The following is a 72,089-nucleotide window of genomic DNA, read 5'->3' as shown; positions in this document are numbered from 1 at the left end:
TGGTTCTTTCGGTAAAGTCACGTAGAAGGGAAATAATAAAATAATAAAAATAAAACATAATAAAATACAATTCTCACGACGTTTCGGCCACAACGCAAGCAGCCGTCCTCAGGTGAAGAACAGGTCTGTCGGAAAGACAGCGTCATTCAGACGCTGCTTGCGTTGTGGCCGAAACGTCGTGAGAATGATTTTATCATGTTTTATTTTGTATTATTTTATTATTTCCCTTCTACGTGACTTTACCGAAAGAACCAAGAAGATGAATCCCTGCAGTCACGAAAGCTTTAATTCGAAATTTAAAGGAATACTGCTGAACATTTCTCACTTCTATCACAAGGTGTTTTAAAGTGTACGTATATATTCAAAACACGTGTGGTCTCTGAGCATGCACGTGCATGTTCCATTTGGGACGATTATTGCAAATTATCAACAGAGTTAACAATTTAAAACACATTTCATACAGTACCAGCATTATACATTTAACCGTTTATTTTACCTGAACGTGCTTCTGTGATGAGTGTTGCCACTTGCCACCCACGCACAATTAGTGTGAACACTACGTAATTCACAGCTTAGGGTTTTCCCAGCACCGTCATGGCTGGCTTTCAATAGCGTGCGTGACCTGACGCCGTTCTTATAATTGTCAGGATATATGACCGTCAAAGTACAAACACATTCATCTTCTTGGTTCTTTCGGTAAAGTCACGTAGAATGGAAACAATAAAAATAATAAAATAAAACAATAAAATAAAATAATTCTCACGACGTTTCGGCCACAAAGCAAGCAGCCGTCATCAGCGTCTCCCCGACAGACCTGGTCTTCACCTGATTACGGCTGCTTGCTTTGTGGCCGAAACGTCGGGAGAATTATTTTATTTTATTATGTTTTATTTTATTATTTGTATTGTTTCCATTCTACGTGACTTTACCGAAAGAACCAAGAAGATGAATCCCTGCAGTCACGAAAGCTTTAAATCGAAAAATACAAACAAATTCATGCGCAAAAGGAGACAGTCCCATCTATGATTCGTCCTCAACGTTACATTCCATATTGTCCACAATTTCGGCAACAATCTAAAGTAGCATAAATGCCTGATACATCATTTACCCCGACCCACGGACGCTGCTGTGGTGCAACGGTTAGCAGCAAACTGAACTTGCAATCCACAAGTTAGCGGTTCGCTCTCCCGGCACGGAGAGCCATTCAAGTTGATTAAATTCCTCCTCGCCACAGTCTCTGTCCACCCAGTAGTATAAATGGGGGCCCCTCAGTCGGTCGTCAGGTCACATGTCGTGGTGGGATTAAGTGTGGGCCATCGTCGTTGGAAGAGTAGGCCAAATACCATCTAGAGGAGCCAGAGTCGGCCCAGCCACTAAGCGACCCTTGCAATTGCCAAGGGCCCCGTGGCCAGCAGAGGGCCCCCTAGAGTCACTGCTAGCTAATGGGTGAAAAAAATCATACATCAAAGGGGCCTCCAACCAAATTTTGCTTAGGGCCCCCAAAGGTCTAGGGCCGGTTCTGAGAGGAGCTCTCTAGAGCTCTCTCTAGTGGAGGCACCTTCCCTCGGCAGTGGCTTTAGCAAGAAATTTCAGGCCTGTGCCTTTATGTTTACCTTCATAACCCATTTACAGAGACACTTTAGACTTCTTAGCTGCTCAGAAATCCTGTACAGTCACAATTTTTCGTGAGAATTTTTTTAATTTGGTCTTCAGAACACCATCACCTCATCTAACCTACAGGGTCCCAGCTCTTCATATAAGCCACACCATTAGCATAAATGTGAAAATCCAAATTAAACTTTGATGTGTGAGAGACTCCTGCAGGAGGACCGGGTTCAGCAAAAGCAAGAAAGCACTGAATTATTTAAAAGACACATTCTTTATTAGATCCTCTATGCAAGTTAATTGCATAGTATTATTTAATGTAATTTTTTTCATGGAGTACAAGTAACCCGGCACACTTTTAAGTAGAAATTGTTGAGACATTTGGCTAACCGCTTAATATCACTTTCGAATGCCTACAAACTATATATGGAAATATGTACACGGCCATCGTTAATAAATGTAAGAAGGCCAATATATTTAAAGCATTGCTAACTCTAGGCACAATACTGACAATATATATTTATGCGATCTAACCCAAAAACCTATATTATGGATGATATTGGTCGCGAAAACCTACGTGTTAAACTGACAATATACATAGATGGCCCTTTGACAATCCACTGCTGGATAAAAGCCTCCACAGACTGGGGATTATTTGACCATACTCTACGCTGGCCAATGTGAGTTGATGATGAGAGGGTGGGGGCCCCATATAGGTTCAGATCTTGCTTGCCACTGATGTTAGCCGTGGCCCGGAATCCAAATGGGATCTCCGGATTCACAGCTCGGTGCGTTCATCGTTGTGCCACCGCCTCTAATCTAGGGATAATAACGCGGTATTTAAACACTTCGCAAATGCACGTGTGGCATAATTGTAAACGTTTGCTCATGATTTGAATTATGTTATACGTGACCAGGTGACCCCAGGTTTGAGAGTTGGCACCACTGGGATCCTGTGTTTGGAAACCGGGCAGCCACACGTGATGAGAGCTGGTTCACAATCACGACGAGTTAATGGTCTCCACAGCATTGCCGAGGACTGCATTAAAAACTAATTCATGTTAAAATTCGAATTGTTGATTACTTATTAGGGCTGAGAATTAACTTGTCGGTTTGAATGGCATTCGAGAAACAATCTTTGGAAGACATTAATAGGTGTGGCCCCTATTGTGAATTAAGAGGCCTATTGAAGTTAATTCAGGAGAACTTCTGTGATGTTATCTTATGGGACTCTTTTGTCTGACAACCAAATTAAACAACTTTTTATTATTATATTTAAGAAGCCCCACTGAGCTATATCGCTATTTTTCAGAAGCGACCTGGTCACAAATGATTGCTCAACAAAGTGGCTTATGTGAAAATGTGTATCAGCCAAATACTCAAACGTATGTTTCTAAATGTGGAGGGAAAAACTGGACCCAGAGAAAAACCCACGTGACCATGGGGAAAACATGCAAACTCTCAATATACAGGCATCAGTGCTGGGGATCGAACCCTCGACCCCCTGTATGACAGGCGTGGTAGTTAACACCTCGCCACAAAGGGTGATGTACCGCAAGCTGCAGATCTCTAAATGGAAATTAAATTACCTTGTTTAATGACAAGAAGCTGATAGTACAATTGAAATTCAGGCAACATGAAAACATTAAGTGCATAAAAAAATAATGTTTAACCCGTCTGTAACGGTTTGGAAAGCTCATATTTTCGGCAAGTATATTCCGACGTACCTGATAACACAGTTTCTGTGCTGGAACTTGTGTATTTTTGTTTACATCTACAAACACATATACCGTAATTGCAATATATTACAGGAATACAAGCACAAGCGATTACTGTTGCATGATGAACCCCATAAAAGGTAAAAACAAACTCTGGCTTTTCTGACCTATCTGTTTTTCAGGGGAAGATGGCGGCTGTCAAGTTCAAGTTCATTTATTAGGTATAGCCCTGTGAGCCATTCGGCTCTTGAATGGGGTGCAACCGCAACAAACAAAAACATGAACAAAAAAACATCTTAAAGTGACTATGTGACTGAGTGCAAACAGAAAATCCAAGAAAAGACAGCAAAATATTGCAGAAAACAACACAGTACAATGTGTCCATTAAAATTAATATAGCAATGCAATGTCCATTCAATCCCTAAACAAGCTTCCAGCAAGCGGAGAAAAAAACGTGGGACATCGTGCCAAGCAACGCGTAGTACCACAACATATGTCGGAGAACAACTGAGAAAACATACGCACAGATGTCAATCACACGGACCAAACATCTTGAGCATCATTCTGGAATCTAGAGCACAGCATCTGGGATTAGGAACGCAGGCTTGCTGTATACGTGGTTACATTTATGTTTGCAATCTTCCTTTTAGCAGATCGTATTGTTAATCGGCTGTACAGTATCAACGCCTTGCCTTTGTGGAAATGTAAATGTTGTGGTTTCACGCTTCAACACACCGGTGGGCAAAAGCAGTGAACTATTTGTCTTTTCCATAATCAACGTTTTTGGGTTTAGATCGCGTTATTTATAAATGTGTCGTAACCCTCCACCACCCGACACGGCCAATCAGTAAAAAAGTGTCACGTTGACAAAAGACAAATAGTTCACTGCTTTAGCCCACTGGTGTGTTGAAGCGTGAAACCACAACATTTACAATTTTTGAGTACGACGTTTTGCTGGTAATTGCATCCAGCATCATCGGGCAATTCGCCAGAATGGTGAGGCTCTGCTCTGTCTCCCGTTCCTATATAGAGCAGCAGCAGGGTGACGTCATCATTAACTCAGCCTACGTGTTAAACTACTTGTCTTTTATCAACGTGACACTTTTTTACTGATTGGCCGTGTCGGGCGGTGGAGGGTTACGACACATTTATAAATAACGCGATCTAAACCCAAAAACGTTGATTGTGAATAATATTGGTCGCGAAAGCCTCCCACGTGTTAAACTGAACAAATATTCATGAAAAGTGAGATTCGGACACTGCCACGTATTTCGTGAATCTGCTTCCATTTCAGCCTCGCCTGCTTGGCACGTTTTGTGAACAATGACGACAAAGACGACACGCACACACAGAGAGAGCTACCCTGCTTACGTAAATGAAACGGGGCGATCACGTGCAAAGACGTGTTCATTTTCGGATCCAGTGTTTGGCAAACACAAACGTCGTGATCTATGATTAGCATCCGCTCGAGTAAACTAGCTCAGAATTATACTGCTTGTTTGATTAATTATTTGAGTGCCGTGTGAAAGAGACGTCCCCTATCGAGACCACGTTCCGAAGATGTGCACTCATTACCATATCCAGTGCTGCAGAAACACGAGGAATCTATACTCAATTTTCTCATTCCAGGTCTGACTAATGGAGTTAATTGCAAGATTTCAGATTAACCTTACAAACCTTTAACGTAATAAATGCGTTGTCAAGTAAACCAATACTGGGTTCCATTACCTACAATGCAACGTGCCATACATTAACATGTCATGGAAACATTGTAGTGCCTCCTTCTAATACAATATGTGACTGACGCCTGACCGTCGTTTAAGAGGTGCCAAACATTCACCCACACTACCAAAAGGACAATGCTATTCACTCGCCGGGTGGATTAATTCTTTACACACATCGAAAAGGAAAATGTAGAATGCCGCAATTGCTTGCTCACACCACTGCTTGTAGAAGGGCTCCCACTAAATAGATCTCGAGAGTGCCACCTCCACAGGGTATTTGACTCTCAACTAAAGCTTGACTGTCAGGTAAAGCCCACTGGAGCTTATGTAGCTCTTTGTCACAAGCCAACTGGCCACACATGATAACTCAACGAAGTGGCTTATCACGTGGACATTTATAGCAGCCGAATACTCTAAACGCATGATTCTAAATAGGGAGGAAAATCAGAAGGACTCGGAGAAAAATCCACGCGACCGCAGGGAGATAGAACTGCAAATTCAAATATACAGGTTTCAGGGTCGGGATCGAACCCACGACCTCATGCATACCAGGTGAGGGAGTTAACATCTCGCCACCACGGTGCCCCAACTCACTCTTCCATTCATAATAAAGTTTTTTGGGTTAGATCGCGTTATTTATAAATGTGTCGTAACCCTCCACCACCCGACACGGCCAATCAGTAAAAAAAGTGTCACGTTGACAAAAGACAAATAGTTCACTACTTTAGCCCACCGGTGTGTTGAAGAGTGAATCAACAACATTTACAATTTTTGAGTACGACGTTTCGCTGGTAATTACATCCAGCATCATCGGGCAATTTTCCAGAATGGTGAAGCCCTCACTTGCTCCCGGTCTTAAATCGAGCAGCAGGGTGACGTCATCATTTAACTCATTAATTATTCAACACACCGGTGGGCTAAAGTAGTGAACTATTTGTCTTTTGTCAACGTGACACTTTTTTTACTGATTGGCCGTGTCGGGTGGTGGAGAGTTACGACGCATTTATCAATAACGCGATCCAACCCAAAAACGTTTATTATGAATAATATTGGTCGCGAAAGCCTCCTACGTGTTAAACTCACTCTTCCATGCTGACCAGATATCTTTGACGAGCTGGGAGGACCCACACTTTACCCCACTTTAAGTGACCTGCCGATTGACTGCCTGTGATGTACCCATTTATCCTGCTCGGTGGAGAGTGATTTTAGGAGTAAAGGATTGAATAAACTTGCTTTAAACCCTGTGTAATGGCATTTTGAAACAAGGGGCGAGGTGAAGCGAATTGGATGTCGTAATTGGATTTCGCGCAGGTTTTAATTCTAATTACGGTGGCCTTTGTTCACAGATTTTTAAAAAAGGCAAACGTCAGGATGTAAGGGCACTTGAAAGGTATGGACCATTTGCAGCGCCTCATCCAACCTTCGCTCCCTTTACAAGGCTCTGCATCCAGAGAGTACCGTTTCATATTCACCAGGCTGCTTAATTGTGTTCTATAGCCAGTGTGCTCTTTTCATTTCATGAGGTCCCCCTGATACTGTAGTGTTTTTGTTTAATACGTAGGCTTTCGCGATCAATATCATCCATAATATAGGTTTTTAGGTTAGATCGCATAAATATATATTGTCAGTATTCTGCCTAGAGTCAGCAATTCTTTAAATATATTGGCCTTCTTACATTTATTAACGATGGCCGTGTACATATTTACATATATAGTTTGTAGGCAGTAGAGGTGTTTGGGTTAGATCGCGTAAATGGAAATGTGTCGTTTATATTTGGCCGTGTCGGGTGGTGGCGGGTTTAACGACACATTTAAATCTTGACTTAAAGCTTTCGTGTCTGCAGGAATTTATATTCTTTGGGTCTTTCGGTAAAAAAATTAACAAAAAAATTCGACGATTCAATCGCAACACAAGCGGCCGTCATCAGGTGGAGAAAAGGGGGGCTCGATTGTGTTGCGATCGAAACGTCGTCGTTTATTTTTTGAACCTATCTCCGTGACTTCACCGAAAGACCCAAAGCACACATTTAAATTTACGAGATCTAACCCAAACGCCTCTATTATGCAATGTTTCTGCTGGACATTTGCTACCCGAGAAGGGAGATCGCCATTGCGTCCGGTACATTTTACCGAGCAATTGAAATTGAACGCATTTTTTAAATAATCACCGCATTCAAAATGGAAACGAGAAGGAAATGGATATGCAAGGCACTGTGCGTTTTGTGCACCTCATTGTTAAAATGCGTATTTATTAATAGTGTGTGTTAAGTTGCATGCATTCATTATTCAAATTACTTCAAAAATGTTCGTAATTAAACAACGACTTGTCCGATTCACGAAATGTGTGGGCATTACAAATGGTTTAGTTGTATTATTATTGTTGGTAATGCCTCAAAATTTGAGACAGTTTTCGCTGGATATGTCAGAAGTTTGACAGAGGAAATTGAGCCGTGAAATTAACACGGCTTGTGATTTTCCATTGTCCACTGACACTGTTGATGTCCAACACATTAACTGGTCTCGTTTAGTGTACCAGCATGTATTAACTACTTAAACGAAATCTCTCAGAATAATGTATGTAATTTTTTTATTGAAAAAGCCGGATCAACAATGCAAATGGACTTCACTCTGGGTGAAAATGGATTTGCGTGAGCTGCTACTAAAATGTATTTTTCATGAGTTATTATTCAGAAAGCCAATTTGTCACAAAATTAACACACAAACTGCTTGCAATTATAAGCAGCTCTCCTGTAAAAAACACCATGTTAAGATGCTTCACTCGAAAACACACCCTGATTGATACGTAAAAATATGCAATGCAAAAATATTGGGGTGAGCTGGAGTATTGTTGCAGTGGCTAACAAGCTGTACTATCAACCCGGTGAACCGGGTTTGATTCCTGACATTGGCTTAGATCAGTGGGTAGTGTTATCTGAACCAGTCATCAAGTTCAAGTTCATTTATTAGGTTTAGCCCTATGAGCCATTCGGCTCTTGAATCGGGTGCAACCGCAACAAACAAAAAACAAAAACATGAACAAGATAACATCTTAAAGTGAATATGTGACTGAGTGCAAACAGAAAATCCAAGAAAAGACAGCAAAATATTGCAGAAAAAGCACCGTACTCCAACACTGTGTGCAAAAATCCCAGTGGGATGCAAGTCAAACAACAACAATCACAAGACAACTTAGATTAAGGCCATCAGTCTAACTCTGTACTACAACAAACAAACATGGCCAAACCAAAAAACTTTTCGAAAATCACCAAAATAAATCCATAAAAGCAATGAAACAGTGGTCATAGGGACTGTCACCACTGTCGTGGGCCCTCCCTTAACCAATTCACTCTGGCCATCGTGGTGACGTATGGTTAAACAACCAGCACGACTGGCCTGACGTGGGGAGGCTCTTCTCCTGCAATGTACTGTTATTACTGGAGATCAGTTAACATCAATTATATACATTTTAACACGTGGTAGGCTTTCGCGACCAATATTATTCATAATCAACGTTTTTGGGTTTAGATCGCGTTATTTATAAATGTGTCGTAACCCTCCACCACCCGACACGGCCAATCAGTAAAAAAGTGTCACATTGACAAAAGACAAATAGTTCACTGCTTTAGCCCACCGGTGTGTTGTGTCAAATTTTAAATGTTGTGGTTTCACGCTTCAACACACCGGTGGGCCAAAGCAGTGAATTATTTGTCTTTTGTCAACGTGACACTTTTTTACTGATTGGCCGTGTCGGGTGGTGGAGGGTTACGACACATTTATAAATAACGCGATCTAAACCCAAAAACGTTGATTATGGATCATTTATATATATATTGTGATTACTGAATTAACTTGCTTAAGCAAACACTGGGGTACATTTTCCAGCGACCTTTTCACGGGCATTTATATTTACACTCACTCCAAGATAAAATTAAGTAATCCAATTATGGACATGAATGTGAAACATGAACATCATGTTTTATTTTATTTCTACCTACGTGACTTTACCGAAAGAACCAAAGAGTCTGGATTCCTGCAGTCACGAAAGCTTGAAATCATGATGAAAATCATATCATGCAAATTTCGATGAGTTTTTAATGAGCAAATGAATGCAGTTTAACACTCAGGATTGTGTCAACAACAATTATTTAATGCAAACGTATTTTGGTTTCAAACATCGCTAATTGCAATGCAAACACATCAGGCCACGTGAGTTATCATCATGAAAAACCCACACGGCGGCCACATTAAACGTTTTCCGTTCCAATCGAAGCACTGAGGGCAAGGCGCGTTTTAACCCCACGGGCGTTCATCGGCCCCACGTTGCTATCGTTTTGGTCAAGAGAGAGAGGGAAAAAAAATCTCCAAGACACAAATGAGCACACGGTGCACAAATGGAGACCTGAATCACTTTGGCTTCATCGCTGTTGCACTATGTGACTATACAATAGCCTGGAGCATGCACTTACGCGAACACGCACACACACGGACACACGGACACACTCACGTGCACTCGCTCGTTCGCTGACAAATTGCAAAATGCACACTCTGCCCATCAAGCCTTGAATAGCATGTCATCGCAATCACCAAGACTCTCTCCATTTGTAAGGCCTGCTCGCTGCCATTATGCTGGGCACTGGAGCATTAAACACTCGGGAGACACCCTCTGTGGGGTTTGGGCCGCATGGCGCGTAACCCAGCCTAAATAATGTAATTCATCAGGACACCAATGCCTCCACCGGGAGTGGTGTTTGGTAGCGCATGGTGGAACACACTGTGTGGTTGCGCGCAATAAACAACATTAATTAGCGCGAACGAAAATTGATCCATAATGAATGAAAATTACCCTCGTCGCTATTTGATCATTGCAATTGAATTAGGGCACCGCATGTTGAATGGAAAATGTGGCTGTGCGGAAGGTGAGTCATTGTAAGCAGCGCGTTTCGGGAAATATATCCCCAGTTGTAAAATAGCAATTATATATATTGTACACACAATACACATGAATATCATGCACCTAATGTACTGAACATGTGCATGAATTCGTTGCCAATTTACCAAGTCACTAAGAATGTGCCTAGTCTCGTAAGATTTTGGAAGCTCAGCAGGTATTGGAGCCTGGAAAGTGTTCTGATTAATCACCACAATGTGTGCCAGCTTGCCATAAGTGGTCAGCCGAGGGGAGTGCAGCAAAAATCCGTTTTACTGCACATCCGTGCTCTAAATTATATGGTGAAGTATGGTCGAATAGCCCCCACAACTCACACAGCATGGGGAGGCCCCCAACCAGCAACGGATTGACAAAAGTGCTGTACATTCACAAGTAAATTAATGTCGTTGACTCATTGTCACTTTTGGTTATTTTTACGGGCATTAAATGTCCGGATTTTTTAAATAAGCAGCAAACCATTTTTGAATAACAAGGTAAGCTAAAACAACATACAGGCTGCTTCAGAAAGAGCATTGAGGTTCAGATGCGCAACAGGCACAAATATATCCACCACCTGAAGTTAGTTTGATGGCCGCAAAATTCTCTATCAGCCCCACCGTGGTGGCAAAATGAATAGTGGACAGGTTCCACACGAAAAAAACAACCCCTCCATGTCCACAATCTGTAAAAGGTAAGCAATGATCCAGATAATTCCTAGCAAAAGAAGCCACGAACAAAGAACCATGGCTATCAAGTCAGGTCAAGTCCAGGAAGCGGCAATATTTGGACACGTGACCAGGATGAACCGCGGCCGGCTGCAAAGGATGGGGATGGAGGAAACACTGGAAGGTGCTTCTGGAAGAGACAGACCACGATCTGACTGCACATCACATGTCGAATGTTGGACAGCATTGGACAACATTCGACGTGTTGAACAATGTTGAATGTTGTCCACCTCTGATTAGCATGGTTGGCGATGGTTAGAAGGAAGTTCAACATATATACATAATATATGGGTAAGATGGACGCTACCTCAGTTTAAAGATGAAAGCTACCTCGGTGTAAATATGCAGCAAGGAGAGGGATACGTGTAGAGAGACGACTGCAACAAAATAGCAGTGGAGAAGACAGAATTGCCCAAATCGCCCAATAAGTATAACCCGTAAAAACAAAGTTTTTCACTATAAATCCTTTATATGCGTGGCAGCGAACTTAATATAAAGGATTTAAAAATATATTCGCCTGTGGAGGACGCGGGGATCGATCCCGCGACCTTTGGCATGGGAAGCGAGGGCGCTACCAACTGTGCTACTCCACCACGGCCTGTGGAGGGGTTACGCTCTGGGCTCTTACACGGTGACGTTCAGCCAAAGCCATGAATGAGTTCCATTTGAATATATGTAAAATAAATTTTTTTTGCCTAAAAAGTGTAACATTTTGGGAATTTTTTTTCACGAATATTAATTGTCTCGATTAACGAGTCTGTGTGGAAAATGTCAGCTCGATTGGATCACGGGAAGTGGGTTAAAAAAACGACCGAAAGATTTGCACGGTCGTAAGCAAGCAAGCACGCAAGCAAGCAAGCAAGCGAAGTTAATATAAAGGATTTAAAAAGTACCAAGGGTTAAGAAGAGAAGGGATGTTAGGACTCCGTTTTCTAAAACGCCTGCCTCTCATGGAAAGGCAGAGAGAGAGAGAGGCTTGTAAGAAAAGAAGCTTGTGATCACAGAAAATAGCAGTGAGCTCACAAGAAGTCACAGTCCCATAAATGGTTTTGGTCATTGATGTTTCTGAAGAGTGCTATTGGAAACGCAAGTACATTATTAGTCACAATCCTAAGTTAATTCTAGATTTGAAGTTTTCGTGACTGCAAGTATCCATACTCTTTGGTTCTTTCGGTAAAGTCACGTGGGTGAAAATAAAAATAACACAAGCGTCCGTCATCAGGTGGGGACAACCAACAGCGAAAACAGTTGCTGAAAACAGTTGCTGAGGTATGCCAAAGAGATGACTCTTGTCAAAAAGATGACTCTTATCAGTCATCTCTTTGGCATACCTCAGCAACTGTTTTCGCTGTTAGTTGTCCCCACCTGATGACGGACGCTTGTGTTGCGCCCGAAACGTCGTCATTTAATTTAGTTATTTTTATTTTTATTATTATTTTTATTTTCAACTACGTGACTTTACCGAAAGAACCAAGAAGATGAATCCCTGCAGTCACGAAAGCTTTAAATCGAAATTTAACTAAAGAGTATGTTTCCTAAGTTACTACTGCTTTCACGAATCTGGTGCATGCTGCATGTGTTACACTTTCACTCAATCGTGACCCTATTAAGTGCTGTAATCTTCCATTATCTCTGAATTCACTGCTAATTAAAATAATTTTCCGCTACATTCTTGCTTATGGAAACATATTGTTTCGTACTTCATGAAAGTACATCGCACCACAGTATGCTGCCTCGGGCAGACACATAACTGCACTGCGGTTTGTATTTTAAACTATCTTTTAAATTGCGTGCTCGTAAAAAAAACGTATGCCTGCATATTCCACTCATGCAATTTGACGTTAGAACACATGCTGTGCAGAACTGATGCAATACGTAGTAGGGGTGCAAAAATGAGAAGTAATGTGTTTTTTATTCTCCTGTTAATGATACATATACTTTTGATGTTCATTACATTGGCTCCATCCACATATGGAAGTGTTACGAAAACGTGGCGATCACAGGGAGAATGCACTTCATAGAAGCAAGCGATGCAGATACATATTCTTTGGGTCTTTCGGTAAAGTTACGTAGATATGTTCAAAGAAAATAACAAAAAATACGTCGTTTCAATCGCAACACAAGCGGTCGTCATCAGGACGCCATCAGGACCGCTTGTGTCGCGATCGAAACGTCGTAGTTTTTGTTATTTTCTTTGAACCTATCTACGTGACTTTACCAAAAGACCCAAAGAATATGAATTCCTGCAGTCACGAAAGCTTTAAGTCAAGATGCAGATACATTTTATTTTTAATTAAACTGGTGATGGTCATGAAGAGATGGCAATTTAAACACGAATTGTTCACGTTGCATTTCTATTCACGATGGTTACGTTTGCATTACCTTTGATGAAGCTTCGTGGAGACTGAGACACATTTGCATGTGGGGAAATGTCGTGCTGCCTGTGACCTATTGTCATAGTTTAAGGTCACTCGAATCACATGGGCGAAGACTGGAGTAGTGAAACTTCATTCCGTATTCTAGATTTGAAGTTTTCGTGACTGCAAGGATTCATTCCCTTTGGTTTTTTCTGTAAAGTCACGTGGGTAAAAAATAAATAAATGAAAAAACAACCTAAATGAAATCACGACGTTTCGGAGGCAACACAAGCTTCCGTTTTCAGGTGGAACCGTTACAGTCAATTTTTTTTTTACCTACAAAACCAAAGAGTATTAATTCCGTATTGTCACATTTCAAAACCGAGGGCTGCACTTTCCATCAGAGAAGACCAACACCGTTTTTGTTTTCTGTAAGCTTCTGACAAGGTAGAATGAAACAAAGAAGTATACCATTTCAACATGATATTTAGTGTTAATTTGCCAATTATCTCCTGGAACAAACATTATTATTCCACGTGGAAACTTTAAAGGCAGAACACACGAGTGGACGTGTGGAGCTAAACAATTTCACTGATAAAAAAAACCCCACACTGGTTTCACAATACAGCACATACATTTGACTAAGTTCCGGTGTAACACGTAAAAACAATATTTGGGTGAAATAGGTTACGTTTTATTTCCACCAAATCTTTTCAAGTGGCTATTTTTTTTTTAAACATGAGCTACTTCTGCATGAGCCACTTCTGCAATCGCTAATGATTGTACCACACTTTACTTATGTATTCCTTTCTGGGTATTTTTTGTACAGGACATTTTATTATTTAATGACGTGGAGTGCACCATTTGCAGCTGTTTCCAGCATCCCCACGGGAATTGTTGGCGCCCGGCCACTGCTATGAAGGCACCGCCAAGACTCGCCAGCGAACACAAAAAAACACACAACACGTGAGATGATCACCCCTTGCCGCCTGTCACAAACATGCCTCCAGACCGTCTCTCAGACGACGAGTGCTTGTCTCCACAGATTGCAGGGAATAAAAAAAACTGCAACACTTGAACCAAAAAAACTTCAAAATGATATATTGCCTCGTGTTTACTATAATTAATGATCTTCCACTGGTATTCAGTATATTCTTGTATTCCACACACACACACATTTGAAGAAGAAACCTGGAATATGTCTGTGATTGTGAAAATGCGTTTGTAGATAAGTGTTACTTTGAAGGGTAGGAATAGAATAAATTAAATACAGAGGTATTAATATTATTATACGGTATACTAGCAGTAGTACCCGGCGTTGCCCGGGTGAAAAATATATTTCTTAATAACCTTACATATATACACACCCTCACCACTCACCACTCACCCTCACCATTCACCCTCACCACTCTCCCTCACCACTCTCCCTCACCACTCTCCCTCACCACTCTCCCTCACCACTCTCCCTCACCACTCTCCCTCACCACTCTCCCTCACCACTCTCCCTCACCACTCATCCTCACCAATCACACCCTCACCAATCACCACTCACCCTCAACACTCACCCTCACCACTCACCCTCACCATTCACCCTCACCACTCTCCCTCACCACTCTCCCTCACCACTCATCCTCACCAATCACACCCTCACCAATCACCACTCACCCTCACCACTCACCCTCACCACTCACCCTCACCATTCACCCTCACCACTCTCCCTCACCACTCTCCCTCACCACTCTCCCTCACCACTCATCCTCACCAATCACACCCTCACCAATCACCACTCAACACTCACCCTCACCACTCACCCTCACCACTCACTCTCAGCACTCAACCTCCCCTCACCACTCACTAATCACCACTCACAATCGCCACTCACAACCGCCCTCACCATTATATTTTTGCCCCAGTCAACGCCGGATATTTCCCATTCGTAGCAGTTTATATCAACTCTATAACCAACTTATATTAAACAGGAAGCGCGATCCTAAAGTAATTTACAACCTTCGATTAGTCCTTTGTGCGATTCAAAGAATCGATTCCTGGCATGTTGGGGGTTTACATTTTGAATGATAGAGTTTCATTTTCATTGTTATTTTATTTTTTTATTTTTTCAGGAGTTTTTAATTACATTTTTGCCCCGGTCAACGCCGGATATTTCCCGTTCGAAGCAGTTTATATCGACTTTAACCAACTTATAGTAAACGGGAATCGTCCGAATCTAAAGGAATCTACAACCTTCGATTCCTTTGCGCGATTCAGAGAATCGATTCTTGGCGCGTCGGGTTTAAAAGTAATTACACAGTTGTTTTTTCATTGGTATGTAATGTTTGAAAGTTTTCATAAGATTTTAAATGTATTTTCCCCCCGGGCAACGCTGGGTATATCGAGTTTATACCACAAAGTTGTCGCTTGACACGGGTGGGGTGTCGAGGCCTAGTACCGTGCAGAGCCTCCGGCCTCGCCTAGATTGCCCACCCGGCTGCGGCTGGGTACCGGGGCCGTTACCCCCCCCCCCCCCCTGCGCTACAATAATACTGTGTAATCGCTATAATTTTATTATCTACCGACCCTATAATAGTAATTGCACACATTGTGGTGGGGGGGGAGTGAAGAGGACGTGAAACTTTGATGAATTTACCTCAGAGTCGCGTGGTGGGTGTCGAGGCCTAGTACCGTGCAGAGCCTCCGGCCTCGCCTAAATAGCCCACCCGGCTGAGGCTGGGTACGGGTGCCGTCCCCCCCCCCCCCCCCGCGCTACAATAATACTGTGTAATCGCTATAAATTTTATTATCTACCGACCCTATAATAGTAATTGCACACATTGGGGTGGGAGGGGAGTGAAGAGGACGTGAAACTTTGATGAATTTACCTCAGAGTCGCGTGTTAATGCGTGCGCATATTTTTTACGGGAATTAAAAATGGCGTCCACCCCGCAGCGAATGCGTCGCTACCCGTTGCCAGGGGCAACCCCCGTCCAATGAAACTGCGTATGGTCCGGCGACACACAGACACACACACAGACAGACAGACAGACAGATTTGCGATTTTATATATATAGACTAGCAGTAGTACCCGGCGTTGCCCGGGTGAAAAAGATATTTCTTAATAACCTTACATATATACACAGATGAAATAAATAAATAAAGTTGAATAACACTAAATCGATCATTAAACCACTTTAAAGGTGACGGATAAAACAACTGACATGCCTATTCCCATCGCGGGGCACGGGACGTGCCTCCCGGCAAATCCCTCGCAAGCGAGCGTACACAGACGGACAGACAATTTTTGAGTACGACGTTTCGCTGGTAATTGCATCCAGCATCAGCGAAACGTCGTACTCTGAAATGGTAATTGTTGTGGTTTCACGCTTCAACACACCGGTGGGCTAAAGCAGTGAACTATTAGTCTTTTATCAACGTGACACTTTTTTACTGATTGGCCGTGTCGGGTGGTGGAGGGTTAGAACACATTAATAAATAAGGCGATCTAAACCCAATAACGTTGTTTATGAATAATGGTCGCGAAAGCCTACGTGTTACAAATTGACTAACTTTACTTAATAACCAGGCTACAGTCTACATTATAGACTGCCAGTACACCCACCCAGCTTAATAACCAGGCTACAGTCTACATTATAGACTGGCAGTACGCTCACCCAGCTTAATGACTATTTGTACAGTCAACATTTAAAGAATCGATTTTTGGCGTGTCGGGTTTAAAAGTAATTACACAGTTGTTTTTTCATCAGAAATGGTAATTGTTGTGGTTTTACGCTTGAACACACCGGTGGGCTAAAGCAGTGAACTATTAGTCTTTTATCAACGGGACACTTTTTTACTGATTGGCCGTGTCGGGTGGTGGAGGGTTACAACACATTAATAAATAAGGCGATCTAAACCCAATAACGTTGTTTATGAATAATGGTCGCGAAAGCCAACGTGTTACAAATTGACTAACTTTACTTAATAACCAGGCTACAGTCTACATTATAGACTGCCAGTACACCCACCCAGCTTAATAACCAGGCTACAGTCTACATTATAGACTGGCAGTACGCTCACCCAGCTTAATAACCAGGCTACAGTCTACATTATAGACTGGCAGTACACTCACCCAATTTAATAAGCAGGCTACAGTCTACATTATAGACTGGCAGTACGCTCACCCAGCTTAATGACTATTTGTACAGTCAACATTTAAAGAATCGATTCTTGGCGCGTCGGGTTGAAAAGTAATTAGACAGTTGTTTTTTCATTGGTATGTAATGTTTGAAAGTTTTCATAAGATTTAAAATGTATTTTCCCCCCGGGCAACGCTGGGTATATCGAGTTTATACCACAAAGTCGTCGCTTGACACGGGTGGGGTGTCGAGGCCTAGTACCGTGCAGAGCCTCCGGCCTCGCCTAGATTGCCCACCCGGCTGAGGCTAGGTACCGGGGCCGTTACCCCCCCCCCCCCCCGCGCTACAATAATACTGTGTAATCGCTATAATTTTATTATCTACCGACCCTATAATAGTAATTGCACACATTGTGATGGGGGGGAGTGAAGAGGACGTGAAACTTTAATGAATTTACCTCAGAGTCGCGTGGTGGGTGTCGAGGCCTAATACCGTGCAGAGCCTCCGGCCTCGCCTAAATTGCCCACCCGGCTGAGGCTGGGTACGGGTGCCGTTCCCCCCCCCCCCCCCCCGCGCTACAATAATACTGTGTAATCGCTATAATTGTATTATCTACCGACCCTATAATAGTAATTGCACACATTGGGGTGGGAGGGGAGTGAAGAGGACGTGAAACTTTGATGAATTTACCTCAGAGTCGCGTGTTAATGCGTGCGCATATTTTTAATGGGAATTAAAAATGGCGTCCACCCCGCAGCGAATGCGTCGCTACCCGTTGCCAGGGGCAACCGCCGTCCAATGAAACTGCGTATGGTCCGACGACACACAGACACACACACAGACAGACAGATTTGCGATTTTATATATATAGATGGAGGTGAGTGCTATCAGCAAGCGTCATTTAAGGCCCAAAAACAAGTGGTATGTTTTGACTATCATAATCTCGTTATGCTAATGTTGACCACACTACACCAGATAATCATTTTAGAACCAGTCGACATCCGGGGATGGCCAGCCCAAGATTAATACAAGTTGTTAGTAGCGTTGAGCATTTACACAAATGATAGATTCAATTTTACTTGAATTGTACGTGGATTTTAAGTGGTATATTATGCACGATTTTATTTTAATTGAAAATGTACGCTCAGCGTACAATTTTGTATTTTTATGGCATCTGAATAGAAGCGACGCTCACAATGCTGTACAAACGCAGCAGCAGCAGTGTGGTATGCATCATGGGTAGGAAGGCGGCCCATATATTAGGAAGCCACTGGAGCAATTCACTTATTAAATCCGGATTGAAAATTAATTTCTTTGGAACTGCTTTTGTGTTTCGTTTGTTGTCCTTCCCCCGCACCTCCCATTAGCACGGTTGGCTACGTACAGTGGGAAAGATGTTCAACATACATACAGACATACATTGTGCAGTGTGTGCTATTAGAGAAAGGGCCTCAGTAGGCATAGATAGACGAGGTGAACAAGGCCTTCGGCCGAGACTTAAACAGGCTCAGAGAGCCCACAGCATAGAAAGAGTTGTTAGACTATGGGGCAGCAAGGCAGAAGGAGCACAGCACAGACTACACAGGAGAAAAAAACTCCCGATTATAAAAAGTGTTGGCTATACTCTCGATTGAGAGTCGAAATGTTCCTTTAAACCAAGCCACTGCCTCCTGTACATAAACCACTTCCATTAGGGATTTCTTTTCGGGGGGGGAGCTTGCTTATGCACAAAAAATGAACCAAAGGGCAACACCAGACCACCATTTTAGAACACCATCATCACAGTTCCGCTCGAGGTGACTATTCAATCTTCCTTATATTGAGAGAAGGAAAAAACAATTTCTCAGGAAGCACATAAAAGGCCAGCGAGCCCAAGCACCCAGGAAAGGAGTGGCTCATGGTTTTCCTTTTTATTCAACTCTCATCACCCCCCCCCCCCCCCCCCAGTGCATACGAGAAATTCAATAGGCCACACACCACTCTGCCCCCCCCCCCGCATCGCGTTATAGATGGTGCTGCCTGAACAGACGTGCTGAGCAAACAGATACCGGACGGGCACAAAGTGGAGCAGATTTATGATAAAATATCTTCCGTTGAAGAGTAACCCACTTTGTGTGTGTGGGGGCCATTACTGTGTCATATCTGCAATTGCATGAAACCGCATTGCTTATAAGGAATGAATGATTTTGGCACACAAGAGATGCACAAGTATGGTGAAAAAACTCCGATGACTGGCACGGCATGGGGAAGCATTCGGTCATTATTGGATTGACTAAAGGCTGACATTTGTATGATTATGTATACTCTTAGTTCTTTCGGTAAAGTGACGTAGGTAAAAAATGAAATTAAAATTAATAAAAAATAAAATAATATTAATTTTAATTTCATTTTTTACCTACGTGACTTTACCGAAAGAACTAAGAGTATGAATCATTGCAGTCACGAAAGCTTCAAATCTAGAATGATTATGTATGTTGAACTTCGTGCACACCGTACGCGGCCAACCGTGCAGCGTGTATTCGGTTGAAATCTCAGTACTCGACTACAAATCCTTGGACAATCTCGAGGTGAGAAGATGTTGCCCATATTCGAATTCCGCACCACCAATAGAATCGCGCAGTACTGGCAGAGTTTTAATCCATCAGAATATGGTGGTTTGTAAATAAGGCTTTCTCACGGAGCCTCAAAGCCTGCTCTTTTCTTACATATCCATCCAGAAGACTTCTCTTCATTTACCAAGACCCAATCAGCTGAACAAGTGGCCAGCAAACGGCATGCCTCATTCTGTCAATTGTTCAATAACATTGACCAAATAACAGAGTACGTCCTATTTGTCTTTAACCGACTGATGCAAGACAAAAATGTGTTTTTATATTATTATTACTTCACGAGTGTATTTGCTAATGATTGATGTTCATCAGTGGGAATTCATCAACAGCTTTGAAAGATTTGTCATGCACATTTATTTTTTGTCAGTGTTGATTCATTATTGAACATTTAGCCGCAATATTATATATTTTAAAAAAACATTAAACGCAGAATTAAACAATTCAAGTTGCGTGCCATTGTGCGTCTTTTGAGAAATATGTCATTTAAATATCTAATAACCTGAATACACAAAAGTGAATGTATCTTTATATTGCAAACCAACGTTTTGAGTCTTCCATAATAACGTTTTATGAAATACATTTTCTATATGAATAAAAAACATTTAATCCTAATTTGCCATCATATCACCGTTACTATTTACTGGATGTCCAGGCAATGTTTATGCATCCATTGAGTAAGTGTTCAACTTCTGTAAACAAAATATAAAATGCATATGCATTTCTTATTCTATGGTTCTTTCGGTAAAATCACGTAGATAGAAAAATAACAATTAAATAATAGAAAATAAAGTGAATACAAATATCACGACGTTTCGATGCATATGCATTGTTATACATTCCTATTTACGTATGAAAAATTATCGATAACCTGTATTTAACCAGGTGAAGAGAAATTCGAGAATATTTTATTTATTGAGTTTGGAAATGAATTCAACTGCAGAATAGGCCATAAGTGTCACAGAATAGAACCCAAGGGTATCAGATAATTAAATCTCTAAGTTTGTGGTCTGGTCGTTTGTTGTGTTCTGCAGCAGATGGTGGAATGTTTTAAAAAATAGTTCAGTGACGTTAAAAAAATACTTTAAATGCCATGCAGTAAAGAAAATTGAAATAATCCTTATTATCATCTGCTCCTAATCCGGTCTCAGCACAGCAGAGTTGGCTTGGCGAAATCCTAGGTGATAGAGAATTCATCTCGGACCCTCTCAAGCAATTTATTACTACAAGCCACGGGGGAAATTCGTGAGTGAAGGTTGCATAATACACAAATTACAATATACAGTTCTCTGTATGTGGTTTTATATAGAATGTAAATAATTAATTTACACCACAAATACAGGCTTTGAAATGCTACTCATGAGCAACATGCTTTCATTGTTCGGATGTTAAGAGAAGCCGAGCACGTGTAAATAAAGTGGTACATTTTATGAGAGAATAACTCTGGGAAAATGTAATAACATGAAACTCGACATTCATGATGTTGAATAGTTTTATTTATTGATTCTCTTCATTCTATGCATAAGTATCCCAAAATGCAGAGAATAAACTACTCTGATACAAGCTGAATGACACGAAACACCACACTGAAGATATTTGCTGCAATATTCCAGACTAATTCACATTGATTCCCCCTGCAAACTTCACACCATACCATACCCACAAGCGCAGATTGATAAGCAGCAAAATTTAAGCCAATGTAGTATACCATATCACATCTTATTTTACGTTAGCATATTTCAAAAGCAAGCAAGCAAGCAAGGTAGCTTCGAGGCTCAGTGAACTAAATCTCCATGCCGGAGCAAACATCTCCAGCGTATTCGAGCTCCAAGGCCTCAACAGTTCAAACTCGACCCTATTGATAAATAAGTCACTGGGCTCTCTGGTGGTTGTTGAATATCACGCGCCGAGAGTCCAATGGCGTGAACTCAGTTGCCCGAGGAGGAGGCAACGTCTGGGGAATTGCCTCCTGAAATGGCCTCCGCGAAGCCTTTTGGCCATCGCGAGGAATGGGTAGGGAAAGAAATTCCTAGCTGGTTCAGTAGACCTGAACGATGGGTCACTACAACAACAACAAAATGAATACTTAGGTTGACCATGCAATGGCAGGGATATTTTTTGTTTGTTTTGTTTGCCCCCAAAGCAACATAGCACTACGATTTATTCACTGAAATGCACACTCAAACACACGCACGCGCCCTTCTCCAAGCACACCAATATGGACAACATTAACATTGCCTGCAGCGCCAAGGACACTTGGAGAAATGCTCAGCCTCGTTCATTTCTGTTCATATTAAACATATTTTTCATAATTGCCATATTTAACACCACGATTCAATTAAAACTCACCCCATTAATAATTCTTGTCATTAGCGCGAGGAGAACAATATTTTTTTTCACGCCAGACGATGCGAGACTATGCTCGTGTAATTTTCCTTTTTGAAATTGCTTTTCAGAAAACAACACAGGGCATCAAGTTGGAAATATTCCTTGGAATTTGTCAAAATAACTAATGAATGATATTAAACATATTTCAGTGGTGGAATAAACAAATTCATGACCATACATTAAGTCTAGCACACTTTATCTACTGTACATTCCACAGCAGTAATTCATGTCTTCATATATAAGGTCATTTAAGGACAAAGATTTCAACTAGTTATCAGTTTACAATGTTAATGGCCTTTTGCTGTTGAAGCTTAATTGTGTTTTAATGACACGGCAATTTAACTTGTATAATTGTAAATGTCATTATTCAAAGATGTGCTTTCTTAATGTTGTATGTCTTAGCATAAGTGGAATTAAATTAGCTACACACAGCTGTTTCAAAAGCATGGTTATGGAACAACTTGGCCTGCCATACGAATACAAAATATGGTAAACTTAATTATTTTTCACAATACTGAAAACCAAGCCAACTTTATCAATTACTCATCCATCAAAAAGCCAACAAATACAATGAATGCACCTAATGTTAAAACAATGCAGAGGTACCGCATATAATAAGTAGAATGCAAAGTAAACTCAAACATTTTCGGTACATTTATTTGAAGCGAAACTATAGTTCGTAAAAAAAATGCATTCAATGTGAATTACATTATTAGCCGAATTAAGTAACCAGAGCAGCATCATATTCTGACAAATCGTACAGCTTATACACTTCCATCTGTTCCATTTTTAGCGTATAAATGAAATTCGACCATGTCGGGTTAATTTATTTTATATATATTTTTTCGCGTTTGTTGATAAAACAGAGAACACACTATATTTACTTTGGAGTAAAACATTAATGGCAGATACGCTGCTTAATCTCACCTGATTCTCTGACAGTTATGACGTCACCACTAAATGCACTCAAATCATCTCAGCCTCTAAACTCCATGTAGGCATTCGGTACAATCCAGTAAAATTAAGGCCACGTGCTCTTACTCGGGCCTTTGTGTTAACCATAGAAACAATGCACAATGTTAAAATACGATGCCGTGGCGTAATGGTTAGCACACTCGACTTGCAATCCAGAGGTCATCGGTATCCAGAGGTCACCGGTACGATTCCATCTCCCCCCATTGCTGTCCACCCAGTGCTATAAACTGTTACACCACATTTCGATTTAAAGCTTTCGTGACTGCAGGGATTCATCTTCTTGGTTCTTTCGGCAAAGTCACGTAGAAGGAAATAATAAAATAATAAAACCTAATAAAATAATTCTCACGACGTTTCGGCCACAACGCAAGCAGCCGTCCTCAGGTGAAGACCAGGTCTGTCGGGGAGACACCTGAGGACGGCTGCTTGCGTTGTGGCCGAAACGTCGTGAGAATTATTTTATTAGGTTTTATTTTTATTATTTCCCTTCTACGTGACTTTACCGAAAGAACCAAGAAGATGTTACACCACAGTTAGTCGATCGGCGAGTGATGGTGGTAAAGTGTGGGTACTCCCACTCTTCCAATACATTCCGGCCAGTGTGGAAGAGTAGGCCAAATATCCGATATATTAGCTCTCTAGAGCGCCTTCCAGTGGAGGCCCTCAGTCAGCAGTGGCACGAGCAATCAATTTACCATTGTCATATTACCGTGTGACAACACTGTGTGAATGAAGTGTGCACCACATCTACTTGCAATATTTTCAGTATGAAAATTTCACTGTGCTATGTGAATGGAACCTGAATCACATGTAAAAACAGGCAGGTGTTGTTTTAAAAATAAATAAATAAAAATTAAACACCATAAGTATCTTGGAAATGGATAATGACTGTCAAATAATTGCAATATTGCAAGTTGTAAATGCAGCATATTGCATGTAATTTTACATGCAATATGAATTAAAAGGTTTACTTTTAGGGTCAGATATCTTCATTATGGGAGTGAAATACTCGCCACACTTTCTGTTATTAACGTAAAATAATCATCAAGGATCATTGTACAGAATGTTAATAACGAAATAAAAAAATTCTCCTTTCCATATTTGTCTCTCACGTAAAAAATAAAAGTGTATTTACCAGAGGTGTGGACTCGAGTCATGTGACTTGGACTCGAGTCAGACTCGAGTCATGAATTTGATGACTTGCGACTCGACTTGGACTTGCATAACAATGACTTTGTCCCACCTCTGGTATTTACACAGGAGCTGCCTTTACACCACAAATCAGTTGCACGGCCTTCTGGGAGCTTATCTTATTAACAGCATTGGTTCAATACAAGCATACTCTGGACTTGTTTCAACACTTAGTGCCTTCTTTCAAGCAAGCCCAACTGTGTTGATGAGACATCGAGTGTAGAAAATAGTCCAGAAAGTTGCTTGCATTTAACCAATGACGCTGGCAGAATTCAGTGCTAGAAGATCATGCTGCTATTGGGTTATGTAAAAAAATACTTTTCGTTTACACGTGAAGAGGAAAAGATGGCAAGGAGTTGTTAATCATTTGCCTTTGATTAATTGACCACACAATATTATTCAATAAATTATTCATTGTTCACTTTAGTTCACTGATACCTCTTCTTGGTTCTTTCGGTAAAGTCGCGTAGAATGGAAATAATAATATTAGATTAGATTATTTATTATTTATTTATTTTTAGGTTTATTTTCATTATTTTATTATTTCCCTTCTACGTGACTTTACCGAAAGAACCAAGAAGATGAATCCCTGCAGTCACGAAAGCTTTAAATCTAAATTCACTGATGCCTGCCCAATCAACTGTACTTTACGCACAATACTCATATTACAGATTTTTTGGGTTAGATCGCGTAAATGTATGTCATTAAACCCGCTGCCACCCGACACAGCCAATTAATAAGTTTTGTCACGTAATCAGAACGTGCCAATTCGTTACTGGTACAGCACACCGGTGTGTTGGAGAGTAAATCCACAACATTTACAATCCGAGTACGATGTGAACCTTACTAATTGGCTGTGTCGGGTGGTAGCGGGTTTTAACGACACATTTATATTTACATGATCTAACCCCCCCCCCTCCAAAAAAAACTGTATTATGGATAATATTGGTCGTGAAAGCCTACGTGTTAAACTAATAAATCATTGTATGCATTTTTCAAAGGAAACCCTGGCATTGGAGATTAAGCTTTTCAAATTGCACAGATGGTAGCATAATCATCATTCTTCCACCATCCAAAGAAACCTTAACACAAATGTGCCCTAATTTATGAACAATTCCACGCACAGCTGTTCGTATTGGCATGTGTTTGAGATATGGAGACGCAAGGCTATGCAACATTCAGATACATGCCATTGTTGCCTTGTTATTGTGGGGTAGAGTGTTGGTAAAGTGGTTATCGCACTGCGCTGAGGCAATAATCAATGCCAGGTGATATGAGAACCGGTCTTGCCCTCCCCCCATTCACCAACCCACACTGTCAGAGTGGTGAAGTACAGTCCAAATGCCCCCATGGCGTTGAAAGGTCTTGACGTATTGGTGGATTGAGAATGGCAGGAATGTATTATGTTATCTCGCTACAGTTGGATCCGGTAGAAGTTTCATATCTCGTGTAAAGTTGCAGTTTTACCACAGACAGTGGCTAAGCCGATCTCCACCAAGTCCCAAGGGCATCAAGCTTAAGGCTTACAGGTATATTATTTTTCTTCGTCATGTCCGATGCTTTTCAAAATGACTGTGAATGCACGTGTGTCTTCGGTCCACCTGATTTTACTGCAGCGAGTTTCAATGCATACCATTGTTTGAATGTTCTGCCTTTTCATGCAATCTCTGTTCACATTCCTACGTTTTTTTTTGCATGTCCTTCGTGCGTCTAAATATTTTTTTAATGCAAAATTACTATTTTCTATTTAAAATTGTCTTTTTTTTTTCTCTTTAATCCTTAATATCTCCACTGTCATAATATGGAGCTCCGACTTAATGGTTGACACCGTCAATCTTCCATTTAAACCAAACACAATTCATGGCCGGCACAAACAGGATTAAAGCGACTTGGCTAATGCATTCTAAAGGAACGAGACACTTGGGGTGACTCACGGCAGATTTAACATGAAAGGAGTATTAAATGTGTACCGGTGACTCATTTTTAAAACGATAACTAGTATTACTGTGCGGTCATTTAACACATTGTCCTGCGGAGGGAGCTGGTAGGAACGTTGGGTTGCTCGGTCAATGGCCAGGGTCAATGGCGGCGTGGTGTATTCCGCAAATATGCCCGACTGTGAGGGCGGGCACAAGCCGGCGTGAGTAGGTTAAACGTTGAGTTTTATAAGGGCACCACAGGGTGATCAGCCCCTCCCCACCCAGCCCCACCCCTCTCACCCCCCACCCAGCCCCACTCTCCCCACCCAGCCCCTCCCCACCCTCCCCACCCAGCCCCACCCTCCCCACCCAGCCCCTCCCCACCCTCGCACGACGGACGGACGGACACAATAATCCCCTGTGGGCTGGTGTAACCAGGTGGTTCCTACCAGTATTAACTGCGTCCCAACCCTTTCCTCAACGACATTGCAGTGGCGTGTCACAAAGTGACCTTCCCGTTGCCCAAAGGTTACACACATTGCTCAAGACGACGGCAGATGCACTCAGCCAGGAGTTTTGATAAAATCCCTTTTGTGAACACTTCGTTCTGAAGAAGCACGACATCACAGGTTATTATTTCACAGTTTCAAGCTGGGTTATAAAAACACCTAAATCAACTCAGATCAGCACGGTTGGCTACGTACGGCGCGAAACAAGTCCAACACATACCTCGCTGCATCGCGCGATTTTCAGATGCGCTTCTGCGGCCGTCTGGAACGCTCTTCCTTCCGATATTAGGAAGCCACTGGGCTATGCACTTTTAAATAATCTACATTAAAAATGTATTAATTTAAAACTGCTTTTTGTGCTTAGTTTTTGTTGTCCTTCGCCGCACCTCCGATTAGCACGGATGGCTACGTACTGTGTGAAAGAAGTTCAACATACATGCATACATTTACTTAAGCTCTGTTATAAGGAACACATCCTTACATTAGACTGGTGGGGCAAGGTGAAGGACAACTTATCATGCTGTACTCTGGATATTGTCAATTAGTGCGGATATAAGAACACCTGGCCTTACACACAAGGGATGTGCTCATATCCAGCTCATTACGCAGTGTCAAATTGCCGACTGCTACTTCACGTCTTCACCCTTTCCTTTCCCTCCCCCCGTGTTGAGTTTTTGAGTGTGTTTATGTGTTCGTCTGTTCTTTGGGGTTTCCCCAGGGATTGATCGGGATGGCTATTGTCTCAAAAGATGTTCTCTTTCTTAATTTCCATCCGAGTAATACGTTGCAGTTAGGTGTGAGATAATGGTTCATACATTCTGCGTCTTGGCTTTTGCCAACCGTCTATATTTCTGGTATTTGCAATCCGATGAGACTATTGCACATATGTGACTTGTCTGGTCACAACATGTTTGTGGGTTTTTTTTGGCCATTTCATTTCGCTCTAGATGTTGTTTTCAACTGTACTGAATGTAGGCTTACGGTTGATGCTATAAACCCTTAAAATAAAACTAAACTGTGGCAATACACTCAACAACAAAGGTCTCCTATGTAGCCATAGGGTCAATTGTTCAGGAGAATCAGTATATTTATTTATACTGGACGAATCCGATTAGCTATAAAGCTCTTTCTCACAGATGTTGCAAGTAAGCAGCACTTGCTGCTTTGGCTATCTACATTAGAGGGCAGTGTGACCAATAACACACCAAGTCTCCTTGGTGTCACCAGTACTGAGATTCACAAACAACACCAGGTGCTCATGACTGGCCAAAGTAACTGAAATTTATACAAAGAAGCAAAAATATGCATACCAGGATACTGAGAAATAAATAATAGCGTAATGGCCAGGAAACAAACACAAATCAATTGTATTGACTATTAAGGCAAGCAGGTAGGCTTCGGCAGGACACAGCAGTGATGGCCAATGGATGTGACTGTATGTATGTTGAACTTCTTTCGCACCCTACGTATCCAACCAACTGGTGACGGAATGGCCGCCAAAGGACAGACCACACCTGAGAGGAGGGTCACCGCGGAGATGGAACGATGAGATACGTTCACCTGCATGAGCGAAATGGATTGTAGCCTCACTGGGTCATGAAAGATGGCCTTCATCCAGCAGTGGAAAGACAATGGCTATAATAATGAATGATAACCTACGAGGAGTCCAAAACACGTTTGGCTACCACATTCCATTGATGTTGCCCTTGGCTGGGAATCAAACCCAGGTTGCCTGGATCACAGTGCAGTTGCAAACCACCATGTGATACACACAAACAGGATACGCACACCTGGGCATGAATGTGTAATGACAGTAGAGTCTACGGGCGGTGTGAATGGGCTAGTGGCCACAGGAGGTAATGACAGAGGAGTCAGCGGACAGTGCGAAGGGACTGGTGGCCACGGGAGGTAATGACAGGGGTGTTAGCCTGCAGTACGAAGGGACTAGTGGCCACGGGAGGTAATGACAGGGGTGTCAGCCTGCAGTACGAAGGGACTAGTGGCCACGGGAGGTAATGACAGGGGTGTCAGCCTGCAGTACGAAGGGACTAGTGGCCACGGGAGGTAATGACAGGGGTGTCAGCCTGCAGTACGAAGGGACTAGTGGCCACGGGAGGTAATGACAGGGGTGTCAGCCTGCAGTACGAAGGGACTAGTGGCCACGGGAGGTAATGACAGGGGTGTCAGCCTGCAGTACGAAGGGACTAGTGGCCACGGGAGGTAATGACAGGGATGTTAGCTTGCAGTACGAAGGGACTGGTGGTTACGGGAGGTAATGACAGGGGTGTCAGCCTGCAGTGCGAAGGGACTAGTGGCCACGGGAGGTAATGACAGGGGTGTCAGCCTGCAGTACGAAGGGACTGGTGGCCACGGGAGGTAATGACAGGGGTGTAAGCCTACAGTGCGAAGGGACTAGTGGCCACGGGAGATAATGACAGGGGTGCCAGCCTGCAGTGCGAAGGGACTAGTGGCCACGGGAGGTAATGACAGGGGAATCAGCCTGCAGTACGAAGGGACTGGTGGTTACAGGAGGTAATGACAGGGGAGTCAGCCTGCAGTACGAAGGGACTGGTGGCTACCGGAATGATGGAGAATAGGAGCGTGGTCATGTGACGGAAGAGGATGGTCGAGTCTGCTGGTGGAGTGAGCGTCCAGAGTCGGCGAGAAGGTTCAGGAATGAGGGCGTGGCCTAGGTCCGTATGTAAGGGGGAGATGTGCGGGAGACTCGGGGCTGTTGCAGTGGGATCTCCGCCTTTGAGTGAATGTGTCTCGTCCAAATAAAGAAACCGTCTCAAGAAAAGTGTGTCTAATCGTCATTGTCAATGTGTCAAGGTGCATGAGCGACTTGTCTGAAGACATTCGACACCGGAACGTAGAATGACGTAATGCCCAAGTGTTAGCTTGGAAACATCAAGCAAGAGGGCATTCATTTAAAACAAGGTGTGTTTAAACAAGAGACTTGACTGTCATGGTTGGAACATTATACGCCTGACATGTTCTCTGCCTAGCTGTGTTTTGTTTGCATTAAAGGCATCATTTAACATTGCTGTGCAGTTATGTTGAACACTCATCACCCTCCAGCATAGAGTCAACTATCCCACATACACAAAGCATCCTTTTATTTACTAGGAAAATTACTTCTGTTTGATACCTTTAAAACACACACACACACGTGTGATTGTTCTTCTCCGAGATAAACGTTTTAATAGAAACTGCATACATGTGTTGGCAGTACATGTAAAACAAACCTTTGGTACATGAAACTGCTAATAGTGTTCAAAATACAGAAGTATGGGGTAAATATGCAATAATACACTGTACAATATACCATAGTTGGTTCGTATAGAAAATTACAATGCAAATTTTCAAATGTCAATGATAAATGTAAGGCTATCTATGTTTTGAGTTATTAGCATTTCATTTAAACTTGTCAGAACTAATATAATCACCTGTTCTTACTTACAGTTTCACTGCTGGCAAGTCAGCAACGGCCAGCACAGGCGAGAGTTCCATTAAAATATTCTTAAAACTTACAAATAACAATAATGTTGAGAGCAATACTGCAAAAAACAGCTGAGAAACACACATTTCCCAATTAAAGTGCAACCATTCCACTTAAGAATCCATAGCTCGTTAGCTGAACCCTGGAAGGACTCCGTGCACTGTCCCAGTGTCCAGGGTCGACTTGCTTTATCAGAGCTCTAGAAAGCCGGGCCAGGTGGGTTCCTGGCCAGTATTGTCCACTTTAAAACTAAATCCCTGCTAAAAGCTCAATAATACCAATCTCTAAGAATGTGGGGGCACTATCGGCAGATCCCATTATCCGTGCCTAGTCCATTATCCGTGCCTATCCAGGCCAATAACTCCTCATATACACCGGTCGAGAAGTAGTACAATGGTTAGCGCACTGTGCTTTCAACCTAGCTGCCTGCGTTCCATTCCTAGCCACAGAAAACATCAGTGGCGAGCGATATTTGAACCTGTTCCGGGCCACGTTTCACCTTTACCAACCCACCAGAGCTGGGATTGACAAAGGACTGTAAATGATTATTTCTTCGTGTGGTTATCCACAGATAAACAGAGCCAGTGGACTATATTTTCAGCCATTTCCAGCGTATTCCTCTTTACGTGTTGAAAACGGTATAGGTAATAAGATGAATTCGCCACTTCTGGGAGACCGCTTCTAGGTAACTTGAATGCATGGATAATGCCATGAATTTCCCTCTACAGTACTTCTGCGTGGATGATCCTCTCATTGCTGGATAAACATAAATAGGATTTTGTTTTGACACTTCTGGGTCATTCCTCTTACAGATAAATAAAACACAGGGTTATAGTTATAATACATTCTGGGATATAAACAATCATTTGAGTACCAGACTTGGTCAAAACGATCAGAAAGAAACCGACAACGGTGCCATCGTAGTGTGCATGTGGAGCTGTTTATACCTGAAACGTGGTCGCACCTCATTCCGATTGTATGAATCGTCATAGCAGCCAGATGTCAATAATAATCAACTAAGTTCAGTGTTTGCAAATCTGCTCAAATCACTGCCACCGCAATCGTGGGCTGTATCAATCAATTAGTCTTCTCTCTCTCTGTTGGTGAAACAGGTGTCTAAATCACCAAGCCGCAACACCTGTGTACATTATTTAATTGAATCTCTCTTACAATTGAATAATCTTTCCAAATGACTCACCAAAACGAACCCTAAATCATTCTCCGCCCCACCAAGTCATTTCCAGCCCAACCCTGTTCTACCCGAGGCGAAACTGTCTCTTCTTTTTTTTTAATCAGAGCTGGCAACCCACAAGCAATACATTAGCCTGCGCCCGAGAGCAAAGCAATCTAATTGTCTCCGTCTACCGCACTTGAACTTGCTCATTCGCTGTCCATCACATTGCCAATTTCATTAAAAAGTTAAATTTTTATGGACATGGCAAACCAAAACTATTTCTGATAGGCCGCCCCAGCTAAATCTCAATACTGCATGTTTATTATATGGGTATATATATTATTGTATATACAAACATGGGGAACGGTTGTGTAGCGGTTAGCACGCTGTGCTACGAAACTGGTGACCCGAGTTCGATTCATGGTCAACACCAGTGACAATTATCTTAACCGTTCCTGGGCCTCCTCTAGGTCTACCCAGCCTCAAATGAGTAGCTGGTGCAGTGTGTAAATATCGCCACGTTAGAGACAAATGTGACCGGGCGTGGAGTGAACACCCACTCTCTCATGCACTGTGCCAGCCTTCGGAGGTGCTCGCTAACAGCACTTGCCCCAAGTCTTTTAAAAGTAATATGGGGGATCTTTATCGTTGTCATATTTACTTTTTGGCAGATTCATGTTGACATTCCCACAATCTAGAATTCGCCAATGTACATGGTGCAAATGCCATGTTACATTTTATAAAGACTGTATTCGTTTTTAAATAATACCATGCTTTTGAAAGAAAATCGTCATTTAATCCCCAAAAAAGCTAGGAGACCACTGCACATAGCATTTTTTCCAAAACATAAAAGCAAGGTTAAACATTGAGAACCGCTATAATCCACGTGCAGTTTCCAGTTCTTAAGTCACAGGATGCTTTAGAATGTTAGCATTCACTTGAAACGACCAAGAAAAAACTAAATCCGATTCTTCAAAACCAGAAAGTCAACGATATTGCTGGAAAGGAGCGTCTTTCTTTCGCTGTTTGCAGGAACTGATCAAACAGTTGGGCACTCCGCTTTTGAAGGAAGGCGGACGAGCAGCTTTAAATACTATTTTTGCAGCTGCTTTTTTCATGTTCTGTGATCCAGCAGGCGGCGTTGGGGGGACCAAGGGTGGCACAGTTGGGTTTTTTACAATCGGGTTTAATTGTCTTTTTATATTAAACCCGATCATCTGAGATTGGGACAAATCCGGTTTAATTGGTTCTAATTGCAGAACCGAACTTCTCAACAATGGGCTTCATCCATTCCAAGCGAAGGAACTCACTGGCACCCACGATTGTGGAGGAGAAGCTCCTCGTGTTCATCAAGACCAACCTGCCCGCCGCATTCTACGACTACCCCGTGCCCGACGGCCCCCCGAGTACGATAGCAGCACTGACGAGGAAGCAGCCTAAGCCTTGGATCAGAGTTTCGTATTCATTAAAGCAGGTTTTCATTACCCGAAATCGGGTTTAATTGTATTAAAGAAAAAACCCGATGCCTGCCGCTGGAAAAATCGGGGTTTTTCCACCCATGGGGGGGGGGGGGGGGCTGGTCACAGTTGCTCTGCAGGCGTTTCCAACGAAATTATTTGCTCTGTGGTCAACACCATCGACATTGGTCTCAGCCGTTCTTTGACTTTCACGAACTCCGGCACATTTCCGTTCTCCACGTCCTCCACCGCCTTCTCCCTTTCCTTTTCAGTCTGCAAAAAGATATTCAGCATTGTCATAACCAACGATTAAATACAATTCAGAATAAAAAAACACTGCATGCACATGACTTCCGGTTTGATTGTATGCAGTTTGCTATGCAGAAATGAGAAAAGTCCAAGCGTCTGCCTGTTAAAATTAGTAGTGAGGGTAGCACCTATTTCTTTTGGCAACCCAGTGCCAGTGGTGGAAATGCCAGGTCTCAGCATAGCAGGAGTTGGGCTCTCCATAAGATGACTACATACGTACATATAAACCAAATTCACTTTCTCAGCTGTTTTGATGTAGAGTGTGAATAATAAACAAACTATTTTGGTGGTATGGGAGAGTAACACCATTCCCAAGGACTGTACAAAAGGCCTAGTCGTGAGACTTCACCAAAAGGGACAGCTTGGAAACTGCAATAACTGGCAAGGAATTAGACTCGTTTAGCTTCCTAGGAAGGTCTCCTGCAAAATCCTGTTCAACAGGATGAACAGTGCCCTTGACCAGACCCTGCAGAAAGATTAAGCTGGTTTGAGAAAAGCGAGAGAAAGAGAGAGACTCATTCAGACGCTGTCTTTCCGGCAGACCTGTTCTTCACCTGAGGACGGCTGCTTGCGTTGTGACCGAAACGTCGTGAGAATGATTTAATTCTTAATTTTAGAAATTTCGTGACTGCAGGAATTATTATTTGGTTCTTTCGGTTAAGTCACGTCTAAAGATAAAATAATAAATTAAATTAAATAATAGAATACGACGTTTCGATTGCAACACAAGCAATCATCATCTATAGACAGACATATTAGCAGACAGATATCACCAAGATACATAGCGGGAGCAACACAGGTAACAGAGGGGTGATCGTCTCTGTGGGGTGGCCTTAAATAGACAGAGGGGGGGGGCGGAGGCAGAGAGAGGGAGGGGGGTTAGAGAAAAAATTAGCATATCAATGAGTGGTCAACAGACTTGGTGCTGCACGGCAAGTAAGCCTGAAAATCAGGAGGACACACTAAAATTAAATAACCTAGTAAAATATCGAAATGTAGTGTAATACAACACAGAGGGTCGGTCAACACACAATTAACGCATAGCCTGGTTGATTACGTATTTCAAAGATTGCTAAGTTAGAATTTAAGTGTGAACATTCTAAAGAGGACACAGGCAGAGAAAACAAGTCGCCAGAGAGAGAGAAAAAAGATAAGCTTAAAACTTCCCCGTAGAAGTGGTTCAATCTTAATTTTAGAACTTTCGTGTCTGCAGGAATTATTATTTGGTTCTTTCGGTTAAGTCACGTCTAAAGATAAAATAATAAATTAAATTAAATAATATAATACGACGTTTCGATTGCAACACAAGCAATCATCATCAGGTATAATGAAATAGCGACATAAAATCTAACCACCCCACAGAGACGATCACCCCTCTCTGTTACCTGTGTTGCTCCCGCTATGTATCTTGGTGATATCTGTCTGCTAATATGTCTGTCTATAGTTTTCTGGTTAGATTTTATGTCGCTATTTCATTATACCTGATGATGATTGCTTCTGTTGCAATCGAAACGTCGTATTCTATTATTTAATTTAATTCATTATTTTATCTTTAGACGTGACTTAACCGAAAGAACCAAATAATAATTATTTAATTATGTTTTATTTTTATTATTTTATTATTTCCCTTCTACGTGACTTTACCGAAAGAACCAAGAAGAGGAATCCCTGCAGTCACGAAAGCTTTAAATCGAAATTTAAGAGAGAGGCTGCGGGACCACGTTTCACTCGACGCAATATCATAGAACAGTGCCGGGAATGGAAAGCCCCACTATACCTCAATGTAATCGATTTTAAGAAAGCTTCTGATAGCATACACAGAGACAGTCTTTGGAAAATCCTACAGACATATGGCACCCCACTAAAACTCATTGAGCCGATCAAGAGCTTCTATCAAGAAATTGAATGTGCCATCCTGGTCAACAACACTACCTCGGGGACTGGTTGCCCGTGGCATCAGGGCTATGCCAAGGATGCATCCATTCACCAATTCTCTACCAGGTTGCCATTGATTGGGTTACGAGATGCACCACATGAGACTTTCCAGGGGGAATCCAGTGGCCCCCCTTCTCAGTGCTCGAAGATCTTGATTTTCACAGATGAAAGCTCTGCTCTCTTCTAAATAAACCCATATGCAGGAGAAAACAACTCGGTGGAGTCAGTTTGCTGACCAACCAAGGCTTGCAGATAAATGTAGAAAAGACCCAAGAAATTAAAATCAATACAGCAACAACAACAACAACAAGGTAAACCCACTGGAACAGATTGAAATTTTACATACCCTGGCACTGTAATAAGCAAAGAAAACTCCACCTCAGAAGACCAGGCTAAATAAGGCAAGGACACACCTTCTTCCAACTGAGAAACATCTGGAAGTCTGGCCAATACAGTTTAAAGACGAATATATAACAGCAATGTAAAATCAGTGTTACTGTACAATAGTGAAATTTGGGAGAACCACCAAGATAGACATGAACTCCCCATCAACCTTCCACAACGACTGCCTGAGGAAAATCTGTCGCATCTTCCGGCCAAACAAGATTTCAAACCGGGACATGTACATCAAGACCAGAGGTGTGGACTCGAGTCATGTGACTTGGACTCGAGTCAGACTCGAGTCATGAATTTGATGACTTGCGACTCGACTTGGACTTGCATAACAATGACTTTGTCCCACCTATGAGATGTGGACTCGAGTCATGTGACTTGGACTCGAGTCAGACTCGAGTCATGAATTTGATGACTTGCGACTCGACTTGGACTTGCATAACAATGACTTTGTCCCACCTCTGATCAAGACCAATTCAAGATGCACAACGCGGGGACGTAACAGAGAGAAGACTGGTGGCTGGGACACGTGCTGCGAATGGAACCTGAGTCCAGAGCGAAAACTGTTGGTTATGGACACCAAGAGGGAAAATACCACGGGGCAGGCCTAAAACCACCTGGAGACGCACCATTAAAAACTAACTAAAGACCTTGGGCCTGTCTTGGGGTGAAGCAGAGAAAGCTGCTAAAGACCGTCCCGGCAATAGCGTGGGCTTGTTGCAGCCTTATGCTCCACAGGTAGCGAACAGGAGTAAGCAGAAATTCTAGATTTGAAGCTTTCGTGACTGCAAGGATTCATATTCTTAGGTTTTTTTTCGGTAAAGTCACGTAGGTAAAAAATTAAAAATAATGAAAGTAAAATAAAAATAAAATAAAAATCACGACGTTTCGGAGGCAACACAAGCTTCCGTCTTCACTTAATGCATCAGTCGTGCTGTGACTGTTCCACCTGAAGACGGAAGCTTGTGTTGCCGCCGAAACGTCGTGATTTTTATTTTATTTTTATTTTACTTTTATTAAAAAAAAATTACCTACGTGACTTTACCGAAAAAACCTAAGAATAATCAGAAATTATTACTTCATTTATGTTTCTGAGTTAAGCATTCGTATTGTAAATATATATATTGGCGTTCAATGCTTACATTAGTACAAGTTTCACACAGGCAAGCAGGAAGGAAATGGTTATGCAGGCACCATTTGACAGCATACAGGTTATGTATATCGCAACTGTTTTAGTCTTAGGAAATGTCGTCTGTGCATTCTGTGTTGTTAATGTTATAGCAGCAGCCTTCATTTTCAAAGACAGCACTGCTCAGATCATCGAATGAAGGAAACTGGAATAAATGGCCCAATTTGACAAAGCTTGGATATTGAAGTGATGCTTGCCAAAACCGCTGCTTCCCAGAGGACCACCCATACAGAACTACAGTGTCATTTAAAAGTGTCACCTCAATTCTCTGGCCATTTTCAAAGAAAGCTGGGCTTTAAAGTCACTGGGGAGTTTAATACCCTTCTCTCTATAAGCCCTGCATGAAGTGATACATTTCAAAGGGAAAAGTACCAAACTTTGTCATTTTCTGGAAAATGTGCTATTGCATAAACACGTGAGCAGCTCTGATTAGACACTTGCAGTTTATAATGTCACATGTGCTCCACGTTCGTACCAAGCACATCCACACTTTAGAGTATTCATCCCTATATTTACAGCTGTAGAGTTCAGAAAGGATGTTTCCTGTGTTGAATAATTAACTCATCCTCTAACATTCCACAGCAGTGGAATTTTAAAGTTAAAATTAAATAAAAAGTATGATTACACATCCCCCCCAAAGCCACCAATTAAATGTTTGTCTCATCAAACATTAACTGTTTTCACACCTCATTTCCAAATAAACTACCCACTGGAAAACATCCAATACTTCTTGCTACAGTACAGCTATAATTTATCCAGCAATACCAATATAATTTGAATACAAACTTTATTCAGATTGTGGTTTTACTGAGATCATTACGAGTATATAATTAAAAGTACATGATGGTATTACACATTACATGTCGTTCTATTTTCATATAAACACAAACCAAAACATGTTTTTATATTATATGGTCACTAATGACAGCAAATCACATAGTATGTTGTGGAATGACCCATAAGTTACTTCACACCTCTATTTTACACACCCACTAAATAAACGAGCGGTATCTTGGCGATGTCTCTAGAAGGCGACTTGACCGCGTTTAAGTGCAAGATCCAAACGTTGTGACTTTTCTGAGCTTAATGGGCCTATGGCCAAACCACCCACAATGCACCCGACCTCGTCAAACCTCAAAAGCTGAGCAGCCTGGATAGCGCTCGGGTGGGCGAACATTGCCCACAAGAGGCAGGCGTTACAGGCGTCGCGGGCATCAGAGGGCACTGCAGCAATTCCCATTCTAATTCTGCACTCCACCAACTTTCACCAACCCACACTGACCACAGATGTGATATATGTTCATTTATCGCTCATGGCCCGCGAGACATGGGGAAGCCTTAAACATTGGCAGCAGCTTTCGTGACTGCAGGGATTCATCTTCTTGGTTCTTTCGGTAAAGTCACGTAGAAGGGAAATAATAAAATAATAAAAATAAAACATAATAAAATAATTCTCACGACGTTTCGGCTCCGACAGACCTGGTCTTCACCTGAGGACGGCTGCTTGCGTTTAGCCGAAACGTCGTGAGAATTATTTTATTATATTTAATTTTTATTATTTTATTATTTCCCTTCTACGTGACTTTACCGAAAGAACCAAGAAGATTGGCAGCAGCGTTCGCCTAAACTACCCAGCCACCTATTTTGCATGTTCTCCACGTGGCCATGTGGATGAGTGGATGTTTCCTCCGGGTCCTCCAGTTTTATCCCTCCACATTTAGAATCGACGTGCGTTTACAGTAATTTGCCCGCTATAAATTTACACACGATAAGCCACTTCGTTGAGCTATCAATTGTGGCCAGGTCGTTTCTGAGAAAGAGCTAGACAGCTCAGTGGGCCTTACGTGGTAAAATAAAAAAGAAATACTTTAGTTTTTTTAATGTCACGGGTTAAATTGATCCCTACAGTCACAAGAGGCGCTATGCATAGTACAGTATATATATGAAAGTACGAGTTGAATCGTAACCCTGACTTTGAATAATTATAATATATCAAATTGCCAGAGTGGTGAATCGTTAAATCCCTCGTGTCAATCCGCTGCTGGAGTAGGGCCTCCCCACGCCATACATGCAGTGGCCCAGTAAACATGGGACATTGGGCCAACGTAAACTTTGGCCCAACGTCGCATACCTACTGTGTTTCGGGCTGTTTGACCACGACTGTGTAGTTTTATTGTAAATCTTTTTACTAGTTTTGGCTGAACAAATACAAACCTGCTCGATCTTCTCGTATCTCTTGAGCAGCTCCACGTCGAACATGGACTTGGGCCTCTGAGCGTCGAGGTTGCGTTGATGGAAGTGTTGGTCCCTCCGTCTCTGCTCCATCACCTTCTGCAGCTCGGGCTTGGTGCGCAGGAGCACCCCTCTGCACGCCAGGCAATAATATACAGGTCAACTCCCCCTATTCCCAACCCTATTACTCACAGCTCCTATTATCCATGGTCTGCGAAAATGCATGCGTGTGACCCTATTTATTATTTTAGCCACAATTACCCATAGTTTTTCCCATACTGCTTTGCTGGAAGGATTCCTCTTATCAGAATTTGTTCATAAGAATCATGTGGCAAAGCCATCCTATTATCCACGGATTGTCAATTTTTCCTGGTGATAAGTGGAGTAACATCACAGAGAACCCAGAGGATAATAGTATCCGTGATACTGGTCTCCCACATCACCATAAACTACAGAAGTTCTCCTCCATAATAGAGGTTTTTGGCTTCTCTTGTACACTACTCGTATTACAATGCACGTGCTTATATTGTTCCCAAGCTAATTATAAATTGTGCTTTCACGGTACTTAACGACTGGGAAAATCTGATGTTTTCAGTTCAGTTCTATGCATTCCTCATTATAAAACTTTTTTAATGAAAAAAAATTATCCTTGCTCATTATTTCTGCCAGAAAATTTTAACTATAAATATGAACTTAATTAGATTGCATATATTTTTTCCCCATTAAAAGTGTATTGAAGATTATTTCATGATTGTACTAAAATGGCCAATATGCATTGCAACTGGATGGTTGATGAACGTAATGCCAATGTGAAATGGATGAGTCATCAAATGAAACGTAAATTGTCCAATATAATTATTGCACTAATTTTCACCACTGGGGGAAAAATAGCATTGTCCACATCACATTATGGAGAAGACAAACTTCCCCATTGTTTAAAGCACACACGCACAACATTGCTATAAACATATCCATTACCATGTGTGGTGTTAGTTTCCTGTGTCAACCCTGACTACATTATTTCCCACTTTGAAGTCTGAACAACACCTGTGCAACTACTCTTACCAGGTTAACGGTTATATTAGAGATATGATCCACGTGTCACCCCAACTTTGTCGTGGATAGGAGTGCTACTTCACTGTAATTCTACTGAATCCACACAACGATTGGCTAATGACTCGGTAGTGAGCTGACCGTCTTTGTACTCCTGTTTATTAAAGCTTACATCATCAGCATAATCGGCATTATGTAGGTCACCGTGTTACATGAATAACAATGCAGCAGACTCGAACAAACACCATGATAATTGTCTAAAATGGTGCAGGTATCTCATAGAAATTTCGAAACAACGTTGGGATTGTTGGACACCCACAACTCCCTCCTGCCGTGGCTGTGTCCCCGATGCCTTCCCACAATCGTGAGCTGGTGAGAGATGTACAGGGTGGTCCTGATGTCTTGGGACCCTCATTTGATTCTCAAAAATTGTATTATTATTTTTTACGTAAGGTTTATTTAAAACATAAATGAATACGCAAAGGAAAAAACACATTTTCTGGGTCAATTAATTTGGGGTCACAAGACATCTGGACCACCATATATATTTGGTGGGCTGGATTGTTTACTAGATTTCCAGGAAACGTGGCAATATTTTTAATACAGAATTATATTTTACATTTAAAAAAGGGGTTATTTTTAGTGTCACACGTACTACACCATGTTATCCAATGCCGTAACCACAAAGGGGGGAACGGCTGTTTAACTTATTTCGCACCGTGCATAGGCAACTGTGCTAATCGGAGGTGCGGGGGAAGGACAACAAACGAAACACAAAAAGCAGTTCTATGACAGAGAACGTGTTCACATTCTACGCTACTAAATATTTTCAGTTTTTACCCATTTTTCTTGGCCATGACAAAAGATATAATCTTCAATAACAAAGTGACGTGTTCATGCACCGAGAGACAAATAAAAATAGGTTCATGGTTCAGAAAATTAGAGACCGGTAATGAGCGTGGACAAAATTGAGTGGGCTTAATGTAGGACACAACGCTAGAAACGCTGATAGCCAATGGAATGGTAATTGAGGGAGAAAATGCCGCGTGGACGAACACTGTGGAGGTGGGATTAGTCCGTGTGCGTGCGGCAGTGAGATAGAACGTCACTGTTCAGACTAAAATATAGAGCCTACATGCACCTGTACCTCGTCTTTAATATTACACTGCCACTGCTTTTGACTCGCATGTATTTCGCTTTAAAGCTTGAGGACGGCTGCTTGCGTTGTGGCCGAAACGTCGTGAGAATTATTTTATTATGTTTTATTTTTATTATTTTATTATTTCCCTTCTACGTGACTTTACCGAAAGAACCAAGAAGATGTATTTCGCTAATGACCGCCAAATACCTCGTTTGTCAGTTGTTATATAAGCCTTAAGGACCCTGTACTAGTTCTCCGCAATTTTAATGTTTTTTGTTGTTGCTGCTGCTGCTGTTGTGCTCCGGCTCTACGGAATCTTTGGTTCAAAACAGGCAGGCGACTGGCTCAACGGGATCATCCGTGGTGAACATCAAAATGTAATTCTAGATTTGAAGCTTTCGTGACTGCAAGGATTCATACTCTTAGGTTTTTTCGGTAAAGTCACGTAGGTAAAAAAATAAAATTTCTAAAAGTAATAATAGAAATGAGGGCGGGTCTCTTGGAATTTTGCCTCACTTGATGCAGTAATTTTAGCTGTGACGGTCCCACCTGATGACGGAGACTTGTGTTGCCTCCGAAACGTCGTGATTTATTATTTTATATTATTTATACTATTACTTTTAGTAATTTTATTTTTTACCTACGTGACTTTATCGAAGAAACCTAAGAGCATCAAAATGTAGTTGACTCAAAATGTATCTACACAGCGCAACGAGGACCCGCGTATATCCTAAGGCAGTACAAAATGTATGCTCCATTATTTGTTTCAGACCGTTCACCATTCGACAATTCTGACAATGGACCTCTCCCCCCCCCTCTTACCACCCGAACAGCACTCACCCATGCACTCTCCATCTCCCTTCTTTTCTAACGCTTACGCTCACGACGTAGTTTGTCTGAACGTATGTTTTTTTGCGTTTGCTTGCATATTTTCTCCGGCTGTGTCCTTGGAGCGTGCAGTGCATTTGAATGTTTAACAAAATATCGCTTTAGAAAGACAAAAAACAATGTTGTAGATGGCTGTCCTTGAGCATGTGCCCCCTCATACCCTCATGGGTAGAGAATTGCTGTGTTGAGTTGGTGCCCGCATGGGCAAATGCTGTTGCATGACTCCCCTTAAAATACATTGTTTGGTTAAATGTATTTGTTGACGAGGGTAAGAAACGTTCAGCCTTAAGCTGTTTTGTATGAATGACCCGTGGAGGACCTTGGTGAAAAGAAAAGGAAATTACGGCAAATAAATAATAACGTTGGAAACACTGAGGAGCAAACACGTTCAAGGAATTTTTTCGATTTAAAGCTTTCGTGACTGCAGGGATTCATCTTCTTGGTTCTTTCGGTAAAGTCACGTAGAAGGGAAGTAATAAAATAATAAAAATAAATAAAAATAAAACATAATAAAATAATATAATAAAAAAATGTTTATTACTTCCCTTCTACGTGACTTTACCGAAAGAACCAAGAAGACGTTCAAGGAAAACAACAATATTCAACAAGTCACGCACCACTCAAGTAACAGCGGCAGGCAACACACAAATATATAATCGACTCGTGTGGTGTTCGCTAACCACATGTGCAAGAAAATGGGTCTCTTAAATTAAATCAAGGAGTTTAAAAACAAGCCCTCCTCTGTGCGTCTTCGAGCATCAGAGGTGCGGCCGCTGTGTGGGTGTTGTGCGGATTATTTATGGGGTTTTTTTTTAATCGAAGTTGTGCGAGCACAGCCCGAAAGTCCCCAAATGTCAAACGTGGCGAGCAACAGACAGCACGAGTAAGAGTTGTCACATCTCTTCAATTGATCTCGGTTATATGAACTTGAGATGTAGACGATTAAAAAAAGAGACATCCACAGCTTTTTTGAGGGAGAGAAAAAAAATCGTGATATACTTGGAGATTCATCTTCTTGGTTCTTTCGGTAAAGTCACGTAGAAGGGAAGTAATAAAATAATAAAAATAAAACATAATAAAATAAAATAATTCTCACGACGTTTCGGCTACAACGCAAGCAGCCGTCTTCAGGTGAAGAATGAGACACTACCAAGCTAGGAGCTTATATATAAGCTGGGTTGGAAGTGGAAGAGCGCCTTAACAAAAAAAGAATGTGCATAGAAAGAACCAAGAAGATGAATCCCTGCAGTCACGAAAGCTTTACATCGAAAAATACTTGGAGATGTGATTTACCTGCTGCACAAATGTGATATAAATGCCGACTGCGATGGAAGCTGTAACTATGTACGTACGTGTGCTGAACTTCTTTCGTACCGTACATAGCCAGCCGTGCTAATCGGAGGTGTTACATGAACAGTCATTGGCCAAGAGTTACCAGCAGTCGCATAGATTTAATATAACCACTGTACAGTAATTCTAAATTTGAAGCTTTCGTGACTGCAATGATTCATATTCTTAGGTTTTTTCGGTAAAGTCACATAGGTAAAAACATTAAAAAGTAAAATAAAATAAAAAAAATCACGACGTTTCGTGGCTGTGACGGTACCACCTGAAGACGGAAGCTTGTGTTGCCTCCGAAACGTCGTGATTTTTATTTTATTTTACTTTTATTAATTTTATTTTTTTACCTACGTGACTTTACCGAAAAAACCTAAGAATATGAATCACTGTACAGTAGTTTATATAATCAAACATATTATAAATAGGGTGTGCTAGTATTAACATATAGCTTGCCAACAGCGATTGTTGGCAGCAAGTAATGGGCACCTGTGCCTTCGTGATGTCACCAATAACCACCAATCCCGAGTGAGACAACCCATAGCTTCCAATATGAGGCTGTGGCCCTGCTTTGGCATGGCCAATGTGTGAGGCCACATTTGCACAATACACAGAGTGACTTTTTTCTTGCAGGTGTGGCAGTTTTAATGTCAGCTAAGCCTGTTGGAACACTATTCAATTGTCCTTACGATGAAAAGATGAAAAAGGAGATTTAGGAGGTTTGGTTTTTTAATATCCCTACAGCAGGAAATGAATAAAGCTCCTTCAGTGTGTGTACAGGTTGGTGCAGATGTCTTGTGACCCCCATTTAATTCTCTAAAACTTTTATTTTTTTCGGTAAGGTTGATTTAAATCAGGTTTATTAGACAGGGAAATTAATGTACAAATGAGAGCTTGTGTTGCCTCCGAAACGTCGTGATTTTTTATTTTATTTTTATTTTATTTTTATTTTATTTTACTTTTATTAATTTTAATTTTAATTTCTTACCAACGTGACTTTACCGAAAAAACCTAAGAATATGAATCATTGCAGTCACGAAAGCTTCAAATCTAGAATAAATGATAAGGGGTCACAAGACATCTGGACCAGCCTGCACAACTGCCAACGCTGAGTGCTGTATTCCATACGATGCAGACAATGTTAAAACAATGGTGTCAACAGTCTTACGCTGTCAGCCATTTGTCTATCTCTCTACACTCGCGACCATAGCAGAGCTCCATCTCCATACTAGAATTGCTTTTACCTTTAGATTTGTGAGGCATGATACTCCTCCCGTTTCTGCATTATTCTGATCGCAGGATGTGGCTGTGCAATCTCGATCGTCTAAATGCCCGCGCTTCGGAAACAACCTAATAGGTCGCCTGTGTTATGCTCAATAAAGCAAGGCATTCTGAAATCGATAGGAACCCATCTTAAATTTTTTCTTAAACATCCACGGTTAATTATTTGTTGCTCAAATTGGTTAACGTAGCCAACCTCGCCTTTGTCTACTCGTGCTAAAAGCCTGCTTGTAAAGTGTAACCTTAAAACTTTAAAACAACTTTCATTCGATTGAGCATGTTCAAACTGCGCAGCATTCTTCCAAGACCAGTTTTTCAGGTCCTGGTATTTTTCGAATACCTCGTTAACAAGGGTGCCTCTTCTCTCTCTGTTCATGTTTTGATTTTCAGTTTGGTTTGCTGTTTAATTATCAAGCCCTTATTATTTATTTTGCTGCTTTATCCCCAAAAGTTGCATTGCTTCGGAAAGTTGATATATTATGTAGTGATATATTACATACAATATACAATCATAACGATGGAAAACAAGAATTCAATCCAACTGCATTCTAATTAACCATGTTACTATGAAGGATACAGATGTGCATAGAGAGAGCACCTACGAGCAAGAACGGCTGAGGAGTTTGATGACAAGGATGGTGGCATAAGCAGGATATATCCCATATTCTTAGGTTTTTTCGGTAAAGTCACGTAGGTAAAATATTAAAATTAATAAAAGTAAAATTAAATAAAAATCACGACGTTTCGGAGGCAACACAAGCTTCCATCTTCAGGTGGAAGCTTGTGTTGCCTCCGAAACGTCGTGATTTTTATTTTATTTTACTTTTATTAATTACAAAATTTTACCTACGTGACTTTACCGAAAAAAACCTAAGAATATGAATCCTTGCAGTCACGAAAGCTTCAAATCTAGGATATATCCCAACGTAGAGTCCTGGGTTGGGTCGAGTAAAGCATGTCGGAAACCCGGCTTTCCGAACGATCATGACGCAAACATGACGCCAGGAACACGATCTGCACCCAAAAGTCATGCCGTTAAAGCAGCACAGTTCTGAATCGTTGTGCGGGTACCCGACTAGATGCAAGACGCTAACCGATGAGGGTACAGCAAGGGATGTAACAAAGATGATTCCGTAAGAGTATGAACTCACTTGATGCAGCAAATCTGGCTGTGACGGTCCCACCTGATGACGGAGACTTGTGTTGCCTCCGAAACGTCGTGATTTTTATTTTATTTATATTAATTTTTATTTCATTTTTTGACCTACGTGACTTTACCGAAAGAACTAAGAGTAAGAAAACATACCAGTTGTATGCGCAATGTGAGCAGTTGGACGAGAGATTATGACGTCCAAGAGAGATGGAAAGCATCTGTCATGGGTATAAACCCTCGGTTATGAAGACGACGCCGAGATAGATGGATCAGGTTACACCACGCAGTGCATCGATACTCAGAATCACAGAGCGGCGCATTCCTGCCTCTTTCAGGACACAACTTGCGGAGACGCCTTGTGTGTTTGTTGACTGTAACTTACTGTTTTTGGTTCATAATGAGTTCCCTCGTGAGCTCCTTGTAGCTGGGCGAGGTGTGAAGGGGACTCATCAGCTTCTTGGGTTTGATGAGGTCTGGGCATTCATCGGGGTAGTCGGGGTCACTCATGGTCCTCTGCCGAGCACGCTTTTGCAGTACTTCATAGTCCGGAGCTACGCACAGACAACAAGGGCAAATTATGCAAAGCAATCACTCAAACAAAGAAAGCAATCACTTACAGAGATTAAATAATCGATATTCCCTGAGTCACTCCAATGCTGGATGAAGGCATCCCTATGCCTTCTCATTGATGGGGGGGGGGGGCTTGTATTACTCGTCAATATTCCCTCGTTATTCACGAATTTGCTATCTGCAATTTTGTCTATCCACGAATCGCACCTGGAACTCTACACGACTGCATTGATAGAGAGAAAGAAAGTGATGAGATGAAGTGACGCGAGAAAGTGATGAGATACAGTGATCAGATCATTTTCACGGATTTAATAGCTTGTTTACGTATTCATTCAGGGTAATTAATTTAAAAAAATCTTTTTGTCGTAGGTCAATATAATTATACGCGAAATGTTCTATTCACGAGCATCTCCAGAACGTATCCCTCGCGAATAACGAGGGAGCACGACACTTAAGCCGGTTGGCCAGTGCTGATTAGTGAAGCGGGGGAGCAGGGAGAAAGAGGCTCGGACTGGTTAAGATATCGCTCGCCGCTGACATGATCCCTGTCCAAAAATAGAAATGATGCACAATGAATAACCTACAAGCTTCTGCCAGTTCACCGCTGGATCCAAAGCGTCCCCGTGTCTTGTCACTCACGGGGGGTTCCTGTGGCCGACTGTACTTCACCACGCTAGTCAGAGTGGGTTGGTGTGTGAGGTGCCCACGAGCCACTCGGGTATATTCGCTCACCGCTGATGTTAGCCACGGCTTGGAATCGCACCCAGACGAACGAGGTTCATAGTATGGTGGGATAAACAATGTGCCACAGGTAGAATGGAAATAATAAAATAATAAAAATTTTACATAATAAAAAAATATTTTATATTATTTATATATTTTTTTCCATTCTACGTGACTTTACCGAAAGAACCAAGAAGATGAATCCTTGCAGTCACGAAAGCTTTAAATCGAAATTGTATGTGCCACAGCCTGGAAAAGACATTGCTTTATATACATTTCAGAAGATGAAGTATGGGGAGTACAATATAGGCTCTTCTTGTGGTGTTCTTCATTAATTAACCTCTCGGGTCTTTGGCTTTGTGAGAGGTGTAGGACGTTCTCAACTTTGCTTTAAAGACGCTTTTAAATGGGTTTGTTTTAAATATTTTACAGACCTCATAAGCAGTACAAAAAGTGTCAGGAAATCAAAGTTCTTTGACGAGAACCAAATTAAAACATATTTCGATTTAAAGCTTTCGTGACTGCAGGGATTCATCTTCTTGGTTCTTTCGGTAAAGTCACGTAGAAGGAAAATAATAAAATAATAAAAAGAAAACATAATAAAATAATTCTCACGACATTTATTATTTTATTATTTTCCTTCTACGTGACTTTACCGAAAGAACAAAGAAGACAAATTAAAACAGTCAGTTGATAGTTTCAGTGCTGCAATGCAACCGAGTGACTACATCCAGAAGCATCGCTGTTCATTCGCAGCAGTTTTTTTCTTATTGTTGTTTGGAATCTTGGAAAATTTCCACTTTTGCATGCATATGTGCTACCACTTGGACAGCCGAAGAGATTGCTTATTTGCCTGTGTCAGGCATGAACGCCACATAATTTTAAGCAGGCAATGCGTTCCATTCACGCCCATGAATTTCGCAACACATGGAAAGCCACACATTGGAAGCCACACTGCATGCACTGCCAACATACAAAATTAAACTCTGAGTAGAATATAGTACTTGTACAATTTATAACGTGTGTTGCGGGGGTGAAACAGAAAAGTATATATTTATATATAACACCATGCTTCCTAATAGAATACATTATATATTTATATTCTCCAACAACTCGTACTGACTAATGTGTAAAAGTATGGCCAAACAAACCCATGACTGAAAGGTGAGCCCTTTATCCAGCAGTGAATTCACAAAGGGCCGTACATTTATGACGTGAGTTTTTACAACGCTAAATATTGTTGCAGTAAACTTCCACAAGGCTAAACTTCTGCTTATCCGCACCTCCGATTAGCACGGTTGGCTACGTACGGTGCAAAAGAAGGTCAACGTACAAGGCTAGTATCCACTCTTCTTGTTATGCATGGGCCAGTGCTCATCTGTGCACATTCCTATTACCTACGTTGAGTATTTACAGACATAATAAGTTGCGCAATAAATTGCCTCTACAATCCGTGAGTAATAATGATAATTATTCGTTTTTGATATCACGCCCTTCACGCCGTGATGTCTCTGAGCGATTTAGACACGATAAGCGACTTGCATTAACATCCCATCTCAATCATTTTCAAGGACAGGTGGAATTATTTTTGTGGGTCGTCACAGACTATAGGACCAACGAATAACACCCCCCCCTCCCCACAGACATAATTGCATATGAGAGGAGCTCTCCTATTCATATTCTTTGGGTCTTTCGGTAAAGCCACGTAGATAGAACAATAAAATAATACAAAATGTTGTTTAAAATTAAGTGAATAAAAATTATTTAAAAAATCATAAAAAATAATGTAAATATAAAATCAGTTCTTGAGAAAGTTCTCAGCATGTGGAGCGGTCATATAATGTCGAATAATGCGGGTTAAGACACGTTTGCGGAGTTGTGCAACACAACTGTAAAGACCTGTTCAGTGGAAGGTCATTCGTTTTGGAATAAAACTGGTTTGGAAAGCTCGTTATTGTAGTCGGATCAAATATATTATTTAAAAAATGAATTTCATCTCAGGTCATTGGAATATTATCCCACAAATAAAACTAACCTTTTGTATTAAATTTGATGTAAAGATGTAAGTAATGTACCTGTATTTAGGGTTTACAAAATATTTGGTATATAATATTTTACAAGTCATACTCCGTTGAATATAATTTGTCACTCTGAAAAAAATATATATATTATACGTGTGTTTACTTAAAATACACACACAAACTGAAATATTAATTGGTTGCAAAGCATTATTTTATTTTATACAGATGCACCTAACCCTGAATGACCATGCTATGATATGCACCCCTAGGGAAATTACCATGCAGAAGTTATCTACTAATTAATTTTCCAAATTTACCCCAAAGGGAGTTTTGTATGGGTTGCTAGTTAAACATGCGTGTATAGAAGGATGTCATATGAATTCATGCAACACAGCACTTTACAAATATAGTGTTTAATTACACACAAATAATGCAAAATGTGCTATTGAGTGGGGAAAATGTACAGTGTGTGAAAGAACATTTCGTGTCTGACGTAATCTTGTTATTTTTCAATCGCGTGCGATTCAACACATTCCTCCACACCAGTTGAAGGTCGGGGTGGCTATTCAAAGGGCTAAATAAATTTGACATCAGTTTTTTATCATCCAGCAAAGAAAGGAGGCCATTCTCGCGAAAATATAATACTACGTACTTTCTCAGTGCAGCCTGCATTCTCTGTGCGTCTCCACGCGAGTACGAAGCCCCATGATTATACAGCCCCTTTGCATCTACTTACCTGGCAACCCACACGCTTTACCCGTATTCTTGTACAGGGAAATTGTGTTTTCAGGTCCATACGGCGTACAGCCGTTTCAATACGGGAAAACATGGTTTTTATACTCTTTGGTTTGATCCTTGCAGTCACGAAAACTTCAAATCTAAAAAAAAAAACACGTTTTTGTCTATTTGTTTGCGTCTCACCCTTGTGATAGGACTTTGTCGGATGAACGTTGAGATTTATAAGGGCACGAGGACGCCCAATAAGGTCCCAATTGCTCTGTAATAAGGTAGGGCACAGATAAGGGGGTTGGCAGGTTTGTATCTTGTTCCTCGTAAGTGATTACAGTCCGCATCAGGTTGTTATATTTTGTTGTGGCACCAAATGACCGGGAATAGCTTTGGTACGTGTTTTACATTTAAATAGATCACGTGTTGACGGTGCTGCTGCGTTGGAAGTTGTTGTGCACAATCACAACTAACATAAAACAAATCGACACTTTCGTCAATAACACTGTGGCCTTCAAAATAAAAAGAGTACAAAAATACGCAACGTATCGGGGAAAGGTCCTACGTCGCAGAACCGAGAGAGGCCATGTGACTTAATGAAGGCCCATTGCCCAAAACGTTGCCTGTTGTACGATTTGTTTTCTACTTAAAGGCGAATGTGTTGGGAGTGTTCACGCCTCGTGGCGGCGAAGTCAATCAAGACCTCTTGTCTTATCGAAAGGCAATGTAATGTTAGTTAATGCGACAGCCAAAAAAAATGATTCTGCGAAAAGACTATGATGTTCACGCGTTGTAAAACGACCGACATCGGCATGTAAATTGTGAGTGCACCTCTTGTGGTTGACAGTTCCTTTCTCGCTTAATGGGCCACAGCGTGTAACAATTGCAGACGTAGCATTTGTTTTTGTGTTGTGCAAAATCCTACGCTGTATTGTTCCAAAGATAAATATCACGGCCAGTGGCAGATCATCACGGGCAAACTTACAAAATGCCTGTAGCAATGCGCTGGGGTGAATTACCTCTCGCACGAAATAGCACATCACGAGACCAGCTTTCCCGAACGCTGGCTCGAGAACTGGCACAACCAGTTCTAATGATTTATACTCCGTGCAGAGGTGCCGCGTGTAATCATAAACAAGAGACTGCCATGGCTTTGTATAATGACATATTAGTAGTCACTCTGTTCGCGCGTGACACGTAAATGGATAAAGTAGCATAGTGCGGTACTCTTTTACGATAACATTGCCCACGAGAACGGGTTGCAAATGTATATGAATTAGTACGTGCTCACGCGTAATTTCTTTATCCGAAACATACTTTCATATTTATATAATGAAGTGAGCGTTTAGGTCAGAGACTGAGTCTCTATTAAAAAAAAACACGCCACTGCACAGACGTTAAGATCGTATGTTGGGTTTCTTTCGCACCGTACGTAAGCTAACCGTGCTAATCGGAGGTCAGAGGCAGAATCCGAGCAGGGAGCTAAGGGGGTAAGAGCCAATGGCTCGCTCATCGTCAGGTTGCGACTTATAATGCTGGTTGAGACGTTGACTCGGCCCATCATCCCACTGGGGTCAATACATTTTGTACCACTTTGTGGGAAAATCAACAGTTCGTTGTCCTATGGTCATACACGGCCCCGCCATATGAATGTCGAAATCCAGAACTGTCTCAGGGCTATAAATAGGGGATGAGCACCGCGTCAATGATCATGCGAGCGGCAAATCACTCCAACTTGGAGATAATCACCAGTGGGAGGTAGAAGTTGGTCTGAATTCCATGCTTTGAAGCTCTGGCTGCTGATGGTCGGAATGCCACTCGGGTAACGTACCTGGGCAATGTGTTAGTATTGCCAGAGCATTCAGAGTCCCCGTTTGTCGGTTGCGTAATGATGGACCGCTCAAGACAATGCGTATACAGTTAGCTATCGACTCGTCGACTTCTTCTTCTCATCTCGTGGTGTTTTTGTACCTCAGGAGGTAGCGTACTCTGTTTGGTAGCTAAGCTCTACAATATTAAAAACAATACAAATTCGAGTGTAGCATTTCTGTTTGCTATGAGGCAGATAATGCAAACACTTTGCTCCTTTCATCATTCTTGACATCAATGCATCGCGCTGAAGAAGCTCAAAAGGAAACGACGGTCTGCAATGTTTGATTAGAAACATAATATCCAGGCTAAGTCATTGTCTCCAGGTGTGACAGCCAAATGCGGACAAAGGAAGGGCATAGCGTTCCTAAAAGCAATAACATCGGTGGCTGCGAAGGCCCACTTAAGGTAAAAGGCCACGTACCTGCTACACAGCTTCTGATGCAGCATTGATGTTCAAGTATTACGATAAATTCCGGGGTTGCAGTGGCGTGATCATTTAAATAAGTTGGGTCTTGTTTATTTATGTAACAGGTGGCCATAATGTTTAATTTACTATGAAATGGATTCAATTGCTTCTGGATATTTTCACTAGTGCATACACAAAGGCGTACCAAACTTGTGTCGTTATGCGACAAAACCTCGCCACCATTATATCTTGCATCAGCTGTGTGTGTATGAATATTAATATTATTGGCTGCTTATTAATTGTTTAAACTAATTTTTGAAAATATGGATATTAATTTTGTATTTAGTTTTTTTATATCTATAATAACGTGATTTTTAAGGAATGCATTGTTCAAAAAGTACAAACCCTGTGAAAATATTTCAAACGGCAAGAATTAAAAAAATATATACTGCATGTTATCCTTGAGATTACACTCTTGTGATCTTAGCTACTAAAGTCACATTTATAAACATAATTTCAGTTGTTTTCAGTTGTTCCATTGGATGGCAACAAGCAAGGCTATCAAAATAATACAAATGGTTGAGACAAATGTGAAAGTACATCACGAATCAGACGGAAAAGATTTTCAGTAAAAAAAAACACATGGCCATGATCGAAATGTATTACCACTGTCTCGTAACATTTCGCATTTCAAAAACACTGACAGCCACTAAAATTAGATGTGCATTGAAATGAGCCTCGCATCACGTGATCCATGCTTTGCATCGATAACGCTCAGTATTTGCATTTGTTCCAAGCTTAATGATCTCTAACACTTGTCAAATTATTTGGTGATGCTGCTGCATTGGTCATGGTACACAGACACAAATAACAAAAAATACACCATACGTTCATCAATAGCACCACCTTATAAGAAAGTATATTTAATAGGCAACACTTTGGGCAATGGCCAAAGCATAGAATGTGTGCCATAGAGAAGGGTAATTTCCTAAATATTTAAAGCAGTTTTTTAATGAAAATGTAGAGTTGTTTTCAAACTCTTATCTATTTTGTTTACATACCGTATATAGTGGTAATTGACCAAGAGGCAATATTATCAAAGAAGAATACTTTTTGACCAAAGATTACAATTAAGGGACTACATTGGCAGCAGTTGACACCACTGGTGGACCATAGTTGACTAACAGCACGTTAACGGATTCCTGCATTGTCAAACATCAATGATATACCACGTGGCTTCCAGAACAAATAGAGTATTATACCAATGATTTAGATTTAAAGCTTTCGTGACTGCAGGGATTCATCTTCTTGGTTCTTTCGATAAAGCAGACTCTGCCTTCTCGACAGACCTGTTCTCCACCTGAAGACGGCTGCTTGCGTTGTGGCCGAAACGTCGTGGGAATTATTTTATTATGTTTTATTTTTATTATTTTATTATTTTCCTTCTACGTGACTTTACCGAAAGAACCAAGAAGATATTATACCAATGCTTAAGCATGTTATAGGTTTCAGTTAATTTGTCATCATCAGTGATAGACAGCGGTGGTTTAGAGTGGCTAACCAGGTGAGAACTTCATCCGTTCTAGCAAAGCTGCACACCCCAAAGGCTCATCAATGAAAAGCACTGCAAGAATTGCCGATTGTATTTCGATAAAGCAGCGACTATTAACAGGCTGTGGCACATTGGTTATCCCACTGCACCATGAAACTAGTGACCCAGTTCAATTTCCGGTGAAGGCGAACATCAGCGGTGAGTGATATTTGAACCGGTCTTGGGCCACCCACTTCACGAACCAGCATGGGCCAGAGTGGTGAAATATCTCAATTTAAAGCTTTCGTGACTGCAGGGATTCATCTTCTACGTGACTTTACCGAAAGAACCAAGAAGATGGTGAAATATCGTCAAATAATCCCAGTGACCAATTGCTTGGGATGGCCTTAATTTAATGGCAGTGGTGTAACAATGGCCTGCACTTTTTTTTTAGAACACTACATGCTATATAATGTTATTTGTTCTTTCAGTAAAGTCACGTAGAAGGGAAATAATAAAATAATAAAAATAAAACATAATAAAATAATTCTCACGACGTTTCGGCCACAACGCAAGCAGCCGTCCTCAGGTGAAGAACAGGTCTGTCGGAAAGACAGTGTCTGAATGCTATATAATGGTTTGCTATTCTCTTTCGGATTTACATAGTGCCCTATCCAGGGCGCTTCACAATGCGTTTTCGTCGTGTATGTCCTTCATTGGAAAACATTATGCCAATAGTTGAAATTTATTTGCGTACAATACTTCATCAGTCTTCATAAGACACTACATTTGACACTACACGATTCTCAAGTATAACTCAAACACTTCAGCCCGACCGCATTGTTTTTTTCTGCATATAAAGCATTAGCTTGAAATATACGTACGGGGTTTCATTGACCAAGTCGGTGACCCACAAAATATTTCAGCTCCCGGCACACCACATCCAGTATACATAATCGCCATGGCTGTATGTACTAGTTACATACTGCCAACCCGCTCCAGTTTAGCAGTGACCCACAACATAGTTCAGTGAGAAATGAATCCCGATATATACGTGCAAATATGTTCAATTATACCTACAATGCAGTTAGATCATTACAATGGTGATAAAGTATTTTCAAGCAAGGCAATGTTTGCCTGCGAGTCTGTGGAAATATCACTGGATGTACCATACAAGACCCACCATTGTGAACGATACTTAAAAGCCAATCTCACATAACTTGATGGAAGAAGAACTATACATTGGGTCCTGTTCATCAATTAAAACCTTATTGTAAAATCTGCACTATTCTTAACTATCTTCTTGGTTCTTTCGGTAAAGTCACGTAACGTGACTTTACCGAAAGAACCAAAACATGAATCCCTGCAGTCACGAAAGCTTTACATCGAAATTTATTCTTAGCTAATTAATTATTCTCATTATCTAACCAAAGAAAACTAAGGCGTCCATACAATTTGACTTTTAAATATCCCGAGGACAAGAATTGAATCGGTGACAAAGCCTTTGCCGTTGTAGCACAAACGGCGTGGAACCACCTTGTTTCCTCCCTTCGTGTAAATCTTCCTTCAAAACAAATCCTGAAGCAGAATATTAAGTGCTGGATACAGCCACATTTGTAAATGTGACTTGTAACTTTGATCCGTACCTGTGTATCGATAGTTCGGTGTTAATGTGCCGTTTTATTGAGGGATGGCTGCGTGTTATCTTGGTGTGGTCTGGGTCTTTTTTGTTGTTGTTTTTGCTGCCTTGCCCAAGATTGATACGTGGATTTATAAAATGTTGTATTTATTTATTTAGTGACTCGCCTACTTTTTTTCTCCATTTTGCACATTTTGTTTATTGTTCGCTGTTGTAACTTGCTGACCCGCCCATACTGAGCATCTGTAAACAAAGAGCTTCATAGCTCATCGGATTCCTCCTCCAGTCTAAATAAAGATTCTGATTCTAATACACTCAATGAATAACATCAGTCAGGAAAATACGTGCAGGTCTGGTGTAAAAAAGAAAAGAGGACGCGAGATTGTGCTGCAATTGCGGTCTTATTTTTAAATCCTTTATATTAAGTTCGCTTGCTTGCGTGCTTGCTTGCGTGCTTGCTTGCTTGCTTACGACCGTGTAAATCTTTCGGTCGTTTTTTAACCCACTTCCCGTGATCCAATCGAGCTGACATTTTCCACACAGACTCGTTGTGCGAGACAATTAATGTTCGTGAAAAAAAAAATCCCTAAATTTTACACTTTTTAGGCAAAACATTTTTATTTTACATATGTAATGCGGGCGAAAGCGACCTCCCGGATGTGACGTCACGAGGAGGCGGAGCCAGGTGACGTGGGTGAAGGGTAGGGGGTCCTTAAGCGCGTAAACCGGAAGGGGAAGTCAGTCGGGGTGTGAATGGAAAGGTGTGGGGCCACGCGGGCGTACGAGCCGAGGGGGCACCGTCAGAAGCGGGAGCCAACCCTGGGAACAGTAGGGAGCTACTGGGAGGTGTAAAGCTGCAGATAGAGATAGGCAGTGAGGCTGTGTGTGAGGAGCAGCGGGGTGGCTGCCAGGAGTCGCAGGAGCGACGAGAAGGCGAGACAGCACGAGGCCGTGAGAGCTGCAGCAGGAACAGCCAAGGGAGCTGTGTGAGAGTACAGCAGCGGAGCTGCTGTGGGGCTGCAAGAGCGACAAGAACAGCAGCGGGGCTGCTGATGTGGACTGGAGTGACATCGGAACCAGCACAGAGAGAATAAGAGAGACAGCCGTGTGGGAACGCAGTACGGACCGAATAAAGGACACTGAGCCAGAGAACGTGGTCAAGTCTTTTATTACACTGGGGTCAGAAGTGAAACGGCATGTCTAAGCAAGTAAGGAAGAAAATTCCCCCGGCGCCAGCATCGGCTTCTTCGTCCGACGACGACGAATTCCCTCCGACCACGGATTTTGCTGGGGTGGTGGAGGAGAGCCCTGCTGAGGCGAGCACGGGGACGGGCGTGGAAGATGTCGGCGCGATGGCGGGTCCGTCAACAACATCGGACGCTGAGCAAAGATGGCAACAGGTGGCAGAACAACTGGAGACACTCAAGGACGTCCTGGCGCATCTGTGTCACCTTGTTACGCCAAGGACGACGATGGAACGAGAAGGTGCTCCACGGGCCGCCACGTTGCCTGCCCTGCCGCCGCCATTGGCCACGCGGCAAGAAGACGCCATCTTGCGCGCTCCGCGGCGCCAAACCGCCATCTTGGCCACGCCGCGGGCCGACGCCATTTTGAATTTACCTCCACAACAACCATCATTGGAAGACGGCGTGAAGAGGAGTCGGAGTCGCCACCTTACTACAGTTAAGGAATTCTCTATCGGGGGCGATTGGAGCGCTTTCGCCTGCCGATTTTTGGCGGCGGTTCGTTCAGCAAGATGGACCGATGCAGAGGCCTTGGAAGTGTTGCCGACTCTACTGGACGACGAATCTGTGCGATTTTTCCGTTCCATAACGGCCGATAAGAAGAAGACGTTATGTGGAGTTTTTGAGGAAATGGCCGACGCCTATGAGCCACCTGACGACGCGCATCGGCGATTCGCTCAACGACAACGAGCACCCGAAGAATCGCCCGTGGCGTTCAGGGGTGCGGTGTTGGAGCTGGCCATGGCAGCATATCCTGACACGCCACAGGATCTGCTCGAGCCCCTCATATTGGGAAAAATGCTGGAGCTGTCTCGGGATCTGGGGATCCCCATGCCTGTGTGTGGGCATGAGAAGCTCACGTCCCGGGCGGCAGCAAAGTGTCTGGACGCGCAGTTTAATCTCCGTCGCTGGAAGCAAGTGGCGGCATGGACGGGTGGGCCCGTCAAGGAAGGAGGCGCGATGGGGTGGGACCCCACAAGGGCGATTTATGTGCCGGATGAGCGGGGTCCACAGGAGCTGACGGCTGCCTCCTCTCCATGGCCGGGACGCGGAAGGCCGGGGCCGCGCGCTACGCCATCGGGACGGGGCCGCCGGGACGCAGGACCTGCGCTTCGGCGCAACGAGGCCGATTGCTTCCGCTGCGGTCGTAGGGGCCATTACGCCAAAGATTGCTGGGCCCGCTTCCCGGGTCCGCCGCCGCAGGAGCCCACAACACCGGACAAGCCGACCAAGGAACCTCCGAAACAGGCATGTCGGCACGCACCAGACACTCGGCAAGGCTTTACACCTCACCCACCACCTGTGTTGCGCGATCCTATTGTTGTTGTTAAAGAACGGCCATCGACGGGGCCTTGTCATTCAGTTACGCAGTGGCGCAAATTGGCACGGAGAGTTGTCGCGGCCGCTACGGGTTCGTCCACTGTACCGGGGTCCATACAAGGTGTGGACGTGCGCATTTTGGTCGACTCGGGAGCGTCTGCGACTATTATATCGGATGTCATTTTCCATCTGTTGGGCATTCCGCCGGGGGCTGTGCGTCCGGTTTATGGGTCTTGCGTCGCTGCAAACGGGGGTAGTATGGGGATTGTGGGCCAGGTGGATGCTAAGATATCTATAGGGGATGTGTCGGCTTCGGGCGTTGTGTTAATATCGAGATCTTTGGCGGTTCCTTGCTTACTAGGCACGGATTTTTTGGCTAAGATGCCCATTTTGATTAAAATCAATGAGAATTGTATTGAATTACCGGGGGGCCGTCGAATCTCGTTTCTGCCGTCGCCCTGGGGGCGACCTGCTTCAGCCGTACAGGTGCAGGCGCTGTCCGTCGCATCTGTGGACATCCCACCTGGTTCACAGATGCTTATACCCTTGCGGTATCGGAAGCCCCTGCCCGATCGGCTAGGAGCATTAGGGGTCTTGTTGTCACCATCCGCCATGATAACAACGGGATTGGCGTTAGTTGGGGCACAGACCATCGTCCGGCCGGATCAATTACCGGTTTTACAGGTGCTTAATGCGGGGGTGGAAAACATCCGTGTTCCGGCCGGTACGGTTGTGGCACATGCCACTACGGCGTTTGCGACGCACGATTGTCCGCATCGCCGAGGAGTGGTCGCTGGTGTTTCCGAGCCAAGGGGTTCGGATAATCGTTGGATCGCTACCTTATGTGACGAAAATTCTTCCCTGTCCGTGGGGCAACGTGATGCGCTGCGTAAATTGTTGCTGACGTATTCGGATGTATTCAGCTCCGACGATTTGGATTTGGGACGCACATCGTTGCTTTCCCATCACATTGAGACGGGCGACGCTGCCCCTATTCGGTTAAATTCGCATCGGATGAGTCCAGCGGAGCGAGAACACGTTCGGGGGGCGGTGGAAGACATGTTGGCTGCGGACATTATATCGCCATCTAACAGCCCATGGGGCGCTCCTGTGGTCTTGGTTAAGAAAAAGGATGGCAACTTGAGATTTTGTGTCGATTTCCGGAAATTGAATAAGATATCAGTGGCAGATGCGTACCCCCTGCCGCGTATGGACGACTCCCTTGACGCATTGTCGGGGGCTAAGTTCTTTTCCACACTGGACCTCTCTTCGGGATTTTGGCAGCTTCCCCTTGACGAGTCCTCACGGGAGAAAACCGCATTCCGTACGCCGCAGGGGTTATTTCAATTCAACTGCCTCCCGATGGGATTGAATGCGGCCCCTGCTACGTTTCAAAGATTGATGGAGCTCGTTTTGACGGGGTTGCAGTGGGAGACGTGTCTTATATATTTGGACGATATTATTGTGTTCAGCCGCACATTTGAGGAACATTTAACGCGGCTGGAGACAGTGTTCACGAGGATGCGCTCTGCCAATTTGAAATTCAAACCAAAGAAATGCCACCTACTGCAACGGTCCGTCCGTTATTTGGGGCACATTGTGAGTGCCGAGGGGGTGTCCACAGATCCGGAAAAGACGGCGTGTGTCCGGGATTGGCCGACTCCGGCCTCTGTGGGGGATGTTCGACGGTTTTTGGGATTTGCCTCGTATTACCGAAGATTTGTGCCGGGGTTTGCGACGATTGCGAGGCCCTTGCATCTTCTTACGGGTAAAGGACGGAAATTTGTTTGGGGAGAGCCGGAAGAGGCGGCCTTTCGGAGTCTGCGCGATCTATTGGCTACGGCCCCGACATTGGATTATCCCGATTTTGATCGCCCTTTCATTCTCGATACGGACGCGAGTGACACAGGTATTGGGGCGGTATTATCACAGTCTAAAGGGGGCGTAGAGCGCGTCGTGGCGTATGGTAGCCGAGTCTTGTCGCCTGCGGAAACACGCTACTGTGTCACTCGTAGAGAACTTTTGGCGGTTGTTTTTTTCCTACGGCAATTTCGACCGTACCTTTACGGTCGTTCTTTTATTGTGCGTACGGATCATGCGGCCTTGCAATATGCACTTAAAATGGACCAGCCATCGGGACAGTGGGCACGTTGGTTGGACACGCTGCAGGAGTTTTCCTTCCAAATTCAACATCGGAAGGGAGTGCGCCATGCGAACGCTGACGCACTTTCCAGATTACCAGGGCGCGCCCCTTGTAAATGTGCGTCGGGGACGCATAGGTGTTCGCCGATTCTCAACCCCCCTCAGCCGCTCACGTTGGCCGTCGGGAAGTCGGATACTCCGATGGAACCGGGACCGACTGATGGGGTTTTGAATCTGCCGCGGTCTGTCTGGATTCGGGAACAGATGATGGACGAGTCGTTGTTGTCCATGCGGAAGCGGTCTATGAGGGACAAGGGGAGTCCGAGTTCGGCTGTGGGACCGCGAACCGCTCTCCGAGATGGTCTGCTTATGTGGCAAGAAAGGTTCCAGGAAAGCTGGCGTGTGGTGGTACCAACGTCCTTGCGATTTGAGTTGATTAGAACTCTCCATTTTGACACACTATTGCATTTAGGGGTGCAGAAGACCTTGTTGACGTTACAACGTCATTATTTTTGGCACGGCATGGCGACAGATGTCGTAGGGCACGTGCGCGCGTGCCCTGAATGCGCCCGGCGTAAGCCGCCTAAACATCCTTACGTGCCGCCTCTCCAGTCGATTCAGGTGTCTCGAGTCAATGAATTGGTGGCACTGGACATATTGGGACCCTTCCCACCATCGGCGAGGGGAAATAAATATTTGCTGGTAGGGGTCGAGTATCTCTCCCGTTGGCCGATGGCCTGGCCGTTGCCCGATCAGTCGGCCGCGGCCATCACCGACGCCTTTTTGTTTGGGTACATTATGGACAAGGGGGCGCCGGAGAGACTCCTCACGGACCAGGGCCGAAATTTCTCTTCTAAATTATTGGCTGAAGTGTGCGCAGGCCTTGGGACTAAGAAGATACGGACATCTCCATACCATCCGCAGACGGATGGTATGGTTGAGCGGCTGAACAGGACATTGTCTGCCATGCTTTGCCATACTGTGAGTGAACAGCAATCGGATTGGGATCTGCACATCCCCGGAGTGCTTTCGGCGTACAGGATGACGCCCCATGCGGCTACAGGGTATTCGCCGTTTTACCTTATGTATGGTCGGGAAAACGTGCCTCCGGTGGATGTGCAATTGGGTACTGGAGTGAAGGGACCTCGTAAACCACTCCCTGAATACATTCAGGACACGGTTCGCCGGGTTACGGAGGCGCGGGAAAACGCGCGCGTGGCTACGGCCAAAGCCCAGGCCCGGAACGAGCGGTATGCTCGGCGGTCTGAGGGGGAGTGCCCCTGGAAGGTGGGAGACCTGGCCTGGCTCCATTGCCCGCAGGTGCGGCCGGGGACCTCTCCTAAATTGCACAAACCTTGGCATGGTCCTGTGCGCCTCATTGAGGTTCCTAATCCACAGTCGGCGCGCGTTCAGTTTGGTTCTCGCCGTTGGTTTGTTCATACGTCGCGGTTGAAACCATATGTTGCTCCCCTACGTGATGCGTCATCTCCCAATGTTGCCTTGCCGGGGTCTGTTGCTGCTGACTCTGACTCTTCCCCGCCTGCGTCCATTGATCTTGCTAGAGCGCCTGTCGTACCTGTTCCAGACAGGCCGACCGTGACACCGCGGGGGAGGAGTGGGCCTGCTCGGAGGGCGCCTGCCAAGGCTGCGGGATCTTCAAGCCCGGCGACCCTTCCGACCCCGCTGCAGGCGCATTCGCCGAATATGACCAAAACTGATTCGTCAGGGACACGAGATGTCGGTGGACTTCCAATCGCAGCAGGGGAATTACCCCCTGTCATTTCTCGTGTTCCATCGCGTCCCCGTTCTACAAGTGGGCCGCCGACCGTCCGGGACGGGCCGGCGACCCGCACTCGTTCCAAATCGCTTACGTTTCGTTGATTGTATGTTGTTATTGTTCTTGTTCTTGCCGTCGTATTTATCGCATGCTTTCGTACGTTCGTCGATGTTACTTGTGTGTTGTTCTTGTTGTTATATTGCATGCTTAGTGTCCTTTAAGGGGGAAGGTCGGTTCACCGCATTATGCTTTGGTGTTGTTCAGCCGAGGTCGGCTGGGTTTTTTCTATGGGGGAGGGTGGTGTAATGCGGGCGAAAGCGACCTCCCGGATGTGACGTCACGAGGAGGCGGAGCCAGGTGACGTGGGTGAAGGGTAGGGGGTCCTTAAGCGCGTAAACCGGAAGGGGAAGTCAGTCGGGGTGTGAATGGAAAGGTGTGGGGCCACGCGGGCGTACGAGCCGAGGGGGCACCGTCAGAAGCGGGAGCCAACCCTGGGAACAGTAGGGAGCTACTGGGAGGTGTAAAGCTGCAGATAGAGATAGGCAGTGAGGCTGTGTGTGAGGAGCAGCGGGGTGGCTGCCAGGAGTCGCAGGAGCGACGAGAAGGCGAGACAGCACGAGGCCGTGAGAGCTGCAGCAGGAACAGCCAAGGGAGCTGTGTGAGAGTACAGCAGCGGAGCTGCTGTGGGGCTGCAAGAGCGACAAGAACAGCAGCGGGGCTGCTGATGTGGACTGGAGTGACATCGGAACCAGCACAGAGAGAATAAGAGAGACAGCCGTGTGGGAACGCAGTACGGACCGAATAAAGGACACTGAGCCAGAGAACGTGGTCAAGTCTTTTATTACACATATATTCAAATAGAACTCATTCAGTGTAAGAGCCCAGAGCGTAACCCCTCCACAGGCCGTGGCGGAGTAGCGCAGTTGGTAGCGCCCTCGCTTCCCATGCCAAAGGTCACGGGATCGATCCCCGCGTCCTCCACAGGCGAATATATTTTTAAATCCTTTATATTAAGTTCGCTGCCACGCATATAAAGGATTGATAGTGAAAAACTTTGTTTTTACGGGTTATACTTATTAGAACATTGCTGCTCGTGGGAGCGCAAGAGCAGAAGTCTGGCAGTGCGAGGGATTTAAATGGGTAAGATGGCCTAAACGGAGAATTATCTGCAGGGCGTTCATGTGCTTTGTGGTTATCCTCATCCACCCTAAATATAACTTGAGGCTCAGTAACTTCAGAGACAAGCTCCAACGCATATCCTGCTGTTCTGTATGCCACATTCAAAAGCGGGCTCATGCCTGCATGCCCCACAGCTGTTAAAACAACAGGTTCAGCCGGAATGAGACATCAACAACAACCCCCTACGTACATCGTCCCCCCACCCCCGCTCTGCTTTGCTGCATATATTGACACGATGATTTGTGGACTGTACGTATGAACATAAACGTTTGAACGTGCGTTGGACGGCTCTTCTGTCAATCCACTGTCGAAAGAGGGCCCTCCCCATGCCTCGATGGGACATAGGGGTCATTTGACCATACTTAACCACACTTGTCAGTGAGGGCTTGGTGAAGGCAGGGAGCATCGGCGTGGGAGCATAGGAGTACAGCATCGCATTGGAATGTTATGCACTGCTCTCTGCTGCACACCACCATGTCGCCCCTAAGCCCTAAATATACTTGTTCTATGAACGGCAGTCATCCATACAATGTCCAGGCTCAGTCGCTGCTTAGCTTTCAATTTATGTGTCATTGGCGCTAAATGCATATCTCGTTACGTAAGTACATGTAAGCCCTCAAACTAAGTGTTAAGTGGGCTATATGCATACGCCCAAATGTTTAAATGATTACAATTCACCGCCCTTTGCCTACCCAACACTGGATACAGTCCTCCCCCACGACGTATCTGTCACGTGGGTCTGTGTAGCCATACTTCGTCATACTGGTCAGTCTGGGTTTGTTGACCCTGGGTGAGGTGGATGAGGAGGTGGGGGTTCACCCGGGACCAGTGCACATATCACTCGCCACCGATGCTAGCTGTGGCTGGACACTGGATGTTTTGGCACGGCGCGTTAACCATACCGCTCACCACTTCTCTACCCTAACCTGCACGCATCTCGTTATATGTTGCAACAAAAAAACGTGCGGATGCACCATGCATCCATTAGGCACTCCCCTGTTGATGCTTGCAGCAGGGAACTGCATCGCAGTGCACTTTAACAAGGTAATGACGGAGAAGATTTCATTTTGTGCTGTGAAAGATGCCAGTTTTACGTGAACGTGGACATAGCCCATGGTCCAGCACGTCACTGCCACCTCCCCATGAAAAATAAATAAACTGCCAGCGTCTGTTTGTCCGGGCTAACATCAGAAAATCACACATTTGCATTGATTAACATGAACCCAAGACCACGTAAACTCGACAAGCCAAATGAGCATTGAGGTGGTGCTCGTCTCCTGCTTACAGACTTGAGTCAGTGGTGGAAATTCCTCATTCGTATGCCGGCAGACTTGAGCACAAATTGGTACTCGTTTTACCGACTCCCATCCAGGATTTGAACTCGCAACCTTTTGGATTGTGGGCCGTCGTTCTACCGGTTAAGATTTTAATAATTCGATATAACGACTAAAAATGCCTCCTATATTTACACAAAACGTTTCTGTCCTAATATGTAACTGAGCATTTACAAGGAAGAAAAACTAAAGGCGAAATGCAAATATGACCATGACCCACCGTTGTTACATTTGCTTGTGTGCAAAAAAAAATGTGCCAGGTCCACAAAGAGGGGCAACTTCTTGTTTACCTTCGCCACCACCCCCACACCACCCCCATTAAAAAAGAAAATGCCAGGCATGGAATGTGGCCTGGGCACGTGCGTTGATCAGTGTCACGAGCGGTCAGGTGACCTCGGCTCTGACGCACGCCGATTTCACCTGGAATTCATCTTCTTGGTTCTTTCGGTAAAGTCACGTAGAAGGGAAATAATAAAATAATAAAAATAAAACATAATAAAATAATTCTCACGACGTTTCGGCCACAACGCAAGCAGCCGTCTTCAGGTGAAGAACAGGTCTATCGGGAAGACAGCGTCTGAATGAAACGCCACCAGGCGTCTGAATGAAATACCACCAGGCTTGGAGCGTATATTTACGCTCCAAGCCTGGTGGTGTTTCATTCAGACGCTGTCTTCCCGACAGACCTGTTCTTCACCCGAGGACGGCTGCTTGCGTTGTGGCCGCAACGTCGTGAGAATTGTATTTTATTATGTTTAATTTTTATTATTTTATTATTTCCCTTCTACGTGACTTTACCGAAAGAACCAAGAAGATGAATCCCTGCAGTCACGAAAGAAGCTTTAAATCGAAATTTCACCTGGAATGTTAATCGTGTAGCGTTTGTATTTGTCGACATCCGCCGCGTCGGCTTGGTCCGTGGTCGCGTTCGCCTCGCTCGCGACGGCCGCCGTGGCTGGAGCGTCACCGGCGGTGTCCAGCAATCCGGCAGCTTTGAGAAGTTCTGGAGGCGTGTGAGCCCTCAGTGACGGCCTCTGTTCAAAGCACGGGCAGCAAACGGGCGCACTGAAAGCTCACGCGGGTTTACGCAGGCACTAAGGGGCCGTCCATAAATGACGTCACGCGTTTTTTTGGACGATTTTTGACCCCCCCCCTTCTCGTCACACGGCATTACAAAAAGTCAGAGCACATGTCAAATATGACGTCACAGAGCACTACCCCCCCCCCCACAAAATAAAACATGCTTCAAATCGCTTTGAACTATTGTCATTGTAGTGCGTATTTAATGTGGCGCTGCACTCTGATGTTGTAGGAGAAAACATTTATTAAAAAGTCTATTTAATTAAGTATTAAGTAGAACGTGGTGTCTATATTTGTATAAAGTTGCGCATTTTGATGTGACATTTCTCACCCCCCCCCCCCTCGTCACACATCGTCACAAACGTCTGACCCCCCCAGCCCCTAGGTGCGTGACGTCATTTATGGACGGCCCCCCCAAGGCTGACATTTCGCACGGAAATTAATTACATAAACGATTCCATTACTCGCGCTCAAAAAAGTAATAGCGCAATTCGCGATTGATGACTGCAAGTGTGTTCGCATTCCAATGTTTCTTAGCATCAATAGTTCAATGTGAAAATATCAATACATTATTCCCATTAAATGTATCAATATATTTACGTCCATCCATTTTAGACCATCATTCTTAAAATAGTAAACGTCGAAGTGTTATTCTTTAAATGTCTTGTCTCCTTGCATAATTGGAGGGTTATTTACGAGTGCTGTGTCCTGCATAAACGATAGGTCCCATTTTTCCCTCCATCGTCGATCGGAACATCCACTAAAACACTGTCACTGTGTTTAATGATGTTTTAATTTTCTAAAAGCCTGGGCGATAGTCTCATATTTCAGCAAATGTTTGGGCAACACGAGCAAGTCTGTTTTTTTGTTAAAGCCTTCAATTTAGTTTGATTTACTTTGGCAATGAGAAACATTGCCCCACTCTTCATTGCCACTGCAACAAAGAGAGTCGTGATAGCGCTTCGGTCGTGTCGGTGTTAGCTTCCAGAAAGCACTTCCCCCAGAACCATTTGAACCGTGGAACAGGCTTTGTTCGGTGGCTTCCAAACACTTTTCCACCCTCGCTCGGAGTGGAAGCTTCTCGACGAGTTCCCAAACGTGCCCTCAAGTGACCTCACGGATTGGCACTGTCCAGCTCGGCTGCCCACAGGGAGGCTTTCATGCACGGCCCCTCCGATGTGTGCTGTGAGCTTGTTTGGGAACGAAACGACCGTCACGTGAACGGAACGGAGAAACTGAAGAAGCGCCCAGAACACGGAGCATTTCGCCGAATTAGAACCCGAAATCACCTCGGAGGAATGTTTAATTTGTTTGCATTTCACAACACGGCGTTCGAGTCGTTCATTACCTACATACGTAGTCAGAAAGGTCGCCAAAAAAACGCATGCAACATAAACTTAATACTGTATAGTAGCTTCACAAAAAGCACACCAGGGAGAAATTCAAAGTAACAGGAGTTGTGTGCAATCAAAATAAGTATGCAAAAATCAACCCTTTTACACAAAAAAACACAGATTTACGTCAATACGGACATACTTTCCCATGCTATGAGTCTCTTGTTCCGAAAATAACATTGATCTTTGGGGAATTACGTGTCCATGTTATGGTAATGTTAACGGTCATTTTCAAGTTAAAATTCACATGTACATTTTACAAAAACAAACATTTTAACGTTACATTTGTAATATTTCCCAATGTTATCATTGGATGTGAGAGTGGCCCACGCACGCTTTCGTGTCTTTCAAGCGCGCAAACTCTCCACTAGCATCGTTGCAGATTAACGCGGCCACTTTCAACAAGAGATCTTCATAAAATTCACCATCAGCCGGGATTAATTTACTGCTGGATGACATCGTCCCCCAAGTTGCCGCCACCTCTCGCTACTTGTTGTGTTTAGTTCGTTGTCCTTCCCCCGCACCTCCGATTAGCACGGCTGGCTACGTACGGTGCGAAAGAAGTTCAACACGCAATACGTAACAAATCCACTCGGCGCCGACTGCACTCGAGTCGATTCCATCGCTCCATCTCCACGGTGTGGACGTCGCGTCTCATCATCGAGCTATGAACGTAACATCTAAATATTGTTAATTAAATTTGCCTGGCAACACACGCAAAAAACACACAAGCCTAGCAGCGCATTGCACTAACAGCCAAACGACGCGCTTCGTCGAACTCGATCATTTATTTTACGCGTGAAAAGTGCTCGCAAGTAATGTGGCATGTCCAATAAGGGCACACGATGTGAGAGCAAGTGCACGCCACCAAACAGAGCCCCCCCACCCCTACGCTATAACGATGAAAATAATACATTATGCATCGGTGGGAAGAAATAAAAAAACACACATTTGCATTGACAAACGTGCGCAAATAAGGTCGATGCAAACCTAACCGTAATTAATGCACGCTAATGGCAGTCGCTCCGTCCCATTGTGGAGTGTGCACGGTGCATTCACAAACTCCTATGACATGATCCGCGAGACCCTTTCAAAGTGAACAAGCACGGCCTCTGAAACTGCACAAAGGCACTTGTACATCAAACACCATGTTAATATGTCAATTACACGGCGTTCGACCGATTCAATTCATCTCTTGAGTGATTCCATTCGTTTGCGTTGCAGTTATTCACAAAGGTACTACTGCACGCGATTCATCATACACCGCAGCAATACATTGCGCTTCAGATGATCGGAAGGGCACAAATCCGCAGTTTACTTTTACATTGTGATTACGATGATCGGAAGAGCACAAATCCGCAGTTTACTTTTACAGCTGTTCGGGATGACATTCGCCAACAGGCAGAGTTGTACAACAAGGCGTATACGGTGTACAGATTGTGTAAACATCAGCAAGAGATACAAACAGAGAGCTTCTTACTTTTTTCAGACTGGCGTTGTTGTTCTTTTCCTGCGCTTCACGCTTCGATTTCCTCTTGCTATTCGCGGTTCCCATGCTGTTGGCTTTTTGTTTCAAAGCGAGCTTTTTTTTTTAGTCTCCTTTAAAAAAATGTTTTTACAATTTTAAACTTTCTTGCCTGCCAACCAACAACCCCGGAGCAGCAGTCGCGTTTTAAGTGAGTCACGACACCGTCGGCCGGACAGAGGTGGAAATGGGCACAAAATCCAAGCGCGTCGAAAACTTGAAAGTTTTTTTTTGAAAACTCGGCTCAGCTTCTGCTCAACCGTGATGAGACGACGAACGGACGGTAAGAGTCGCGGATCATTTCTCGGCAGAAGTTGTTTTCAGAGCTGCGGGGGCACGGACTAAATAACCAATCGCTGGAATGCTCCTCCCTTATCCACCCCCCACCACCACCACCTCCTGTTACCTGAACTACAGGCCGTGACTTGTCAATGAGGACCCATCTAAGTTGGCCACGCAGCCAGCCCCGGTGGCCGGTTCTCTCTCCGCCCGAACCAGTTTTGTGCAGTGTTGACAGATTGATGGCCGCGTCAGCCCGGTCGTGTCTACGCGTTGCATTGTTTGACCCCAAGCACGCCCGTCTGTGATCGACTCAGATCCTGTCTGTTGCTCGCATTCACAAGATTGTATCGTTGTGCACTGACATCACGTGCAAAACAAATCTCACATTTTAACATGGTAAAAAAAAACACACACGCACGAATCAACAATATAAAAAAAAGTTAATCCTACTTTGGAAAATAAACATAGGCAGAGAAAAATGTTAACCATCTATGATTTGCTGATTGGGGTAGTCTTTATAATAACCGATGGCAATTAACGGAAATAAATAATTGGAGAATTTACTGTAACAAAAAAATAAGGCTGCAAAGTTGGGCTCAAGATGATTATTGTACTGTATAAGAAAATTGAAAGGTGCGAACGAAAATGGGCAGAGGAAAATATGTGGCATCGACGCTACTGGAAAACAGCAAGGTATGTATACCATCTGAGAATTATTGAAATCAGATCAGAATAACAGTGGTGAATTTAAGATTCGAGCAACAGCAAGATGTAGTGCTTTGGGAAAAGTCGATCATAAAAAGCAACGTATCCATGTGCCTGTAGGTAAATGTTTTCAGTCAGTGCACATTACCTCCTATGATATACGAATTGTAAGCACGGCCACCCGACATTTAATGAGAAAACAGCTGAAAATTGCACGAAAGAAGCAAGGAGCTGTGTATTGTTTGGAATTACACTGAGATACAGAAAGAGATGCGTGGCTCAGAGAACACATTCATATCAGATACATAGAATGGCAGCAAAAAGGAGTTAGCATGCTCCAGAGGAAGCCCACCGAGGAGATGGAGCAATGAGATCACCTTAAATGCAGGTGTAACGATGGACTATCAATGGAACTTTGAGGAATGGTGAAGATGTGGGGAGGCCTTCATCCAGCAGTGGACGACTCATGATTTATAGCAAGGGAGGTACAATAATGTGACCTGTACCTTTGCATTTTCCGTCACTGTGGGCCTCTCCTACACTGTATTTTAAGAGGCCCTAATGTGGTTGGAATTATGGATTGATTTCGATATATGCATTCCAAACAATAACTTACTTCAGAAATAGCCGCTTTATACACATATTTTTGGCGCAAGTATGAACCTACCCATCATAACGCCGTTTCCTTCATGTGTTGTCAATGGTGGGACATTTTGTACAGCGACCTACATGCCCTTCCGTAATTAAGACCCAGCCCAGAGTGAATTGTCTTTTTAGACGTCAATTGCCCAGAAACAGGCTAAGCATAGGTGAGTGCATAAACGGGGCTGCATGTTCCAGTTAATTAGGTGTAATTTAATAACGCTGCCACGGTCAAATTATGGCTGAACATTTTATGTGTATCCATGGAGACGACGGAAAACAACAAATTTAATTAGTTGAATGTACACATCGGGGGAGGAACAGACGCTGCCACCGTGTAAATTATTAGCACACTCGACTTGCGATCAAGATATCGACTTGGACATCGGTTCGATCTCCCAGCGTGGCAGTATAAACAATGATGAAATTGTCTTAACCCCCCCTCCCCGCCTCTGTCCACATACATTAGCAGTGTAAACAGGTAACACCGCAGGTCGATCCGTGCTGTTACGCGTCAGTGCTGCCACCTTTTCCGAAATATATCCGGCCACCGTCACAAAGAGTCGGCTCCCTCTAGTGGAGGGCCTTCTGCTCGCAATCGCACGAGGAAGCACATGCAGGGCTGCTCCTTTGCTATTTGTTCCATTACCATTAAGGGAGGATGGATACGAAACACCCTTTGTAAGCAAAGGCACATTTACAATGACGTCACCAAGCCACTGCTGAACAAAAAAAACATCTGTTCAATTACCTTGAGCATTGAATGCAAATGTTTGTCCATAATGCGTCAGTCACCCTTGCATGCAGCTCTCCAGCAGAGCCCGAACAGGCTAACTGTGCCACTGGCTTTCAATTACAGTGTTACAAGACAATTTAATACATTTAATGTAACAATCAATAGGCACTTTGTGGGTGTGACGTAAACCAAACAACATCAATTAATAACAATTATTGTTTCATGAAAGGATATTTAATGGCCAAAAAAATATATTCCACGCCTCGAAGTAAACGATAATTAGCTTAACTGTGGTTATTATGGTGCTTGTTAATGCCCAGCTGTTAAATATATTTATTACACAACCATACATTTGCCCTTGTTGAGATAGCGCGATTCAATGTGTAGATTAATGAGGTGGGGTACAAAGCTGCGTTGTACGCAATTTACTCGAGCCGATGGCTTCAGCAATCTACAATTAACAGGTGAACACATTCCTGCGGAGGGAGCTGGTAGGAACGTTGGGTTGCTCGGTCAATGGCCAGAGTCAACGGCGGCGTGGTGTATTCCGCAAATATGGCCGACTGTGAGGGCGAGCACAAGCCGGCGTGAGTAGGTTAAACGTTGAGTTTTATAAGGGCACCACGGGGTGACCCAGCCCCTCCCCAACCAGCCCCACCCCTCCCACCCCCCACCCAGCCCCACCCTCCCCACCCAGCCCCTCCCCACCCAGCCCCACCCCTCCACCCCCCACCCAGCCCCACCCTCCCCACCCAGCCCCTCCCCCCACCCAGCCCCTCCCTCCCCACCCAGCCCCTCCCCACCCAGCCCCACCCCTCCACCCCCAACCCAGCCCCACCCTCCCCACCCAGCCCCTCCCCACCCTCCCTACCCAGCCCCTCCCCACCCTCCCCTCTCCACCCAGCCCCACCCCTCCCATTTTTGGATTCACGATGGACGGACAGACACAATAATCCCCTGTGGGCTGGTGGAACCAGGTGGTTCCTACCAGTAAAATATGATGGCCGTAACTTACTCCACTGCTGGCAGAAGGGTCTCCACTAGACGGCGCTCCAGAGAAATCCATTTAGAGGGTACTTAGGCCTACTCTTCCACACTAGCCAGATGTCTTGCAAGAGGTGGTGGTGGGGAGGGGGATATCCAAACTTCATCCCACCTTTGGTGTAGCCATGTCTACTGTTGCGTGAATAGACAGAGGTGGGCAAATTATAATAAAATATATGCCCATTGTTTAAATGGGAGATCCCATTGGCGACCTCTTGACTGCAACTCTAGTGTGCTAAACCATTGCACCACGGTAGCATCACACACACATACCAGTAAATCCCAAATGCAGGATGATAAAAACGTTTGTTTATCGAGTGGGACACCCAAAACAACGGAAAACACACAAAGCACCTCACGCATAGGGGGCGTCCATAAA

The 72,089-nt window shown here is 43.5% G+C and overlaps 1 protein-coding gene across 1 annotated transcript; it reads right to left on the bottom strand.

Moving 5' to 3' along the window:
* Positions 1 to 31,556: 31,556 nt before the first annotated feature.
* FAM107B (family with sequence similarity 107 member B) lies at positions 31,557 to 68,623 on the bottom strand. Its single transcript, XM_078598769.1, has 5 exons — positions 68,257 to 68,623; positions 65,162 to 65,336; positions 46,201 to 46,369; positions 38,947 to 39,097; positions 31,557 to 33,179 (listed from the first exon to the last, which is right to left on the bottom strand). Exons 1-5 carry the CDS (start codon positions 68,329 to 68,331, stop codon positions 33,030 to 33,032), a joined length of 720 nt encoding a protein of 239 aa, XP_078454895.1. The 5' UTR covers positions 68,332 to 68,623; the 3' UTR covers positions 31,557 to 33,029.
* Between the last annotated feature and the right edge of the window lie 3,466 nt (positions 68,624 to 72,089).

This window comes from Lampetra planeri, chromosome 11 (genome assembly GCF_965212315.1).
Source record: "Lampetra planeri chromosome 11, kcLamPlan1.2.h2, whole genome shotgun sequence".
Classification (NCBI taxonomy): Eukaryota; Metazoa; Chordata; class Hyperoartia; order Petromyzontiformes; family Petromyzontidae; genus Lampetra; species Lampetra planeri.
The sequence above is the reverse complement of the archived record's forward strand: the minus strand, read 5'-3'. Positions and strand labels throughout refer to the sequence as shown.

What these genes read in the sequence shown, in the direction of transcription:
- FAM107B (XM_078598769.1), bottom strand. Translation starts at nt 68,331, where the DNA reads ATGGGAACCGCGAATAGCAAGAGGAAATCGAAGCGTGAAGCGCAGGAA. An exon ending in CTACACGATTAACATTCCAG is followed by an intron (nt 46,370 to 65,161) that starts GTGAAATTTCGA and finishes GTCTGTGCGTAG; the next exon opens with CTCCGGACTATGAAGTACTG. An exon ending in GATACGAGAAGATCGAGCAG is followed by an intron (nt 33,180 to 38,946) that starts GTTTGTATTTGT and finishes ATCTTTTTGCAG; the next exon opens with ACTGAAAAGGAAAGGGAGAA.